This window comes from Dermacentor variabilis, chromosome 9, assembly GCF_050947875.1.
Source record: "Dermacentor variabilis isolate Ectoservices chromosome 9, ASM5094787v1, whole genome shotgun sequence".
Lineage (NCBI taxonomy): Eukaryota > Metazoa > Arthropoda > Arachnida > Ixodida > Ixodidae > Dermacentor > Dermacentor variabilis.
Window position 1 is genome coordinate 61428253 of NC_134576.1, and position 72089 is coordinate 61500341.

Sequence of the window (72089 nt, forward strand, 5' to 3'; positions counted from 1 at the left end):
AAGCAAACAAGGGGCGCATCCGAAGCCTGCCCCCCCCCCTTCAGGGGAATCCAGCATTGCGAAGTTTCCGTTCTTAATGCCTGTTTGTGGGCATTGTCAGGAGAATCCTTCCCGTGAACGGTACTTAAAACTCGAAATGTAAAGATAAAGGGATACAAAGTACAGTTACAAGTATAGACTGGGTATGTAAGTGACCGGCTAAGCCAGATATTGCACGCCCAGGAATCATTGTCAGTAATAAACAGCGTAGTAAAGAGGCAAGGTCCTGGACAAATAGCAAAGTTGACCTTAACGCATTTTTGATGTTTTGGCTTTTGCACGGAAGCCTTGTTCACAATGGATGAAAACCGGCACAGTGCGAGTTTACCATGTACGAGACATGACATGACTGAGGAATTTAGCACACGTGATGCGATGTGCTTTTCATAAACAATGACTGCGGATAAAGGCGCGAACATAGATTCCCATCCTTAGGAATCGCACGTGTTTTTTTCTCTGCTGACAGTGTGTGACGTAGTTGCCTAGTGTTTTGCCAGGGCAGTCGACCCAACGGGTTGTTTATTAATGTTGTTTCTTTGCAGTTAAAGTTATGTTAAAAATTGTGTGAGACAAATTACTGCTCATTATTAATTTACGTTTCTAACACTAGCCAGCCAATGAGGGTGTGTTTAGTTCTTGCTTTCCTAGGAATTTCCTGGTTTTAAATTGTACGTACTCTTCTGCTTCCATATTAATGGAATACATGACGGAATAATAGGTCATAAGAACGAAAACTGAGAAATGTAGTTAAATAGGACGCGTACCGTTACTGGTGTTAAATGAGTTGCGAGCATGCCACTTGTTCTCAGAATGCGGATGCAGACTCCATTTAGGAGCGAGATTTACCTCGATGCTAACTCGGATTATCGTATTCAAGTACACGTGGAACACCCAAAAACTGAAGATAGCATCAGAATCACATTTTATTCTCCCAAGAGTAGACCACCGCGGAGCCGATTTGGATAAAATTGATTGACTTTAGCAGAGAAAGCTGAATCATATGAATGCAGCTAACAGGATCCTCATTTAGGGCTCCACTTCCAAAGAAAATTGGCGAAAATAGGTAGGTTAGGAAATTCGAAGCACAGTGCTTAAATGTACAAAACGCTGCGCCAATACAAGAATCCACAGTACTGTCAACTCCAACTCTTAGAGTCTCTGAAGCGGCCACATGTTATTTGTATTCTTACTGTTCACGTAAAATTCTTAAAACCATTAAGAGAGATTTGCAAGATTTCTGTGGAAAAATTAGTACTATATATACTCCAGAGTTGTTTATAATAAACCTACTTTGCCCGGTTCAGATGTCTGAGGAGGGGCAGCTACTAAAATTATGATATCTATATTCATTGTTGAGTTACGTAGTTCTATGCGGATAACTTTAAAAAAGAAGCCACTGCTATATCGCTATGGCACAGAAAACGCTTTTTTGTGAAAGGTAGCGCAATATAAGTACCTTGGCTTGTACATAGCAAATGATCTTTCTTGGTCAACACACATTGACACAGTAATAGCAAACTGTCACCGCAACTCGTTTTTTCTAAGACGTGTATTAAAATCCTCCACAACAACATCCCGTCTTTTGGCATACAAAACATTCGTCCGCCCTGTTTTAGAATATGCTGTAGTTATATGGGACCCGTTTGCTAAAAGCGATATTGGATAGCTAGAAAGCTTACAGAAAAAAGCATTTCGATTCATCTACAATACGTATGGGCGCCGTTTTATAACTAACCTTTTATCTCGGAGCGGCTTGCCTACGATAAGTGATAAAAAATGTGTATGTCGTCTAAAATGCTTTTTCCCACTAATAAATGGTCACTACTAATAAAGGGACTAATAACTAATAATAACTAATAAATGGACACGTCCCACATTATCACCTATAGAACAGGTTACTCTACGAGACAGCGACACTCACTAGCTGTAACTCTATTTACAACACGTGCCAACTGCTTCAAGCATTCCTTTTTTCCTTGAACTATACTAAATTGGAATAAGGTGGCCAATTAAACTGTAACACAGGACTCATTATCACTTTTCGAGGCATATGTATGATAAAAACATTTTTTGCACTTGCTGAGATCTTTAGTGATAGCACTGTTTGACTGTATGATTGGGAAGGATCACTGAAGTAACGATCAAGTGCTTGTCCTAGCGTCTGTTTTTTGCGCTTGTGTGAAGCGCTTGTGTGAAGAATATTTTTAGTGCTGTTCCCCATTTTTGTATATTTTTTTGTTTTGAAAACTTACTCGTGCACCACGCTTCTAAGATCTTGTTTAGGATCACTGCATTTATAAATAAATAAATAAATAAACAAATAAATAAATAATCTCCCCGTGACAGTCGTCTCGAACTTTATAATTTTTGACCATATTTGTAGGATAATCTATGACCTAAATAAAAAAAAAACTTGCTTATTAGAGTCGGTAGACAGTTCTTTTTTTTTCTTTTAAATGCGCCAAACTTCGTCAATTTCTCTGTAGTTAAGGCCAATAAAAATGATCTTTCCGTTCTCATGCATTTAGAAAAAAGTTCCCAAAGTCGAGCTTTTTCAAGGATGCCCAGCGGGCAACACTCTCAAAAACTACCGCCTTAGTTGTCGTAAAGACAGGAGGCCGAGAAGCTCTTCCAAAGCGATTGCCAATAAAGGAAGTGGCCACATGTTACACAGGCTGCCTACGTGTGCATGATACTATATTGCACCCGACCGGCACATTGCTTATAGCTACGCCTGAGCTCGTTAGACAACAGTGCGCAATAAGCCAGGATACGAAGCTGCAATGAAAAATCGAATGTCTAGATGGGCGTTGAGTAGACGTTAGTTTTTGAATGACAAGGCATTCTCAATGAAATTTACATCTAAAGGCAGCAATTTGTGTATTTCAGACTGTGCTCTTGAACTGTGGCTTGTGCGCGCCGTTGTGGTAGTATTTGTGTTATCTTGTGTGTACGAACTAATGAAAGCTTTTGTTTGTTATTTCGTGTTTTTTTCTTTAAGTTAAGCGTTCTTGATATAGGCCCCTTGCTCGATTTTCCTATCTCTCTCCGTCCATCTGTGTCTTGCTTAGTTTCAAGCGATAACGTTCGGGGGCGCGATTCCTATCGCTAGATTTCCCATGAAGGGACACCAGACGCGCCAAGAGCGTTAATGACACTGAGCTCGTTGTCTTCGCGGAGTGCAATAAATGCTACCGGCCTTTCCCATAGTTCAACGCGTTCGGCGTAAGACTTGCGTAATCACCCGGTGACCGTATGCTCGAAAGTTATCGCACTAGATTAGCGCTCCTCGGCTGAACCCATAGACGCTGTGTCATTAAACTGGACCGATACCAGATACAAGGCAAGAAAAAATTGGTTTACCCTGGAGAATATGTTAGGAAAAAAAATAAATTTTTGGGTTCTACGTGCCAAGACAACGATCTTATATGAGGTACACTGCAGTGGGAGACTCCAGAATGTTGAATACGTAGGGTTCTTTAATGCACGCCTAAATACAAATAAACGGGTGTTTTTGCATTTCGGCCCAAGCGGGAAACGTAATTTTAAAGACATCGCTAACTATGATGTATGTGAGCTTGTGATGGCGTTTAGGCAGAAGCAGTTAACAGGCCATACAATAACTTGCATTATGAACATACTTACATAGGATCCATTTCAAATCATACCTTAAAAGCTTTGTTTAACACACATTCGAATATGAGCGAAATCTGTCTCATCATTTTTCTTAAGCCTCCTGGGAAGCCTGCACTTAAAGATGATGCACTGGAAAAATTTGTCTACTTAGAATTAAAAGCTCAATAAAAGAGAGCAAGTCACGGAAAAGCCTCGAGCTTGGAACTGTCCCTCTTTCTTTAAAGTGAAACTTTCCTCTTCATGGAAAAAAGAAAAAAGAAAGCATAGGCGAGATTACATTCCGCACCGACTTTCTGTCGGTGCAGAATGTAATATCAAGCTCGTGAATAGCTGATCGAAGCAGGACTTTACCGGGACATCCGAGCTCAAATTAGGTTAAACTCCAACAATGAACAGACTTCGAGAACTTCAGAGGTGTTACTTAGAGCCACCTACCAAAGCAATTGTTGATGATGTTAAACAAAGTGACGCCCTCATGGAAGTTTACTGTGGCTTGAGGCGGTAAGAAATAGTACTTTTATCAACATCCTCTCCCAGAAAACTTTCCTTCTGCTGGTATCACTGGCCTCCGCCGGTAAGGACTTTCTAACTATCTTTTGTAATTTCCTTTTATCTACATCTTATACATATGATCTGGATTCTACGCCCTGCCGGCGTAAGAATTCGGCTGAGACGAACCATTTGCCAATGTAACGTTCGCCATTTGCCAATGCATCACACCCGTTTCTCGAACATAGAATCGTGTTTGGGCTCAATAATATCATGACATCTATAACAAAAAAATATGGGGTTTGACGTGCCAAAACCACGATCTGATTATGAAGCATGCCATAGTGGGGGGCTCCCGGAAATTTGGACCACCTGTTGTTCTGTAAGGTGCAACAAAATCTAGGTACACGGGTGTTTTCGCATTTCAACCCGATCGAAATGCTGCCGCCATGGCCGATCTGTAAGAAACAATGCATCTTGGATAGTGTTGATATTGTAGTGCCCAGTTTAGTAGTGCCAGTTTACGTACCTAACTCTTTTACAAAATAAATGAGTACCTACATGGCAGAAATGTCGCTTTCAGGCCTTGTCATCAATAGTATGAACTGCACAGTAGAAAACGGTATTAAAGCAGTTTTTAGGCGGGACAAATCGGTGCTACAAAAACAAAGCACTTTTAAAGCAGCTGAAAATTTCCACCTTGGGTGCACCGTGATGTTGAAGTTTATAGCTTAGGGTGCAATGAACACTACGAAAATTACATGCCAAATGCTCTATATTTCGAGGACGGCTTCCCTAGTTTTTCAGAGGAAAAACACTATATGAACCTACGCACCAAATTGGTAGTTGTCCTATAAGATTAGCTGCACCCTCCGAACACTGGTGCTTCCCGACGAATCTTAAGAATGTACGCCTCCATTTCACCCGGTCAGAGTGTATATACAGCGAAACTACTGCGTACCTTAGACAAGTACCACGACAACAAAAGAAGAACATCACGCGATAACGCATGTCTGCGGAAGGGCAGCATATATGCATCCTCATTCTTCTAGGCTGTCATCGAAACTCAAGTGCGTTATAGAAGTAAATTATTGTTTAAAAGTAAATTGCGTCATGAAATGCGCTAAGTATGACTTACACACAAACTGCAGACCTAATACCTTCGGATTGTAATGCCAGTATACGAAAAAAACATAATACTGTTGTATTGAGAACAACTTTATTTCATCAAGAGACAATATGAACACTGAGTCACAATCACGGCACAATTCCGCAGGGCCGATAACATGTACACAATGCTGTTACGCGGAAACTGAAAGGCAAAGCCCTTTTCCAGCGGCCTTTTCAGGTCCATCCTTATGCCTCCTCATTCTTCTAGGCACTCCACCTGGTAGAAGTGTTATTGAACTATTTCGATTTCTCAAAGTAAACTGTGTCACAGAATTCGTAAAGTACAAATTACACACAACCTACCGACATGAATACACGGGAAAACATAATTCAGTTGCGCGTAAACTCAAACACAAACACCTTTTACAGCTGCCGTTTTTTGAGTGAGCACGCCACGAAAAATCCTGTCCGACTAAATACTAACTTCGCTGTAAAACTAGTAGTTATGGTGTCCCAGTTTCGGTACACTCCATCTCAGAAGTTCCCCGTAGAACTAGGGGAGCTCCAGGTCTTCTTTGCCAATAAGAAGGTTAAATACCTCTAAAGATGTGTTCATCCGCGCCCCGTCTTCTGCTCAGCGTCTGCTTGCCATTTTGTCAATACATGCCTCACTGTTGGTGGAGGGACGGAACAGACGTTTTGCTGTTGTAACCATGGGCTACGTCTTCATGAGTGGAACAGCAGGGCGTCGATTCATCTGCACGCTTTCTCAGCAGCTCATTGCAGCCCCCTTAGTCAGCTTTAGTAGGACCTTATGCCCTGATTAATGTCCACAAGCGCCGCACCATCCCCTCGCATTCTCTTTGCCGTTTTCTCGAGAGCAGTATTAAATTTATAACGTAGTCAACATTTAGGCCTTCGAAGCGTTCGGCATCATCAAAGCATCACCAGCGCTGATGCTGTGGGGCCATCTGCTAAGGCAAATCAACTTTACTGCTCGGCGATGCCTATGTAGTCTTAACCACCTAAAAACAAACAGGTGATCTCAATAATAACGCCAAAACGTACGTAAAGTTTTTTCATCAGCTTGAGATGCGGCTAAGCGATGTTGGTTATTGCCATTGATTTGTTGCTGTCAGTACCGAAAGCCAGTAACAAACGCGAATCGGCATTGAACCAGACGTTCTAAGCTTTATGGGGTGCTGCCATGTAGCGGCGTAATCATGGTTCTGGGCGGCCATTAAATTTACCGGTTGTAACCGCCACAGTAATTGGCACTGTGCGATGCGCATGCGTTAGCGCAATAATAAATTACGTATCGCTGTAACTTATCATGTGTTAATGAAAAATAAAACTCTCTAATCCCGCCAGTAATCAGACGGTTAAACCTGGAACTATAATCTGCTCCGTACAGATACAGCCTGTGTACACTTCCTGCCTTCGGCAGTTCTGCAAGAGACTTGCGAGATAGAGTATAGTTTTTTAACGGCTACGCAGACATCTCCTGTTGGAATAGCCAATGTGATGGTTGAATTCCGGATTGGGAAGAAACACGTAAGCGGGTAGCGCATTATAACGTAATGCCCCACTCATAAACTGGTGGGTCATAACATACATTTTAAGATACATTTAAAGTACTAAGTTCTTCAAGAGGAGTGATGTTCAAAATCACGCGCAGGGAGCCTGCCGCTCCTCAGCGTGAGCATGATTAGGAAATTACGTGCATTTCCTATTTACCATGTGCTTCACATAGAACTGAGCCAGAGCCATGTCGAACTGCCAACACTGCTTGCATGCGAAGAGCCTCTTGCCGACAGCAATTATATCAGCTGTGATGCCCCCCGTCTTCCTCTTATATATAATTTCAGTGACTGAGGCGCCAGTACAAAAAAAAAGTTTCAGTACATGAGCTAGCTGTTATGCGCGCTTTCTGGCCTATCTAAATTCTCTGCGTTGTAAGTGACTGAGACACTAATAGACGAAATCGGTAATTTTGATTTGATTTCGAATACTGCACTTTGAAAACTTCTGCTTCGTTGTTTCTTGTGTTTGCGATGCGAAATGAATGCGAACGCAGATGCCCATCGCACATGCTACACGGTCCTTCGAGCCATAGGATGAACATCGTTGGATGCTCGTATAATTTATTTGTTTATTTATTGTTTAAATATTCAATGAAATAATTACAAAAAATTCAGGCCCAGGCTAGGGCCCATACAGGAGGAGTAATACAAACTTTAGACAAGCTCTGTTATATACATCAAAACAGTAATTCACCATACATCATTAAGAATATATATATATATATATATATATATATATATATATATATATATATATTGTTACAAGCATGGGGACAAGGGGTTTATTTAGGCGTGCGAGGGCAGGAACGGCAGGCTACGAAGAACAGGAATGGCTGCTGCACAGTCTTCGTTCTCCTCTTCCCCTCTCTTCTTGATCCCCGCGTCCCTTTGACGCGCTTGGACGTAACATACCTCCCCTCGCAGACAAAGCCCCCTGGGCGAGTCAACTAGCTTGTCGCGTCGTACATGATTTCAACCGTGCGACATGCGCGACTTGTGTCCTAGCAGAACGTCTACCAGTGTTCGTGAGGCGCGCGAGAGTATAGTTCACTTCGCTGACTTTGTCGATGACAACATACGGTCCATCGTAGTTTGCCAGCAGCTTTTGACACAAACCGCGCTTCCTTGTGGGAGTCCAAAGCCAAACGAGATCACCAGGGTGATATGTAATAGGCCAATGTCGTGAGTCGTAGCGGGCTTTGGAGTTTTCTTGTGATGCCAAAGTCCGCAGACGCGCAAGTCGCCGAGCCTCTTCAGCGAGGCATAGCGTATCGGCGACCGTAGGATTTTCGTGGTGGTAAAAGGGGAGGACAGTGTCGAGCGTATACTGGGGCGGCCGAGCATATAGAAGGAAGAAGGGGCTGTAGCCGGTTGTCTCGTGCTTGGCGGTGTTGTAGGCGTAAGTAATAAACGGTAAAACTTCATCCCAATTCTTGTGATCGGACGCAACATACATGGAAAGCATATTGGTGATTGTTCGATTAGTGCGCTCAGTGAGGCCGTTCGTTTGCGGATGATACGGCGTCGAGTGCCGGAGGTGCGAGTTACATAAACGCACAAGCTCTTCCACGATATCCGCCGTGAATTGACGTCCCCGGTCGCTTATGATAACACCAGGCGGTCCATGTCGTAGAACAATAGCGTGAAGTAAGAAAAGCGACACTTCGGTGGCAGTTGCTGATGGTATAGCCGCCATCCCGCAATAGCGTGTGAAATAGTTGGCGCAGACAATTATCCAGCGGTTCCCCTTAGATGACTTTGGAAAAGGGCCTAACAGATCAATTCCAACTTGCCGAAAGGGTGAGCTGGAAGGCGGCACAGGTTGAAGGAGACCAGATGGGGCAGTGGTTGGGCGTTTCCGACGTTGGCACTGTATGCAGCTGGCGACATAAAACTCAACCGAATGTCGCATCCGGGGCCAGTAAAAGCGTTCTTGAATGCGATAAAGTGTGCGCACAGTGCCTAAGTGACCGGAGGTAGGGTCATCGTGCATAGCCTGAAGGATTGCTGGCCGGAGACGCTCCGGCACCACTAGAAGGAAGCGTGCACCCGTGCTTGAGTAGTTCTTTTTGTACAGGAGCCCGTCACGTACACAGTAGCTGCTTGTTGCACTTGAATGGGCAGAAGTAAAGAGTGGCTCCAATTTAGTGTCTGTCCGTTGTTCTGCTTTGAATGCATCGATATGTGGGAAAGCGGGTGTCACAGAAGCGACGAGATGATCAAAATCGTCTGCGTCGCAGTCCGTCGTGGCAAGCGGCATACGGGAAAGGCAGTCTGCGTCAGCGTGTTTTCGGCCACTCTTGTAGGAAACAGGGAAGTTATATTCCTGCAACCTCAAAGCCCAGCACGCAAGGCGACCACAAGGGTCGCGAAGGTTCACGAGCCAGCACAGGGAATGGTGGTCTGTGACGACTTGGAATGGGCGTCCGTACAAGTACGAGCGAAATCGCTGAACCGCAAAGATTACAGCGAGGCATTCTTGTTCTGTGACCGTGTAGTTGCGTTCATGTTTGCTTAATGAGCGACTTGCATAAGCAATCACGTGCTGATGGTCGTCATAGCGTTGGACCAAGACGGCACCCAGACCAACGCCACTAACATCTGTGTGGATTTCTGTTGGCGAAGTAGGATTAAAGTGGCGAAGGATAGGTCGGGAGGTTAACAGGAACTTCAGCTGACGAAATGCAGAATCGCACTCGGGTGTCCACTCAAACCGTGCGTCTTTATGTAGCAGATTTGTCAGAGGATAAGCGACGTCAGCAAAACCAGGAATAAATCGGCGAAAGTAAGAGCAAAGACCCAGAAAACTACGAATTTACTTCACTGACTGCGGTGCACTGAATACCGCGACAGCTGCCGTCTTGAGGGGATCAGGCCGGATACCGTCTTTGTCAACAAGATGACCCAGCACAAGTGTTTGACGGTCACCAAAGTTACATTTCTGGGAGTTCAGGACCAGGCCAGCGTTTTTGATGCAGTCGAGGACAATATCCAGGCGCGTATTGTGCTCATTGAATGTGCGCCCAAACATAACAACGTCGTCAAGATAGCACATACAGATATTCCACTTTAACCCACGTAGAATGGTGTCCATGAACCTTTCAAAGGTTGCTGGAGCGTTGCACAACCCAAATGGCATCACATTGAATTCGAATAATCCATCCGGGGTTACGAAGGCTGTTTTCTCCTTCTCTGCCGGGTGTATCGGGATTTGCCAATATCCTGAGCGCAGGTCCACTGAAGACAAATAAGAGGCCGAATGCAGGCAATCAATTGCATCATCAATCCGGGGCAGGGGGTAGACATCCTTCTTAGTCACGGCGTTTAATCTTCGATAATCGACGCAAAATCTCCAGTTACCGTCTTTCTTTCTGACAAGTATGACCGGAGCTGCCCAAGGACTCGAGGACTCTTGTATTATTCCTTTTTTCATCATGTCATTCACTTGTTCCCCGATTATCTTCCGCTCGTTAGGCGACACGCGATAAGGCTTTTGCCTGATCGGGCGCGCAGATCCCGTATCGATAGTATGGCGTGTTCGTGACTTGGGGATCGAGAACGCTTTGTCCGGCTGCGCAAAGTCAAACACTGACAGATGCTTAGAAAGCGTATCCACCAAGGTATGGCGCTCCCTTGTGCTGAGTGACTTGTTTATCATAGAAGCTTTTTGTCTGAGACGTGGCGAAGGTCAGCAGGTTCACACGGCCGATCTGTTAGTACGGCTACGGACGAAGACGTGTATTCTGTAAAGTAGGCGAGTTTCAAGCCGTCTGGAAGCAGGATGGGTTCTGCCGAGCAGTTGGCCGTCCACAAGCCAGCACGCCCGTTGCCGATGGATACCACACAATGAGGGACAAAAACGTTCTTCTTCGTACAATTGAGATGCATTGGCTCTACGGAGGCATCAAAACTGTCTGGAACTTCACCGCGACACACAACCGGCACGCACACAGAGGTGGACGCAGGCACAACAGTATCTGCAGACACACAAAGTTCACCTTGACGGCAAGTCTCCTCTAAGAGCCCGGACGAAACATGGCCATCGACGCAAACTTCCCCCGCGCGACAATCGACGGTCGCACCACACTGTCGCAAAAAGTCGATGCCCAAAATCACTTCGTGCGTCGATCGGGGAATAACTACAAACTCTGTCGCGAAAATTCCACCAGCCAGGGACACTTCAGCAGTGCACACACAAACAGGGCGCAACGACTCGCCGCTCACTCCACAAAACGTTGCAGCCTGGTCCCACCGAACGACAACTTTACGCCCCAATCGACCTTTAAAACCGAGACTCATTACGGATACAGTTGCTCCGGTATCCACTAAAGCCATTGTAGGAACACCATCAACAAGTACATGCACTTTGTTCTTAATCATAGTAACTGCGGGGGGCATTTCTGTCGATAGCACGTGTCGAGCGACCTCACCCCCATCGGCCGCGCTAGCTAGTTTTCCGGTTGTGAAGGCGAGGAGGAGCGGCGCACTGGCGATGGCGATTGACGTAAACGCGGTGCACGAGAAGTTGGCGGTGGCGTCAAACTCCTGTCAGATGCCGGAGAGCGGCTCCTGAAGCTTCTCTGCCAGTAATCGTTGCCAGGAGGGACGCCAGCTGACCAAGAGGTGGTGTACGGCTGTTGAGTTGTCCTCGTAGGAGGTGTGAGCCTGGTTGAAAATCCGGATCGACCATTCCACGTTGTTGGGCGACGATTGCAAAACCTCGCTATGTGGCCCGCGACACCGCATTGGAAACACACCGGCAGATGCCTCGAATTGCGATGTTCTTCCATGTAGTCGCGCATGTTGCTGTCGACTGCATAGACAGCAAGTGGGTGACATTCATCATGGCTAGGCATCGGCCGCCGGGAGGCCTGCGTGCGGCGTGGGTGTTGGCCGTAGTCATGACCTTGATAGCTCATGGTCCCTCTCGTTTGTGGGGTAGACCTATACTCCATGGTCGCTGAGTGAACCGAGGGTTGCCATGCGGTCGAAACGGCCGTGTTTCTCATCTCGTGTGGTGAGTACGCGCCAGTGATGCCGGGTGTGCAACGGTACATCTCTTCCTGATGGAGCAACTCTTCGCGAACAATCTGCCGTATAGTGGATGGAAGGTCAACACACGAGCTCGGGTCTACACTCGCCACCGTTGTGATATTAGCCAGGCGACCAAACTTCGGTATTATCCGTCGCATCTTCAACGTCTCAAAGGTCCTGCAGTGGTGAATGACGTCAGACACGGAGTCCAAGCTTTCCTTGCCGATCAAAAAATTGTAGACGTCTTCGGCTATTCCTTTCAACAAATGTCCCACTTTGTCATCTTCAGACATCTGAGAGTTGACTATTTTACACAATTTCAGCACTTCTTCGATATAAGTCGTACAGGTCTCGCCGGCAATCTGAGCTCTTTGCGAAAGCGTCTGTTCAGCGCGTTTCTTTTTTGCGCTAGAGTCTCCAAAACACGCTCTGAGCTCCTCGACGAAAAGCTCCCACGAAGTGAGCGTGTCTTCGTGATTCTCATACCAGACGAGCGCTGTGTCGGTAAGGGAAAACACAACATTGGACAACTGTGCGGTCGAGTTCCAACCGTTAGACCGGCTCACCCTTCGGTAGTTCGTGAGCCACTCGTCGACATCTTCTCCGGCTTTTCCTCCGAAAGTGAGTGGCACCCGGTAGTATTGCCACGGAACACCAGGTGTCGGCCTTGAAGCCGCGTCAGATCCTTCGGGAATCTGGCAGGCGTATTCAGGCATGGCAGGTGAGGGTGGCGGAAGTCCGGCAAGTCGACGGCTTCGGCGAAGTTGTAGCAGCGTAGGCTCCGTGATTACAAGGTTTACCCCGCACCGTCCACCAATTTGTTACAAGCACGGGGAAAAGGGGTTTATTGAGGCGTGCGAGGGCAGGAACGGCAGGCTACGAAGAACAGGAATGGCTGCTGCACAGTCTTCGTTCTCCTCTTCCCCTCTCTTCTTGATCCCCGCGTCCCTTTGACGCGCTTGGACGTAACAATATATATATAATACCTCACACGTCAATAAGCCCTTATGGTAATGCCAATGATGCTCGAAGCCATTTAAACATTGCAACCTTAGGGCAAAACAGCCCTAGAGTTGCCGACCCGCTAAAAAAAAGTAAGGAAGAACAGCTCCTCACAGCTAACTAATGACTCTTTGAAATGAACAAACCGGAGCAGTTGAAACTGAATAATAAGCTCTCACACGTATGCCCGCACCGCTATCCTTAATTTCACCAGGGCTGGCGTGGACCCTCACGAGAGCGCTGCTCGCAAAATTTTAACGGCCTCCTTTCGGCCTATTCAAAAAAGTCATTAAAAAGACGAGGCCGCTAACTTTCTGGTTCATGCAAAGTTAGGCATACGTGGTGTATGCCTTCGTATACAGCCCAAGGGGAATAAGATGGCCTGCTAGACAAATAAATTTTAAATAAATAGTGTCTCGTGTAAACAAGAGTTAAGTGAACGCAGCCAGCCACTTGTACGATGGCGCCTCCACATTGGTTGAGCCTACGGCGTGGCGTAGAGCTGTAACGCGAACTTACTCCGGTAGGAGGTAAGCCAGTCTTACAGCTCACTGAATTGCCATCAAAAGGATATAGCGTCTTTGTGGCGTTTAAATTCATCGTTCACGAAGCGGTGCAAAATACAGACACTGACGTGGAATGAAGGGACGAGACAAGCGTTGTCTTTTGCCTGAAGGCTGAATGGAAGCATGTGGCAATTACATGCAAAACGGAACGCAACAAAAACGTAAACAGAAAGATAGCAACCAAAACCGATAATATAAAGTTACAAAAGCACGCATACCCGCAAGTACGTGTGGTTAATGGTAATCCAGATAGCAGCACTTATCGTTTTGCTAGAGATACTGAAAGATGGCTCACGCAAGCGTGTTGATGCGTGCTAATGTGGAAATCTTTCGCAATGTCGTCGGTGCGCTTCATATGTTGCGCGTTATTCGGTGTCGAACAACACGACAGACAATGACGACAAACATGGGATGGTGTAGGCCTTTCAACGAGGTGGTGTGCTCCCTGAGGAGGATGTTAATGCATCGACCAGTCTTACCAATGTAAACTTTAACAGAAGAGATTGGCAGCGGGTAGAGGTCGCCAGTATTACACAGCTCGTAAAGATATAGGGACGCGCTTCAAAGGACACCTACTGCTCTGATAAACTCCTCGTCCCTTTGCTGAATTGCTGCACAAAGTTTTCTAAGCTTGTCTTTCCAGGAATAGACATCTGCTGCCCCGTACGCGTTGACTGTTTTCTAGGGGTGTGCGAATAGTGATTTTTGAGACTGAATCGAATAGCGCCAGACGCGAATCGAATTGACGTTCAATACTTTTTGAACACTGAATGCACCCTTTCACCATTATTATAAAGGAATGTTCACAGGCTAGTATATAAACAACGTTATCGAGATTCCGTTATTGCATCTCACATTACTACGCGTTGTTTCTTAAGGCACTCATAAGGCATTCTGAACAAGTAAGCAGTTTGTTCGGATACTCAGAGCTCTTGGATGAGTGCGAGGGATGGTGGATTGGCCAGAAAACTCTGCATCCACAGTGGGCTACGTATAGCCGAGCAATGTAGAGTACCAAAGCTGCCCAGATGAAGTCTGTGGCATCTGTTGTACTACTCGTTTAGTTATTAATGGCCAACTCTCCGAACTAATTTATATTTGCTCATCAGTAAAACAAGGATGCCCGCTGTCCCCACTACTATTCGCCCTTCACCTGGAACCGCTATGCTTAAGCGTAATTCAGTCTAGTCACATACATGGCTTCAATATACTGGGTAATGAAGTAAAAGTCTTAGCTTATGCAGACAATCTAGCGTTCTTCTGCAGGGATAAGCCCAGTGTTGAAAAGGTAGTATCGATAATAGAAGAATTTGGCAGCGTGTCAGGAGCGCGAATGAACTCCTCAAAAATTTTAGGCATATGGTTTGGCTCTTGGTGCTATACAGCAGAACAGTTTGCAGGCGTTAAGTGGACTGATGTCCCGCCAAAGTATCTTGGCGTCCCGCTAGACGCATATAAATTAAGCGCACACTGTTGGAAAGAATGGGTTTCGGCCCTGCAAAGTTATGCCCAGACATTTGTTCCACAACGACTTTCTATTTTTGGGAAAGCTGAAGCCTGCAATAAGTTCTTGGCAACAAATATTTTCTATGTATTGCAAGTTATTCATTGTGCTAGGCAATTCATCCAACGCTTTTACCGTATCTTTGCAATCTTCGTATGGTCTTCAACTTTTGAGCCCATGAGGCGAGATAATATTTTGAGGCCTGTTAGTGAAGGTGGGCTGGGCTTAGTACATCTTTATGTGCGGCAAATAGTGTCTCGTTTGTTCTTTTTTCGCGATACTTCGCATCCTATAATTCGGTCATACATGCAAGTCACATTTGTTAATGCGTTACGTGGTTTAGTTGTCTCTTCAAGTTTTTCTTCGCGCTTATGCTTGGGGGGGTTAATTCAAGAAGTTTACTTGGCGGTTCGTTTCCTGACAGTTCGGTTTTTGACTGAATACTTGTATTCTGTGTCGCGCCAAACGTTGTACAAAGTCTTACGGTCCATGCTATTTCCGCCTCCACTTTACCGATCAATACACATTAAATGGCCACGCCACAATGTACTAAAGCGAGTTTGCAAAATGTATTTATCCCATTGCTGCAAAAGATTCTTTTATCATGTTCATAGTGAAACCATACCAGTTAAAACATGGCTAGAAAAAAGGGTATCTTTGTCTTTTCTGTTAACTGTCGCCTTTGTGAATTACCAGAGACACTGAACATTGTTTTATTAGCTGCATCGACGCCATACTATTTTGGGATGTACTCCAACGGACTTTAAAGAAAGACTTTGAGATTAACGCTCATACTGTGCGATACGTGCTGCCAACCTCTGATATTAGTGCACCTTTCGATATGTTTTTTGTCATGGGAATGCACAGTTTGTGGAAAACGCGAATGATGGACCGAAACGCCGAAACGGTGGTACCTACAAGGGTACATTTTATCCAAATGGCCCTACACCTAAAACATGTTTATGATGGACTCGGTGTACAACCAGACTGGTACCCTATTTTGGTGAGGTGCTTATCCTTGCCACCCTTCTAAAATGAAACGAACGTTTCTACTCACAGTATGAACGTTGCCTTTTCTGTGTGTGACTTTCATTGTGCCCTCCATTCTCTGAGTATGCAGAACTGGTGAACGTCTGGTTGAATGCTACTATAATAAATAGCATGAAAGGAAGAAAAAAAAGGTATTACATAACTCAGACCACGCATTAAAACAATCAAAATGCATTTTAAAGCCTTTCGTATTACTAAATAATAAGTGTTCACTAAATATACCGAAGCAAATCTGACAATCTTTGATTTGTTAGTCACCGACTTCGCATAATTGCACGCACCAACAAATTTCATGAGCTGTGAAATCAAGCACACGTTCAGAATCTTATACGCATGTTCGCTTTTCAGCAGTGGAGAAAATACATGTGGGCTTATTAGTCCAGTTACTTTCATATGCTGAAGCAAAATGCGGCAGGTAGAGGCAAAAAGAAGAAGTGTAACCACATGACAAGAGTCTCTCCGCCTGCGAAGGCAAACTAGTTTCGAGGGAATGGACAGACAGTTTGGACAATAGATATTTTAGATGAGACATAACCAGGACAGTTATAGAATGCTCGAAACAGACATCCAAATTTGCCTCAAAATATCTAGCTGCTTACATGAAGCACACATGATTGCATTGAATATTTAATAACCTGGTGCAGTCCACCGCACGTACAAAAACCAAATAATCATCGACGTTGTAGAACATAGCGCGTGGTGCGTCAAATATGAACGTTCCGGTCAACTCAGATTAGGCATCGGTCGATTAACAGTTGTGCCAATGCACTTTCAGTTCAAAGACAGCGCACAGGTCGTATCTTCGTTTTCTTTCACGTCAGTTCAAGCACTATTCCCAATGTAGGCGACTGAGATTAGGCAGTTCACGTGTTGAATGAGCCGTCTATTAAAGGGAAAGTGCTAAAATGGAGGAAGTCATAGATCGCTAGGCGTGAGTGGATATATTAACTGTAGACTGTAAAATTAGAAATGTTTATTTCTCGCCGCGTAATAAGCCACGTACGCCACTCCTACAAGGTGCTCAAGATTTCTATTAGTAAAGGTGGTTTCATCGTTTCTTTGTTCTCCAGTTTCCTTGTAATAGAGCTTTCAATAATGGGAATTAGTACTGGTGACATTCACTGAATGCATACTTTTGATAAGGAAGCTCTCATTAAAGACTTGAAAATGTCTGCCCTATACTGGCAGACATTTCAGACCCACGAACTGGCAATGTTTTCCTAGATCATTAAATAAAATATAAGGGCACATTAGGAATACATCTAGAAAACCATCCTTCAGACTACCCAGCTATCTAAGCTGCTTCATGCATCTATTTCTCAATCCGCTTTTGGCATGGATAGTACAGTACTGTCCGGACTACGTCAAGGGCTGATGTGGCAGTTTTACTCGAGGCAGCAGCTTCACTGACCCTCGTGATTTACCCATGATATTGTGGTGATTTACCTCGTGACCACCAATTTAAATTGTGGGTTTTACCTATTCACAGAGAAATAATCTGGCTACGACGAAAGAGATAGAGGCCGGGGGAGGGGATGAGGCCAGGGTGCTAACCATTTAACCCATTATTATTGCTTGGAGAGCATTACCGGGAAGACTGCCAAGTCTGGAATACGAATCGATAGCGTTAGCCGCTATCATCCCTCTCAGTTATTATTTTGATCTATTAGGATGACATCTCTCCATGTGCATCTGGCTCGAATTGTGCCTAAATGACAGGCATACTTCAAGGTAGCATCGATAATACGGCACGCTTTTTGATAGAGGGCGGCATGGACCTTTCGAAGCAAACCTGCCCCCTTTCTCATGAAAAAGTGTCAGAGGCCCATACGAATTTCTATTCAGCAGAGAGCTAGCCACTGCTGTACGGGTTGATTGTTTACTGGGAATTACGCGAGCCAAGCCCCGTTTCGGGTGCCCTCATGCATGCCATACAAATGAATGTGTGAGCCGGACCCTGGAAATTTCTTTCCTATTGAACAAGACCCTTCTTAGCGCAATTTATTCCTCACCATGAATCTCCGGTACAGTGACCTCAGGCGACGCACAAGGAGGCAACCCTGAACGATTGATAAAGCTAAAGCTTCATTAAGCGATAACGTAATCCATCCCTGTTATGCACAATACGTTTCACCTACTGAACATTGTTTAACCAACGTGATTGTACCAACTCTCAGGATATGTTCTAGTGTGCCTCGTTCAATGTTGTATAGCCCCGGATAACCCATACGAAGGAATCATCCGTTACAAACGTTCGCAGGCAAACAAAAATGTAATTTTCTACAGCTGGTATCCTAACACAACAATCAATGAGTGGTGTACAAGTTTTGTAATAGACGTGAGAATGCCTGCGATTCATAGCGAACGCTTCGGAATTTATTTCCTAGACAGTAAAGCGGTCCGTGTCTGGATGTGAACCCTCTTTCTCGGTAACTGATTGCTGTTATGAGAGGTAGCGAATTATATTTTGAAAAGAAGTCACGAAAAATCCCCTAAAGCTTCAAATCTTTGACTCTACTCGCCTTGAAAGAGCTATAAGGAAGTTTCATTTCTGTATTTGCAGATAAAACTGCAGCACATGTTTATCGTCAGCGGCTTTTTTACATTGGGACGTATGGTACGCAGAAAAATAATCGGTTATCTCTAAAAAGGTATAAAGAGGTCGGAGCACAAATAATTTCCAAGTTGTGCGAATTGTTGCCCAACGCTCATAGAGGAGCGAATAGGTAATTCTCTCTCACTTTCAATGAGCCCTGGAGCAAATCGCGCCACTAGTGATTTAGAATATGGTGCCCTTTAGCTTCCATCAAAACGCCAAACCTTAACTACTGCGCCATTATTTGGCAATAGGATTCATTTGTACGACAGTCCGAATCTCTGTGGTATAGTAAGCAATGAAGTAGGGGATAAACTAGCGGTCACGTCTTGTATCAGCTGCCTTTTGGCCATCAGATTCGAAGCTTCTCCAATTTACCTTCGACACAAATTGGGCTGTACGACGTGTGCCAGGTCACACTCTCGCAGCACTGATTTTTTCTGCTTCACTTCCTTAAAAACAACAAAGCCGACCAATCTACTGTTGTCCAGACATGTTCCTGCACTGATTACGATGGAGATGACACCTGCGCGCCCTTCGTCGTCCACCTTACAGAGGAAAACACCTGATCCAATTCTGTGAAGGCTGACACCGCGGAAACTTTTGGGCATCAGCTTCACTGAGTGCTCACGCAATGCAAGTAGCGACAAGTCCATCGTGATTATTACAACTCTAACACAAACATGATTTGCAGAAAGTACTTAGGCTAGGAACTTCTCCCTGAAAACGGAGATCTGATTTGAATACTCTACGGGTTTCGCTCATTGACAGCAACCTGCTCATTTCTTTGTGAACAGTAAAATATGAGCGTGTTTATATATTACAACAGCATGTTTATGCTTGCGCTCTTTTTCACTTCTTAAGCTTGAGCACAAAATAATTGTTTGGTTCGGATATTGAGCACGGATAGCATTTCTTACAAAAAGCTTTTTGCTGTTTTGTTTCGCTCAGTTTTTCTCTGTCAATCTTGACACGTGTTTACAGTTTTGTTATGTTGTTCTTTCTTATGACTAAGATATGGAATTAACTGCTTAACTAAAGTAGAGAGCTGGGATAGTTAGTGCTGCTCCTTGAGCTGCAATATAATTTCTAGCGCAGGAAAAAGTTTAATAGAAAAAGGATAGGAGACAGCATTCGACTTCAGCTGACAAATCTTAATCACCCAAGGACACGCATGGGGACCTTCATATGCGCGAACAAATGCGCAGGCAAATGGGTAAACGAATGAGCAGACAATAGAGCAAAGAACAGGCCAACACGGGTGACTAGCCGATACAAATTATTGACTCGAAGGTTCCTATCACAACATGAAACTTCTTTCTTTCCGAGAGCCAAAGACAGTGTGCCTAAGCATCTAACAGCAGCTTTTAATGTGCAAGAAGCTTCGAATAATTTTATACCAATCCACCTGCGGAGCCATCTGAGCACAGGTGTATTATCAAAACACGGGAAGCATTTCTATTTGCAGTAGTGGTAAGTGAAGCAGCCGGCTTCAGCTAGAGTGCTGAATGCGGCCCGGTGCTCCTTCAGGTGATAGTTCAGGGATAACGCCGTCTGGCATATGTAGCATTTTTCGCAGGAAAGTGGGATCTGGTAAACCACCGCAATCTTAATTTGCAAACCACAAAGCGTGTGTTTAGGTATGCTGCTGATGACTTCTTATTGAGCACTTCTTTTTGATGGGAATGGTTCAAATGGCCCATCGAGTGAAAAAGACGGCAGTACCTGCAGCAGCGGAACTGCCCATTGGCTGTTACGCCACGTCACCAACGAGCGAGGTGGGCTCGATGCACTTTTCGTGCATTAACGGGCTTCTTTCACTCTCGGAAAAAGACTTTTATGTAGCACATAGTGAGCAACCGTAAGCTGTATCGGGAGTTTTTCATGTGGATCTTCAATTTACTCACGGACATTTTTTCGTCTAGTTTTAATATTTGAGAACTCGAATCAGTTTTTGTGACTAACTATGTACTTAGACGGTATGCAAAAGATAATGAGAGTATCTCCAAGTGACGGCAAACATCCTTGCCTTGGTTCCGTCCAGATGCGCGGCATTTGCATGCGCTAAAATCTTGGTGAATGTTTACTTTGGACACTGTGTATAAACATGTTCCGGGGTCATATTCATTAGCTCTGTTATGTATAACTGAAGATAATCATGTCGTAATATTAACTGGCCTTCCCACCCTACTTTGAATTTTGCTATTTGTTTCTACATTTCATACTTCCTCTACTTCTACAGCCTTCCCTGTGTTTGGCATAGCCTTACGTGTAGTAGTGCAACGCCCAATTTACACCCGGCGACAAAACATTACGGACCATGAAATCTCAGATAAAGCTGAATATCTCCGCTTCCTGCCGACACAGCTTCTTATTTGCATTTCGATCCTCGACTCAAATATGCTAACAACACTGTCGTATACAGTTTTACTGGCTACTGCTACAGACTGCTAGGTTATTGAACGTTTTAGTAGATCTCGTGGTCCATAAACTTTTATCGCCGGATGTACAAAGGCTTCCTAATTGTTGTTCGCAGTGTAAAAACACATTTTGACTTACAATATTTATTGTTGGTACAGTAATCTGATAAGTTATATTTATTATTATACAGAATAAAAAATACAAATATTTGTTTTTGGACAAGACAAAAGGAAACCGAGAGGTTGGACTTGTTCCTTATATATAACCACGCGTGACGACAGACACTAAGACTTCCGAGGTTATAGAGGAAAGTAACGGTTAATATATTTCATGCAATTCAAGAAATAATAAGGAAAGAAAGAAGCAAAAAGCAAGAAAGGACAATTTTCTGTTTGCAGGCGGGAGTGGAACTCGCACCTCCCGCATGCCTCGTTCCGAAGCTCTTCTGGAGCCAGGAAATAAACCAAAGGTGAGCAGCCATCCTCGTAAAGAAAACCGCACGAGCAGCCGTTCCCTTCGCTCTTTCCTTCGCAGTCTCGTCCCAGCACGTGACTTCTGAGAATGAGTGTACGGGCAGCGAACGTTTGGTTCCTGGTAGTTTCTAATCGATACGCCCTCGTAAGGCCCGACTGCCGTAGTTTGTCTGCAGAGTGGGAGCACTAATCAACGCGTGATGCTCACGTCAGCGTGCGCTGACGTGAGCATCACGTGTTGACCCTATACGTTTTGGCCGAAGTCGTGCGGCACGACTTTCTCTTCCAATAATTTTCTTGCTCCATCCAGTGTGTGAGTGTGTGAGTGTGCGTGCGTGCGTGCGTGCGTGCGTGTGTGTGTGCGTGTGTGTGCGTGTGCGTGTGCGTGTGCGTGCGTGTGTGTGTGTGTGTGTGTGTGTGTAACCGCAGGAGTTACCTAGTATGTCTAATTTGGAAAGTGCCACTGGTGAATAAATGATCGCATGAGGCATCACAGCAAGGAGACTACACGGTCACAACACGGAAATCACGGTGTTCTGAAAAGCAGTCAGGTTAGTACAATAAATAATTATTTAAAACCAACAAACCGATGAAGAGTTTACGATTTTCGATTAGATCAAGTAGTGAAATATATGCAAGCGCTTACAGACTTCACATAAAAAATACTATCTATTCTCGTTCCTCTACTGTCCCTTAAGGAAAATAAAAGATTTCAATAAATGCTTACTTTCTGCCCGATTTGATCCTGAGTTGCAATATTTATCTACTGGACACATAAAGTCGAAAGCTTAATTACTATTCTAAAACCTTTTTTTTAAATCGTTGTTTACCAAAACTATGAACATGTTTTCGCATTCCAGCAGTCGATAATAAAAGAGCTACCGTGGCTATGAACACGCACCTTCCAAGCAACAACCTGAAATATGCATGCTTTCATAAAAATGGTCTTGAAAGCACCTTACGAGCTTTGACAGTAACAGATCGAACAACGGAAATCTATGGGCTGTCAGTTCCCGCGCTGTCAGTTCCCAATTCAGACAATGAAGGGCGTCAATGACTTCGCGAGATAAAACTGAGGAATTCGTCTTTATCTATCTATTTTTTTCGTGCAAGTGATAGGGCTATAAGTACAAGAGCGATGCGCCGGCGTATGGAGTTGTATTTGGCTCTTGGCAGCACCTTCAGTAGAAGCTTATCAACATGGCGCCTCGATTTTTTTACGTCGTTGCTGCACTCTGCTGCTTGTTCGTGGGAACGGTGATCGCAAGCGGTAAGCAAGCTATCAGGACTCATATCTAGGAGTGTAATATATTTTGGACTTGTTAATCGTATCAAGTGCAAACGTCCTAGCGAAGAATATGGTTTGAATATAAACGCGAATACCACATACTGTTTCGCTTTTGGGTAGCCAAAAAATAAATTTCAAGAACCAACCCCAGTTGCCATCTAAGAAAGCGCTTAGCATTATTTCGCAGGTTTGTTATTCGTGACACTGTGTTGAGCTGTGGGCAATGAGCACCGCTCCCCTTTCCAGCACGCCTTTCTACTGCGCCTTTCGACAGGTTTTCCGGGTGCCACTTCCTCGATCACCAGTTCCAAAAGCCAAGTAGCGTCTGTGAGCAGTAGTGCAGCGTCCCAAACGGCAACGTCTCCGGCTCCGACCAGAGAGACAACGTCTCAAGGACCGGTGCCACTGCGTGGTGAGACGGTATTAGCACGCGGTTTTTTACCGCTGGGTTAGACTGCACCACGTTTGGGATCGGCCTGCAAAAACAATTAGACAGTCGGAAGAAATCCCGGTTAGTTTCAAGAGAATGCTAGACTTCATAAAAAGAATAAGGAAGGGCCAGGAATTAAAAGGAGAATTGGCTAACACCCTTTCCTTAATGTAGTCAACAAATATGAGGTAAAATAAAAATGTGGGAGTAAATGTAACAAGGCCACATGTAAGCTGCACTATCATGGCCAGTAACTGTAGTATGTCTATTTATGTATTTATTTACCTATTTATGTAATTTTTGGCTTTCTTGTTTCAATACCTGCGATGCACGTAGCCGCTATAAAAGGAAATGGCTAAAGCAGGCGCAGATCATAAGCTTTTAGCAAATACAATAATTCTAAAGGTGTTTATTTGGCAGAGCTCGGGAGCAGCGCAACGTCGACGGGCAGGGCAGTCACAGCTTCCAAGCACGAGAGTCGTTGCTGAGCAGGAGCGCTCGACCCACTAGCGTTTAGAGCCAGTACCGCTGAACCCACTAGCGTCTCTTCTACAATCTCTTCGCTACAACCACCCCCCGGGAGCGAGAAGGGAGCCGTCCGGCGACCTAAGAGCTCGTCACTATGAGCGGGTCGTAGTAAGGCTTTAAACGGTCGACATGGACAATGTCTCGTCCACGGCGGCGCATGTCTTCAGATGGCTCAACTGGTTCGATGACATAGTTTACAGGAGATGCGCGTTCGAGAACACGATAAGGGCCTTCATACTTAGGGACCAGTTTTGATGAGAGGCCAGGGGCAGTTAAAGGGACTGAGAGCCACACGAGCGCTCCCGGATCGAAGGTGACCGTGGCAGTGGCGTCACCGCGAGTGCTCCTCCGGCGCTCTTGATCATCGGAAGTAAAGGCCCGTGCGAGGTCGCGGCACTGTTCTGCATGTCGGACCGTGTCAGAAATAGGGACGTACTCGGATGCATCCGGCCGGTACGGAAGAATGGTGTCGATGGTGTGCGAAGGGTGTCGACCATACAGCAAGAAATAGGGGGAAAATCCAGTGGTGCTCTGCGTAGCGGTATTATACGCGTAGGTGACGAATGGCAGAATGGCGTCCCAGTTCATGTGGTCGGAGGCAACGTACATTGAAAGCATGTCGCTGAGCGTACGGTTGAAGCGTTCTGTGAGGCCATTCGTTTGAGGGTGGTACGCCGTAGTCGTACGATGAACAACGTGGCACTCTTTGAGAATCGCTTCAACTACCTCCGACAGGAAGACGCGTCCGCGATCGCTGAGCAATTCTTGGGGTGGACCATGCCGCAGGATGAATCGGCGAAGCAGGAATGATGCAACATCGCGCGCTGTAGCTGCTGGGAGAGCGGCGGTTTCAGCGTATCGGGTAAGGTGATCTACTGCCACAATGGCCCAGCGGTTACCAGCCGACGTCAGGGGAAGTGGTCCATACAAATCGATGCCAACGCGCCCGAACGGTTGCGTAGGGCAGGGTAGAGGCTGCAGGCCAGCTGGCGAGAGGTGGGGTGGAGATTTTCGGCGCTGGCAGTCGGGGCATGAACGAACAAACTTTTGAATGTAGTTGTACATTCCTCGCCAGTAGTAGCGTCGTCGGAGGCGCTGGTAGGTTTTGAAAAGTCCCGAATGCGCACACTGTGGATCAGAGTGGAACGATGGGCAGATTTCAGAACGCAGGGTTCGAGGTACAACTAATAACCACTGGCGGCCGTCAGAGGTGTAATTGCGTCGATGAAGCAGGTCGTCGCGAATGGCGAAATGGCGAGCTTGACGGCGCAGTGCACGAGTGGTTGGCTGCGATGACGGATCAGCAAGGCAGTCTATGATGGATGCAATCCAGGGGTCCTTGCGCTGCTCAGAAGCGATGGTCCCAATGTCGACGGAAGAGACGTCAAGCTGGGATATTGCGCAGCAGGCATTGTCGTCTGGCAAGGGAGAACGTGAGAGGGCGTCAGCATCAGCATGCTGGCGTCCGTTGCGGTACAGTACGCGGATATCGTAATCCTGTAAGCGAACCGCCCAGCGGGCGAGACGGCCTGAGGGATCCTTCAATGACGACAGCCAGCATAGTGCATGGTGGTCCGTGACGACATCAAATTGGCGACCATACAAATAGGGCCGGAACTTGGTAAGCGCCCAGATGATCGCCAGACATTTTTTTTCCGTGACGGTGTAATTGGTCTCGGCTTTAGTAAGCATACGGCTGGCATATGCTACAACATATTCAGGAAACCCTTCTTTGCGCTGTGCTAAGACAGCGCCGAGGCCAACACCGCTGGCATCTGTGTGTACCTCAATAGGTGCCGTTGGATCGTAGTGGCGCAAAATGGGAGGAGACGTCAGCAAACGACGGAGCTTAGTGAACGCCTCGTCGCACTCGGACGACCACGAATGGAGAGGTCCGTTGCTGCCAAGGAGCTTCGTCAGGGGTGATATGACGGCGGCGAAATTGCGAATGAAGCGCCTGAAGTAGGAACACAAACCTACAAAACTGCGCAGTTCTTTGACGGACGTCGGTTTAGGAAATTCAGCTACGGCACGAAGTTTGGCTGGATCGGGGAGGATTCCATCCTTCGAGACGACATAACCTAGTATCATGAGCTGCCGCGCTGCAAATCGGCACTTCTTTAGGTTCAGTTGAAGGCCAGCGTTCGCTAAGCAAGTCAAAACATGCCGTAGGCGTTGAAGGTGCGTGGTGAAGTCAGAGGCAAAAACAACAACGTCGTCGAGATAACATAAGCACGTGTGCCACTTCAAACCGCGGAGGACTGTGTCCATCATGCGTTCAAAAGTTGCTGGCGCATTACAAAGTCCAAACGGCATGACGTTAAATTCGTATAAGCCGTCGGGTGTGACAAAGGCTGTCTTCGGCCTATCGACGTCAGCCATGGGTACTTGCCAATAGCCGGAGCGTAAATCTAGAGATGAAAAGAATTCTGCTCCTTGTAGGCTATCGATGGCGTCATCAATTCGAGGTAGCGGGTATACATCTTTGCGAGTGATCTTGTTCAGGCGGCGATAGTCTACACAGAACCGTACCGAGCCGTCTTTTTTCGTAACAAGGACGACAGGGGATGCCCATGGACTGTTCGAGGGTCGGATCCCTTCGCGGCGAAGCATATCGTCCACTTGCTCATTAATCACACGACGTTCCGTGGCCGAGACGCGATATGGTCGTTGCCGCAATGGCGGTTGGGAGCCAGTGTCAATATGGTGCGTGACAGCAGACGCCCGGCCCAAGGAAGGTTGCTCGACATCAAAAGAAGAACGAAATTCTTCTAAGATGCGCAGAAGCTGCGAACGCTGAGGTGGGGTGAGGCCATCGGCAATAGATGAATCGAACACACCTGTGGGCAAAGGGTCGGACGTCGCGAGAGAACCGAGCGTGTTGTAACAGGCGCAGGACGTGTCTTCGGGAACATCCGTAATTTGTACGGCGTCGATCACTTCCACGTGGCCAAGACATTCGCCTTGAAGCAGCATCACAGGGTATGAGAAGGGGTTATAGACAAAAATAGCTGTGGAGCCCTGTTTGACGTTCACAGTCGCAAAAGGCAGCAGCAGACGTTTTCGAGTGTAAAAGCGGCCTGATGGAGAAAGTAGTGCGATGGCGTAAGAGAGGCTGCTGCAATGCATTGATACAATCACTGACGAGTTGGGAGGAACGTTGGTGTCGTGTCTGACGACTAGTTTGTTTGCAAAAGAAGCATTATCGGCAAGCGTCATATCTGAGATCGGCGACAGTTCTAGTTCGGCCCGTGCGCAATGAATGACGGCATCGTGGCGGGCGAGAAAGTCCCACCCCAGGATAACTTCGTGGGAGCACGAGGAAATCACAATAAATTCGACGGCGTATACAACGTCCTCGATGAGAACACGAGCGGTGCACGCCGCAATCGGGTGAATACGCTGTGCGCCTGCTGTGCGGAGGGCGAATCCAGCAATGGGCGTCGTAACCTTTCGAAGGAAGCGACAAAGCTTTGCGTCCATAACTGATACAGCGGCTCCGGTATCCACGAGGGCATATGTGCGCACACCGTCAACTAACACGTCTATCACATTGGTCGGGCTACGTTGAGGACTTCCGCGTTTCGACGGCGTCGCAGCCCTTGCCTCATGGACTGCGACAATTAGTTTTCCTCATCCCGAGCTTCGGGACGAGGCCGCATCGGTGATGGGGAGCGTCGGCGTGGAGAAGTTGAGCGGCGGATGTTGGCGGACCGGCGGAATGGTGGTGACGCAGCCCGAGGTTCGTCGTCGTAATAAGGGCGCGGAGAACCCGCCATAGAACTTGGCCCATAAGGTGTAGCGCTAGGTGACTGCACGCGACTACAGTAGCGTGCGACGTGGCCTGCATAGCCGCACGCAAAACATATTGGTCGATTGTCCGCTGTACGCCACCGAGTCGTTGCGGCAGGTCCCATCCATGTGGAAGGACGCGTTGGACGTGGCGCCTGGTGAAGTGATTGCATAGCAGGCTGTTGTCGGGGCATAGCGAGGACTTCGGCGTACGTGAGAGGTCCCCGTTGAGGGAGTTGTTGAGGCTGGGTGACGACTTCCGCGTAGCTGAGTGGCACAGCCGTCGGGATCTGTTGGGGCCTGGCCATGACTTCGGCGTAGCTGTGAGGCGCAGCCGCAGGAACACGCTGGTGGTGCTCAGGCAAAACCTCGTGCAGTTCTTGCGCTATGACGCGGCGAAGCGGAGGCGCAAAACTTGGCGTAGGCGCGTGTACCGACTGCGGCTGTGCAAAATCCATCAACGAGAGTTGCCGGGCAACTTCCTCGCGGACGAACGCCTTCATTTCTGCGAGCAACGCTGCCTGGGTGGACATGGCAGCCAAACCAGCGAGGTGTTCGTCACGCGGTAGAGATCGACGGGTCAGTGACCACTGCCTGCGGAGTTCTTCATAGCTCTGGCACAGTGTGACAATTTCAGCCACAGAGCGTGGACTTTTGGCCAGCAACATGTTAAAGGCGTCGTCTTCTATGCCCTTCAGTATGTTTCGGATTCGATCAGACTCCGCCATGGTCGAATCGACTTTCCTGCATAGATCCAGGACATCTTCGATATAACTGGTGAATGTTTCGCCTGGCTGTTGAGCTCGTTCTCGCAAACGTTGCTCGGCACGCAGCTTGCGAACAGCAGGGCGACCAAATACATCGGCGAGGGAAGTCTTAAATTCCGACCATGTCTGGAACTCTGCTTGATGGTTGTTATACCACAGGCTGGCCACTCCAGCGAGGTAGAACAGAACATGGCTCAATTTGGCTGCTTCATCCCACTTGTTGTGGTCGCCTACCCTGTCGTACGCCGTGAGCCATTCGTCCACGTCAGTGTCGTCCGCTCCAGTGTAGATAGGAGGGTCGCGATGACGAGGCACCCCGGGACACGCAGTGGGTGCAGGAGGAGGCGTTTGCTGGGAGGCGTCTTGGGGCATCGTAGATGGTAGGGTACGGGACCGGAGTTCCAGGATGATCGTCTGAGGTTACCCCGCACACTCCACCAATTCTAAAGGTGTTTATTTGGCAGAGCTCGGGAGCAGCGCAACGTCGACGGGCAGGGCAGTCACAGCTTCCAAGCACGAGAGCCGTTGCTGAGCAGGAGCGCTCGACCCACTAGCGTTTAGAGCCAGTAGCGCTGAACCCACTAGCGTCTCTTCTACAATCTCTTCGCTACATAATCATTAAAATAAAATTCAATTATTGGTTTTTATGTACCAAAACCACTATATGATTGTGAGATAGCTAAATGGCATGATCTAAGCAAATATATCAAGGCAACTTCGAAAGTTTTGTGGTACTGTCAGCACCCATTCTTTTGTCGTCTTTTAGATGGAATGACATCATCGCGACGGGCTTCGCCTTCTGGAAACTATTTCGTGCGCGCAACATGTGTTGTTCTAGCGATGCTTCGCATGCTGCCACCTCTAGCAACAAGAAATGAGAAAGTAATAGTTTATGTCTGCTTATGTACAAATTCGACTATACCTATGAAACACCTCTCTGCTCAAGATGCTTAATCTCCTGCTTATGAAGTGGCTCCTCCGATAAGCTAATTACCAAATGCTCACATATTCTTGCTATGTCATCATCATCATGAGCCTATCTTATGCCCACTGCCCGACAAATGCCTCTCCCTGCGATCTGCAATGACCCCTGTGCGGCGCCAACCAATTACAACTAGCGACCGCGAATTTCCTAATTTCATGGCTCCACCTAGTCTACTGCCGTCCTCGGTGGCGTTTCCCTTCTCTTGGTACCCATTCTGTAACCCTGATAGTCCAACGGTTATCTAACTGGCACATTACATGGCCAGCCCAGCTTCATTTTTTTCTCTTGATGTCAATTAGAATATCCTCTATACCCGTTCGCTCTCTGATACAAACCACTCTCTTTCTGTATTTTAATGTTATGCCTAGCAATCTTCGTTCCATTGCTCTTTGTGCGATCCTTAACTTGTTCTTAAGCTTTTTTGTCAGTCTTCAAGTCTGCCCCACATGCCAGCACTGTTAAAAGCACTGATTGTACACCTTCCATTTCAATGATATTGGTAAGCTTCCAGTCAGGAGCTGACAATGTCAGGAGCTGACAATTAATTTTTTTGTAACCCGTCTGCATTGTTGTTGAATAGAACAATGTCATGGGCAAACCGAAGATCACCGAGATATTCGCCGTCGATCTTTATTCCTAAGCCTTCCCCAGTTTAATAGCTTGAATACTTCTTCCAAGCACGCATTGAATAGCATTGGAGATATTCTGCCTCCTTGTCTGACCTCTTTCTTTGTAGGTATCTTCTTACTTTTCTTGTGTAGAATTAAGGTAGCTGTAAACCTCTATAGATATTTTCCAAGGACTTTACGTAAGCGTTCTGTACTCCTCAATTACGTAATGCCTCTATGACTGCTGGTATCTCTACTGAATGGAACGCCTTTTCGTAATCTATGAAAGCATGAAAGCCATATGGAGAGGCTTATTGTACTGTGCGCATATCTCAATAACCTGGTTGATGACATGGATATCATCCATTTTAATTTATACCTTCCTGAAGCCAGCCTATTTCCTTGGTTGACTAAAGTCCAGTGTTGCCCTTATTGTATTAGGGAATATTTTGGTAAATATTTTATTTATTACTGGGGGTAAGCTAATGGGCCTATAATTTTTCAATTCTTTGACGTCGCCCTTTTTGTGGATTAGCATAATGTTTGCATTCTTCCAGTTTTCTGGGACCCTTGCAACCGATAGACACTTCGTATCAAGAGCCACCAGTTTTCCAAGCTATATCTCTGCTACATCTTTGATTAAATCGACTGTTACTCCATCTTCTCCTGCCTCTCTTCCTCGTTTCATGTCTTGCAAGGCCCTTTTGATCTCATCACTAGTTATAGAAGTTTCTGTATCCTGTCCATCACTGTTTCTAATGAAGTTATCCTGACTCCTTAGTGCAGGTCAGTATACAATTCTTGCGCTTCTTTTACTATATCTTCGAGATTGCTGATGATATTACCCTGCTTATATTTCAGTGCTTACATTTTGGCTTGTCCTATGGCAAGTTTCTTTCTCACTTATTTCAGGCTGCGCCCATTTTTTACGAATTCTTCACGCTTTCTTGCGATATAGTTTTGAATATCGCTTATTTTTACCTTGTCGATCAGGTTTGACAGTTCCGCGAATTCCACCTCTGGAGTCTGACACTTTCATTTTTGTCTTTCCATTATTAGGTCCTTTATTACTTGAGAGACTGCCTACGTGTTGCCTTTGTGCCTTGCCTCCCACTTCAATTGCAGCCTCTGAAGCCAGCCTAGTTACGGTTTTATTCATTATCTCTATGTCATAATAATCATCTTTCTGTTCTAAGGCTGCATTTTTGTTTGCAAGTACCAGGCTGAATTTATCTGGTTTTACCCTTACTGCCTCTAAGTTGACCTGTTTCTTCTTGACCAGATTTACTTGTGCTATCTTCAAATTGAGGTGAATCCTAGCCTTCACTAGCCTAAAATCATTAGTAGTCATCCTAATAGTAGTAGTAGTAGTAAGTAGTTGTTTCTTTTTACAATTTTCATTGCTGGGAGCCCATATTGTGCTACTTATATATTTTTCTCACATTTTATGTATCATTGCGATCGAAAAAAATGTTGAAATTTCCAAATTTTGCGAGTGCGTTGTAGCGATCTCCATCGCAATGTGTATATTTGTCGTGTGCATATTCTCATAAGTACACAGAAGGATGAACTTTATTTACGGAGGTGGTCCAGTGGCACTCTATATTTCTGTCAAATTTTATTTCGGTCAGACATTTAGAATTGATGCGGCGAATAGTTCAGTTCCATCATGATTTCTGAGGCACGCTTCAAATTTTGCTGGTTCTTTAATTTTTCGTATTGAGGCACAAAGTTGAACAAAGCCTTCTCCATTTTAGTAAGAAAAATGCTCGTTCTGTTCTATGAAACTTTAAATTTGATTCGTCTTTTTGCTGTCTTACAAAAAATGTCTAATATTTCTTATAAATTTATATATAAATTCACAGAGGTTTCAATGAAACATACCTTTACATTTTCGGAAGTAAATCACGCGCGATATACCCCATCGCATTGCTAGGCATCTTCCTCATTGCATGCTGCAATTATTTGAAAAAACTGTTCTTACACTTTTTCGGCGGACAATTTTATCAGGAGGCGAGCAACAATAAAAGTAACATAAACAGCACCGCTTATAAAAGTCCTTTGATGTATTGGAAAACTAGTCTTAACTAGGTAACATACAGCGAAAGCTGACGAACACCATGTGTAACAAAGGTATCTTTTGAAGGGCATTGACATTAACGGTTTGCAAAGAAAAATTATAGACCATTCATTAGGCTATTCAGCTTGATTAAATACGAGAACAATATATGACATCGTTAGTTGCGTACCGAATTGGCTATACCACGGCTGCGAGAAGCGGTGACCTGCTCTTATTTACTGACGCTGGCCAACCGATACCAACACATGCTCAGAATGCTGGCATCTTTTCGCCAGGAAACGCCAAACTGTCGTCTTTGAAGCGATGGCAGTAGCAAAAAGAGTATGCAGCTGAAAGCCGTTCTTGAACATCTGCTATGGACTTGTCAGATAACCTCGGTCATAAAAACCTCAAGACCGAACGTGCGTTGTCATACATTGCTAAGCACTTCAATAATGAGAATTTTTCAGTCACAGGATGGGATATGCATAGATTAAAATGCCAGCCTTAGTCGCGTTCTGCAGATAAACTTGTTGCATAATAAGCCTAGAGGGAACGCTTTGCGAAAGCACTAAATTCTTGCTTTAGCTCAATTTGGACAAGTCGCCAGAATACCCAGATGAATAACGCAATTAATAAATGAAAATACACCAATGTGACAAGTACAGCAAGGAACACATTATTCAAGTTCGTGTGACACTGCCATTGTAGTTGCATATGAATGGAAATATCATGCGAGAGAGCTAATTCGGTATTCGCCACAGCCTGCTATATACTGTAACAGCTGGACTTCCCATTTCTAGTTATCTTTTCTGTACCTTTATTCCTGCGCTTGTATATCACACTTTCATGCTGGACGAAGTAAACCTACGCACAAACATTTCCATCATCGCCAAGCAGCATGAATATTTTATTACACCACGTACACTGCTTTAACTATCAATTCCTGAAAATCTCCAGATGGTAAATGGTTAATGGCCGACCCGTCATGGGAGCTCTAGCTATGTAAAGGAATAAAGCAAAAGAAAAAAAACAAGGCAACGAAGAATTCCTACCGACCGCATATTGCGAAGGCTGTCGATGGGATTAACAATCAAGGAATGTGGTGACAGCCATATTGCCAGCGCCGAAACGGCTCATGTAATAATCCTTACTGCAGCCGAGCTCCTCTCTCGCAATGTCCCCTGAGACACTGTCCGAGCGACACGCCGGCGAACTCTTCGCCCTTTTGCGTGGCCTCCGAGAGTACCTCGGTGGTGCGTCGGTGCGTGCCGAAACGTTTCCCGCATGAACCATGTACTGCAGCCGGGCTCCTCTGCCACTCTTCTGTGTGAATACTCTGCGCCAGCTGGCGGAGCGTCCGTGAAGGCCCATTTGGCTTGCGTGGCCTCCGACATCGCGCCAATGGGCAGCCGTTGCGTGCTAACGCTGACAAATGTTCTTCCCATGCCCGTAGGTATTCATGCTGCAGCGCTTAAATATAATGCTGCTATGTTTGAGCAATCCGTGCGCTCCATATCGCCTAGCAAAGGATCAAATTCGTAAGGATTTCTTTAAGTGGAAGAGGTGGCGTAGGAGGGTGGATAGATAGACACAATATGGTTGATGTAGGCTAAGAATGCTAACATAATGAAAGCTTGCATTTAGGAAAACGGAGGCAATCACTTTTGTAGCTTATGGTCACTGTCTAACAGCACTGTTCGTAGCAAGTCTTTTTTATTGCGAAATCAATACTGCTCGCACTTTCGGCCCATCGGTGGTCGTGGCACCTCCTTACACAGCTGCGCGTCACGTGACCGTGTGACGTCACGCCAGATCAAGAAACGGGGCCCCAGCACGCGGCATCGATGGTGGAGGCGAAGCCTTGCGCGCCGCTGCTGCGGCGCTGACGAGAGAGGGCGCTCGCTGGTGTGACGTCACGCCAGACCGAGAGACGGGGCCCCAGCTCGCGGCATCGATGGTGGAGGCGAAGCCTTGCGCGCCGCTTCTGCGGCGCTACTGAGAGAGGGCGCTCACTGGTGTGACGTCACACCAGACCGAGAGACAGGGCCCCAGCTCGCGACATCGATGGTGGAGGCGAAGCCTTGCGCGCCGCTGCTGCGGCGCTACTGAGAGAGGGCGCTCGCTGGTGTGACGTCTGGCTAGGAGGATAAATGGGGCTACAGCTCGGCTCCTCGCAGTGGTCGGCGCGCTGCCTTGCGCTATGTCGGATGATGTATAGCCATAAGTTTAACAAAGGGCAACCATGTCCACACCATCAGCCGAACCAAGGCGTAGCCAAGGGTATTGCTTTCGCAATCTTCCGGGCTTAACCAAGCTAAGCCTTCAGCCAATTCTTTTATTTACTTTCGCAACTTGCTTGATAAATTAGTTTCTCCCAATCGCGCCCCGTCGCGCTGACCCGTATATTGTAAATTTGTTCTCTTTAATGCGACCAAAGAAATAGTGCGCAGTACATTAACGGAGGGATAGGTATATTTATTGCGTATTTCTCTGCAACCTGTGTGCTCCACACACATATATATATATATATATATATATATATATATATATATATATATATATATATATATATATATATATATATATATATATATATATATATATATATATATATATATATATATATGAGACAAGACAGTCGGAGCGCCATTCTGTCTGTTGAGATGAATTTCCTGCTGAGGCGGACATTATGTGCCCGACAAATCGCCACGTTGACGTGGCGAATAAATAAAATTCACAAATTATCTAATTCCTCCGTGAATTGGCAGAACGCCAACTATTACACCTCTTTGAGAGACACTTGATGTCTGTGTTTTCTACGCTTTAACCAAATGAAACACCGAACACTACCTAAATCTCCTCATGCATTCTTGCATTAGCGTAAACTGCATTTTTCAATTCTAAAAAGGAACAGCTTTCTAGAAGCGCTTGGAAATTCACTTATATTGGCAAGCGGTGTCGATGGTTTCTGCACAATTTTTTTGACGATAGCATCTAGACACTTGGCCAAAAAACTACTTTGCCGTGGCTAAAGAAGTGTTCAGAAGCCAGAATTTGTAAATCGCCACTCAAGTGTGCAGCGCGCTAAGTTTACGCATGGTGACATGAAAGGAACACTGTGTTCTTGAGCATATAGCTTCCAGTGCGCACAGCTAGACTCAGTGCATGCCTAGGGTGTGGAGTGCTTGACTATATATATATATATATATATATATTCGAATGCTCGAGACCGAGCACTGCTTGTCAAGAGCGAGCGACAGCTCAATTAACGGAACAGTAACATCCCCGCTGTACAACTGTCCTCCGCTCAAATAACGCTAGACTGAGACGGATTGCAGTGGCTGGCTCCACGCTATAGCTTCGAATCGCTATAGGCGTTCTATGTGGTGTGTGCAAACGCGGTCCGGAGCTCTTCACTCGTGATGTAACCTCGAAACTTTTGTCCAAGACTGCAAGCGTGGACATAAAGCGCAGCACTTGCCTTCAAGGGGCAAGTGTTGTGCTGCAGCTTTTGAGCTGTAATGGCATCTACAAATTGAAGTTCACAAGTTTATCATTGCACGAAAAGTTTATCGATTGAACATATTACGAAGATGGGACGTAATAATTCTCAAAGGAGTTGCGGAAATGACTCGGTAAAATAGCCAGATTTCTTAAGTAATGAAGTAAGAATAAAAGAAAGACAGTGTTTTAGAGTGCAAAAAAATTTGCGTTTTCATTATTTCAGTCACTCATGCGCGAAAGATGGAAAGTTGCATTTGTAACAGATAAATGAGTGTCGCAGTGTTAGATCTTTCGGTGACTTGCTCCGTGTCTCTGCCGCAGAATCGCAGTAAGTAATCATGAAGCTATTGTAGATGTCTATTTGCAACATGTTTTTTTTTTCCTTGTTATTTTCCCACAAAGATGGCGACAGCAAGAGCGGTTGGTGCAGCCCGGAGCTCGCCTACCATTGCTACCATGAGTTGTCCCTGAAGTTTGTCATCGACTGCTGGATTTCTGCTCCACGCAAGAGCCATAATCTTTCCCTGCCCTTCTGCCACAAGTACGTAATTTGGAACTTAATATTACAATTACAGGTCCTCATTTTAAAAGTTGCCAGAAGCAATTGTGTTTCAGCGAAGTATGCCACTAATTGACAGCTGTAGCGGCCGGAGACTTTTATTTTCCTTTTCACTTTTCTACTGGCACTCGTTCCCACAGTACGATTGTCGTCTACTCTCGCAATCAGATAAAGATTTTTATTCACAAGGACAAGATGAACAAGAACGACTACATGCGTGGCTAGTGATTGGTGACTTGGCCCCGGTGCATCGCGACACCTGACACGCGAACATGAATAGCGTCAAGTCTAGGGCTCGGTGCGAAGCATAAGAACAGGGGAAGCACATTTAAGCTTAGCTCCAACGCCCAATCGCTGTTCCTCATCACGAAACCTAGACTTTGTTTACCGATACATGTGGCTACGGAGAGAAAACATAGCGTATACGAAACGTCGGGCATTGAAAGGGCGCACATCTCTATTCTTCTATTACACGTCACCTGAAAGAGCGCTGCCATTTGGTCACCGTTCGACCGAAGTGAATCATGCCTGCTCAATTTAAACGGCAGTGATGCGTTGAGAAAATGTGGTGGCTTAGGTGCACAAATATTTCACACTAATTTGTGAAACTTGCAAGAAAATGAAGTTACCTCGCCATGGGTACAGGTTTGCAGATTGGGAGCTACGGGGAAGGAGAGCGACATCGGAAAACCAGCAACGATGTCAGATATTAGGTGATAATAGTTGCTGTTTACTTACAGACGTGTATCAACCAAAAATTTCTTGGCTGTGCCCGACTTCCTGCTTGTTTGTTTCGCACGCCGCTGTGATCAATAGACACCTGACTAAACAAGTGTTCCCTAATTTAAATGGAAAAAAAGCAGAAAGGAAGCCCTCCTTTGACACCCTCCTTTGACACGGCTAAATCAAAATTTCCCCGAAAGATACCTGCGAGAAAAACAATGAAGAAACAACAATTACAGAAAGAAATCTCCCCAAGCACAAGACACACAAATACAGCTCACGAGACAATCATTCGTCAGACAAGATGGATGCCTCACCTTATGTCACCAATCTGCCTCATTCATCTTCACCATGAGAACCTCATCTACGCATTACGACTTATACAGAACCACTATACAATGTAGGTTCATTCACTCACCACATTCATATAATATCAGCCTGCCCTTGTTCAAAGCAGAGTAGGGTTTGGACACCCTATTCTATCGCCACCATATTGCGAGCTGATGATTATTTCAGAAGTTCTACACCGGTTCACTTCGCCACGTGCCTTATTCTATACTGCCCTCACACAAGTCGCTGTGCATAGGCCATAAGAAAAACCTTTCTCGCCTAAATAGCGTATACTGTCGCCTCGTTGCCAAACCATTATTGCGATAGCAGTCGTATGGACACTGCAGGCGCCTTTCCGCCATCACCGTGATGTTCCGTATAAAGTCCAAGGGCAACGAGACCGTCGTCGCGCGTCGTATGCCGTCTGTTCAAATGAAAGCAGACGAGGAAAGCCAACGATCGCGGCTCAATCTGGCGCGCAAGAAGGAAGTGAGCGGAGAGCATACGCGCCGTCTTCCGTCGCTCGAAAGGCCGTTGGAGGATGGGAGGGAGGGAGGAGGGGCGGCGTTGTGCTCCGGCAGTGACTGCGCGTTTCGCCACTGGGCGCAAGGGGAAATGACCATCGGGGGTGAATATCGCGCGCCATACATATAGACAGCGCGGGAGGAAGGGAGGTGGCTTCGACTGCGCCAACAAGTCCGTATTTTGCACGGCTTGGCGCAGTCACGCGCGCCGTATTTTCAAAGCGATGTGCACACGGCTCATACCTTTGTGTGCGCTGTGTTCTCGCCGCTCTTGCGCTGAAGTGATAAACAGCACGAAGGTCATTACGTTCGCTGCTGCTGCTGCGCTTGCTTACACCATCGTTTTCACAGCGAGGGTCTCCGCTGATCTGGTGTGATTTGTTCATGTTTGCTTGTGTGCGCTGACACGATGCTCGTTATTAAGCATGGCATGCTTTTGGCTCCCGTTGTCGGCGACCATCAAGTAACCTTGAGTTATAAGCCAGTGCCGTTATCCGAGCATTCAAACGTGAACGTCCCGGCAAGTCACGAAAAAAACGAGGTCATCCGGCTAACCAGTCAAAACTTAAAAAAATGCGATCCCTGGCTAACACACTCAGAATTCTGCAAACCGCTCCTTATCCCGATCCTCAGTACCTTAACCGGATAGACACTCACCACTCACAGTCGTGCCCTAAATGTGGTCACGACTAATGCCCTTTTGATCACATGCTCTGGCTTTGCCCAGCTCTTGACGCCTCTCCACCAATCACGACAGAGCAATAGGAGGAATCTCTGAAGAGCAGCAATCTTCACTTTCAACTCCAGGCTGTATAGAGGGCTCACGACATTGCGGCGTGACTTTGTCTCCTGGTCCCATCGGGGGCGGAGCCACCAACTTGATCTGGGGGAGCCTTCGGCTCCCCTAGATCTCAGTTCTTAGGACTCCAATAAAGTTCTTATGTCATGTCTAACCCCTAACCCTTTGTATAAGACCGCATTACATGAGGTAGTTACGGCCCAAACAAGTCACAAAAAATTGTTTCCGTGTTCTTCCTAAGCTGCAACTACTAGTATGCTGAAGTTTTATTTGTCATTCCGACATGGATGGATGGATGGATGGATGGATGGATGGATGGATGGATGTTATGAGCATACCCTTTGGAACCAAGCGATGGGTTGCGCCACCAAGCTCTTGCTATTATGCTGCCTAATTTCCTACCTAGGTTCAAAAAGAAAAGAAAGAAAAAAAAAGGACTATGCACTCCCACAATGAATTTGTTTGACTCCCTATTGCGAACTTTGCTTTTGTACGTCTCCGTTTTTTGTCGTTTCCCTACTTTTCTTCCACCAGTCTTCCAATCGCGTAATACTAATCTGTAAGGCGGACATGCATATTCTTCCCCTGCTCTCGCTGAACCCAAGGGCTTTAAGGACGTCAGTGGTGGCGAAACCGACCGCTAGGCAGATGTCCTTACAGTCTAATATTAAACATAATCCATCGTTTCCCTAGCTTCACTGCATCAAGCACACGCTTCTTCTTCCATCTTATGTTTCACTTTATAGGTGCGTGTTCTAAGTCATCCTGATCTCGCTTCCAAGGGTAATGAGTTCCCTTTAAGCAATCATAAATTGTTTTTTTTTCTGATTTTCGTTTTTTGCTCTTCAGGTAGTGGATTATGGCAGGTTTCTTTTCCGTTGCCGCCAACCATGAGATTATTTCAGCCTGTGTGACTTTCCGCTTGACGTTCATTGTTGCTGTTTTGCCCACCCTACAGGCCGCATACTTGCTGGTAAGCTTCCTAGTTCTTTTACTCCACTGTGAATCAATTTTTTTCCTGTACAGATGTGTCAACGCTCTCCCAGCCCATTTACTTTCTTCCATTTTTCTCAGTCGTTCTTGCCAATCAGTTTCACAGTGCACTTCCCTCACTTCAAAACTAGTCCAGCCAATATCACCCTGCACAGCTTCATTTGATGTCTTCCCGTGAGCGCCCAATGCGAGGTATCCCACTGACCTATGGTTGCCATCAGGTCCTCATTGTACCCCTGATTTAAAGGAAACAACCGCATTTCCAAAAGTAAGCCCTGGAACCATTACACCTTTCCAAATCCCGGAGCACCTCGTACCTATTGTATCCCCGTAGAGCTCTGTGTTTCATTATGGCTGCATTTCTTTTCTCCTTTACTGTTATGGTTTTTTCCTGTGTTTCCATATATCTATTTCCTTCATTTATTCTTATACCAAGGTATTTATATTTTCTTACCCGAGGTATTTCCTGTCCCTGTATTGCCACTGTCTGTTCACTGTTTTCATTGAATACGACAACACCACATTTTCGAACACTAAATTCGAAACCTAAACTATTGCCTTCCTGTCCACATATATCAGCCAGAGGTTGCAAATTACTTTGCTTGTTAGCCAGCACCACAATGTCGTCCGCCTAAAATAAACCTTGAATCTCGCATCGAGAGATGGCGCCACGTTGCTTGGCGCCTCCTGTTAGCGCTTTTCTTTTTTTCTAGTTGGACAGTGAGCTCAGTCTCCCTAGCGTCTGTCGCTGGCTGTCGCGCCACCTTCAGTCGGTTTTCTTCTAGCTGGACATCGTCCATATGCAACAGTGGACAATACGGCGTGGTTTGGTGGAGTGTGCCGTTGCCAATATGCACTAAGCTCATTTTAAAACTATGGCTAATATCACCGCCACCCAACCTGATTTGACGGCTGTCATTTCATGCTTACATTTACTCGCAATTACGGTATAGCCAGCAATTTGTTCACTTAGTAAGCGAATGTTTTCAAGCTTACGTGACCGCAAAAACTACCATCCTCACTTCGTATAGCTGTCTACTAATTTGCTATCGCAATCAATGATTCGCCTTTCGGAGGAAACTGGACTTTTTTTCACAACAGCGCGCTGGCAATGCTTGCCCTACCACGTCACTGATACTGATAATTCATCTCCTTCCATGGAGGACAGAACAGTACTTTGTGAATAACATTGTAAGCAGCGTGTTCTTCAATTTCTTGTGTTTTCAGGTCTTACGCAATAGATCCCAATGGGCGCTTCTAGAAATAAAGTGGAAGTGCGAAGAACTGGCGAGTGCAGACAAGTCGTTTCGTGTATGCATATGTGCAGAATCTGCAGTGTACCTGCATTAACCAGAACGTTTGACAACAGCTGTTAGCACTACTACAACACACTCATACAACACACTTATAAAAACATTTATTTACAGGCCCGAGGAGTTCCGGCGCCACCCTCCGTGCAAATTCTTCTACTCGGGCTGTTTGGAAAGTGAAAAGCAACAGTTTCGTCGTCACGAACAAGGCTACGACTTTGTTCACTCCATGATCACCAAGCTCGATGTTTCCGACTGTGAGTATTGTCGCACATGTATTGTGTGCTCAGAGACCATTGTCGTGTGCGTCTTTGTATTTGCATCCCTTGAAGTTCACCTTTATTTTCCCACCTGAACCAATATACTGCGTGCCGCTCTGGGCTTTTGTGTGTCTGTCATTGGCATGTAAGATGTTTCTTCCGGTGTTGCTTCAACTTGATATGCCTGCACTTGAAATAACATCAATTATGGGTGCAGGAATGACAGATTTTTGACGACCAGTCTAATACTAACAGAATGTTGAAAGTTTTTCAAATTGCTTTTGAGTAAAATAACAGTTGCTGTCACTATTAATTTCAAACGATGTCCATATGCCTGTATTGGCAGTGTTAGCAAGTTTCTGTCCTAGCTTTGTAGGTTATAAAGCTTCGCTTGCTGAAAATCTGAACGATCCATTCGAAATGAATCGGCAGTTTGTTCGCATAGCCATATTTTCCAGACAGTTTGGTTGATCGCATCGTAGAAAAAAAAAGAAACAAGCGTTGCGCTCTGATTGACGTCTGAGCAAGGGTTCTTTGTTTTTGGTTAAAACTTGGTATTTTGGGTAATCCACAATTTTCGAATGCCAAACAAGGGTTACGAAAATGCGGTAAAACTTAGTTTTCTCCCTAAGCACGCCTTTTTCTAACAGGTAGCAAATGGGATCGTTAACAAAATAATTGAACGATGCCAACCTTGTATGAGCCTATGCTCATAGACATACAAAATTTCTAATAATGTTCATCTATGAATATGATATATGCTTTCAATTTGGTAAACAGTTAAGCAAAAACGAGCATATATAATGTATTCACCGTCAGCCTGCCTTGAGTGAACGACAGCTTTTTGCTTTTTCAGTAAACGCGCTTACTTGAATGCGGCAATGGATGTTGTATCGCATTTCACGCACATTGCGTGCATGCAAACGGCGGTAATGTGATCCGAAATGAACGCAGTGTTGACAGTTCTTCTTAATTGGGAAATCGGCATTTCGATTTTGACAGGACGTTTACTAATCTATGTCACGTACAAAGGATGGGTGGCAGTGTGGCCTGGTTGATGTTCCATAAATCTCATTGCGTGGCATAAATCAGTAAAATATGACTGCGACAGATAAAGCAGACTGGTCGGACGGGCCAATAATCAACACAAAAATTGTGAGAATTCGTATGCTGATACATGTCAACAAAGATTTGTAAGACAACCAATAGCATCTCCGCTATGGCGAGTACATGCACCTGTGCTTCAATGTAAAGCTTTCCTTTGTTGTATGGAAGCGCAAAAAACAAAACAAAAAAGGTATAGGCGGACATGTAGCTATTCGTTGTTTTCGTTTGTGTGATTTCCTTTAAATCTTTAAATAGTGCCTACCGACGTGAACTGTCCATATACGAGTTCGTTACATATATCTTGTGAGCTCCTGCTTTTGTATTTACACTATTTCACTGGCAATATCGCTTGTGTAAAGACATGTGTGACCAAAAGGCGCCATTGCATGAGTTAATGTTTTGTGAAAGTTACAAAATATGAACGAACTTCGCATGCTGGCGCATAGCAAAAGAATGCCCATAGCAGGGCAGCGTTAAATTATTTCAAGATATTGCGCATTTGTATGCCTTGCAGCTACTGATAAACATCAGCTTCACTCTTACTAATTTTGCCTAGTATGGCATAGTGAGCTCTCTCAAACATGACCGTTCCTACGACGACGGACAAACGTAGGGCAAACGACGACCCTCAACATCACGCGCAAGGCTAAATTTAGGCCCGATTGCAACGTGCGTGGTGCGACAACCGCACCTTGTAAGCACGCGACGCATGCAGGATCGAATCATAGTTTCTTCCGTCTACACACGGACGTCAAAGTGAGGAGTGTGGGTAGTATGCTTGCAAAGATACAAGCGACAAGGTTAGAACATGTTTTAATTACACCGGTTGTAGCGAGCCATCGCATTTAAGACTTTTTAAGGAAGGTTCTCGTCAACACAATAGAAGTCTCAAAAGCAAAAAGAAAACGCTACACATACGCCACGGTGAAAAATAAGAAAAAAAAACTAGAACAGAATACATCCCGAAATTCTAGAGACAACAGCTGTGAGCGGCACTTCAAATGGGCGAATCTGACATACGCATTACATAGGATTGGAGCATGCCTCGCTATCGAGCAGAAATAGACCGTTCGTTGTCCATCTAAAGCCCACATGTCAAGGTGGCTTAGCGGCTATGGCGTTGCGTTGGTAAGCGCGACGTTAGAGGTTTGATTCCCACTGGAGGCTGGTTGCTTTTAGGTAGTGGTGAAACGCAAGTACGCTCGTGTGCTTAGATTTATTCTCCGAAGTTTGCAAAAATCACTGTGGGGCACCCCCCCCCCCTGCACCCCCCCCCCGTATACGGCATGCCTCGTAATTTACCGTAATTGTGGCACGTAAAGCCCCGAGAATGTTTTAAAGCGTTAGGCGAAAGTTTCATGTAAACCGTATTTGAGACTTATCAAGTTACTTTTGCCCGATGTAAACGACTCACAAAGTGTAGCCCGCAGAACTGCGATATCTGCTTTGACGTTGAGCCTCCGGAATGAATGTTGCTGGTCTCGTAAAATATTTTGTAATTTTAGGGGAAAAGTTGCAAAATACCAAAATTTCCCCAAAAAAAGCATTGGCTAAACTTGATCGTAACTTTTTTTCAATGCAGCTATTTAATAGGTTCCTTGGCCGGTGAATACGAGACTTTCTGGTTCACGTGCACTTAGGTAGGAAAAACACAGTTGGGCCAGAGCTCAAGGCTTTATTGATTTCATGTGTTCAATTCCTTGAAGCGAAAACTCGTGTTTGCAAGTTGCTTTCTATACATGTGAATGCGTGATGGGCAAGCACTGAACTATATACTGAATGACTCTGTGACCATTACTTTCAATTGTCTAGGGCAACAAATTCCGAACACACTTCGACACGAACATAAATTAAGACGACCTGGCTTTATTCCTAAATATAGAGAGTACATTTAATTGTAACAATAAAACAATGAAATGTGGTGACTTAATCATTTTTCTCGCATTGAATGAATTAGCAATTTGCTTAGCAACCAACACAGAAACTTGGCTAGTGCGTGTGAGGAAAGCGTAGAGTCCGAATAGAGAAACCAAATTAAACGAATACGTATTAGTGATTCAGGCGACTTTTGTAAACATTGCAGTTGAACACACAGCTAACTCGCCGCATTTGTCTACAGAATCACTATATATAATGTTTTTTACTCCCCCTTCACCAGCTCCCGTGTTCCTCCACCACTGTGTTGACTTCTCTGTCTTGAGAAAGTGTGCGATCAAGAGACCCCGTGCGGCTCAGCGTCTGCGCGACTTCAGAAAACAAAGCTTTGCGTGAGTATATTGACCTCACAGAACCACCCTAAAAGTGTTTACACCTCTTGGATCGTATCTTTGTCCTACAACAACGATCGTCCCCTGCACTGCTTCCTTCCTTTTCTAGAAACCTCGGCGCTTCTTTGTCTCTAGTCAAGAATTCTATCTCACGTTGATATTGCGCTTTACGTTCCCGTGATCTACAAGTATGGCACGCGGAGCGTTAAGGAAATAAAACGCACGCACAGAAGTTAGACAACGATTGTCGCTGTGAGAAAAAAAAATACGTTGGAAAGGAGTTCAACTGCTTTTATAGTGTGTGGTCGCTGGCACTGGTCTACACTTTAAATATTCTGACAGACGTACGTGTACCGACTTTTGTTCCACTGTTAACACCATTAGCATTGAGGATGCGCAAACATTATTGTAGACCACAGTGAGCTCGAATTACACTTGTGGGAGAAAGCGTAGTTGAAATCTTCATTATTTTGAACTTCCTTATGTGCGCGTCAATGCATGAAGCGACAGTTAGACCGGGATAGTTATTACAGTTCATTACGCGCAGTTTTTGTGTTGTCCGTTGCAGCTATCGTATTATTTGGTTCCCACAAAAGGTTGCCAGGAAAAAAACTTAGTTTGTCTCCAAGAACAATTCGACCTTACCCCTTCAAAAGAGCGGCTGTTAGCCGTGGGACCGAATGAACACTCTTTTTGTTACCCATAATGGTGTCAAAATGCTTAGGATGCTATGTAATAAGAAGCCAACAAACACTGACACCAATAACAGCATAGGGGAATTTACTTGTGCCTAATAAATGAAATAAAGGAATGATGAATTAATGATAATGAAAATGGACCAAAGAAAAACGCCGCAGGTTGGGAACGCTCCCACAAACTTCGCATTTCGCGTGCGATGCTCAACCAATTTATTTCATTTATTAAGCACAAGTAATCTCCCCTCTGTTGTTCTTGGGGTCAGTGTTTGTTGGCTTCTCATGATATGACTAATAAAAATCGGGCATCTCGGTTAACCCACTTTCTTCTCCTCTAGCATGCTATGCTTCGTTGTATAGGGGGAAGAAGTCAGTGCAGGGAGGTGTTCATTTTGAGGGCTAGTTGGCGAAAGATCGCGACCTGTGATCAGGCGCCAACACACATGCATACAGGCGCTCGTCTTGTCTGCCCTTATTTGCGTATGCATCCGTTCGTTCCTTTCAGCCACGCAGCCAGTGCAAGAAGTCGTATTACCGAAGTGAGAGTACAGAAAGAGAACTAGCCAATCAAAGGAGAACCTAAATATACTTTAAATTTGGTATTCATTAGTAAATTACCGTTCTAAAATACTAAGGAAGCCGCACTGACCGCGCAAATAGGATACTGCGTTGCTACAGCAACGCGCGAATTGACCTTCGTGCTGTTCATCGCGTCAACGCTAACTCAGCGCCGAGAACACAGCGCCCATGCATCTATGAGTCGTCGGCGCCGTCGGCGCGCCTAGCGCGCCTAGCTTTGAATATAATGCGCGCGCGGCCGTGCAACCCGAAGTTGCTGGCGGAGTGCGACGCCGCCGACCCCCTTTTACCACTCCCACCGACACCATGCATGCGACGAAAGACAGCGCGCTGGCTCCCCCACTTTCCTCTTGCGCATGCGCATGAGGTTGAGCGCGCGATCGGCAGCTCACCGTCACACACTTTCACTCGCACATACAGCATACGGGGCGCGGGAACGATGTTATCGCCCTTGGACGTTATACAGAACAGCGAGGTGGCTACGATGGCAGAAATGCGCCTAGAGTGCCCATATAATTGCTATTGCAGTGATATAGGAATGGCACCGATACGCTTGCGCGTAGCCCGTGCTCACGAAGTGAAACGTCACTGTAGTTTTTGTTTTCTGGTGAAAGATGAAACGCATTACGTTAAAAAAAAAACATCAGAGGCAGAACTTAGCAATTTTCAGGAACTTTCGCTTTGCGGGAACGGCGCCAACAGGAAGAAAATATTATTTGAAACACTTGGACGTTATACTAGCACTGGCTTTGGGGTTTCTCACAGCAGTAAATTCTCTGAGTCGAATTGCACACGAATTTTGCGGAAAACAGCGCACTTGGCTCTCATCCTATGAACAAACGAGCAACAAAGAACTGGATCATCGCGAAAAGTCTAGCTGTTTGTTGATGATTTCATTGACTGGTTATTTAGTAATATTAGTGGTAAAAATAAATTCGTACGATTCTACAGTTTCTTCCTCGCGCGGTTTAACGTTCGGAAGCTGCATTGTGAGTGGTAAAGGGAGCTGAAGACAAGGGCTCGAGTTAATTTCTTTGCTAGGCAGCGTTTCTGCTCGTGCACCTAAATTTCACTATTCAAAGTTTTTTGCCACACATGTCCATGACCTATTATTACACACGGTACGGACATGCTACATGCACGTAGTGCTCGCGCGATGGGACATTTAATCCGAGGTCATGACGCCAAATCGCTATTGATAACTGCTGCACTCCTGGTTTAACGACTACTCTACGTGTTGATCAAGACGCTCACTAGGTTTTGTACACGAACATCCGCACGTGCCTAAAACGTGCACTAGTGCACAAAATTATTTAAAGCGCGCATCATCGGGCAGCACGACGTAAGAGTTTGTTTGCGAATTATTATTTTATGTGCGGCTACGTGCCACCGCGTATTTGGCGAATGCTAGGGAGTTGGCCAAACCCGCGCTTCACTAGCACATCCGGCCAAGTACGCTTCTTAGTTGACGCAGGGGCTCCATGATTGGCGCGTGCTGGCAGGTTTATAGCACGGAGAGAGTGAAATTTTAGTGGTTGGTGTGGCCGGCATCTTCTGCGCTCCGTGGCGCTCACAGGCGAGGGCTTCTCAGGTGTTGAGGAGGTTTTCAAGTGGTCTGCTACTGTTGCTGCGGCTTGAATAAAGCGAGAAAAAAGAATTTTGCGCTGCTCTATGATCCCTAATCGACTAGGAAATGATGACTGAAGGTGTAGAAGGGGCGAAGCGCATGTCGGCGACTATTTATTCTCAAATCTGTCTTCTTTTTTTTTTGCATACGCATACTGCCACTACATTTACGTGGGCATGTAGAAGGGGTTATATCCCTGCAAAGTTTGTCGTCAGAGAAGAAGTCCAAAATCAAGAAAGGCGCTGACAGATGGAATAGCACACTGTGGTGTAAAGTTTGTAAACAGGGATAAGGTGCCTCAGAAAGGCTGGCCAACATTTCGATAGGAGGACCACTCTTCGTCAAAGGCGGCCTCGTCGTCCTCGGCATTTTAGTTTTAAGCGGTTAGTGCAATGACGTCACGTGCGGGTGTTGTCGCTCGCGGCTGGTTTTAAAGTGGCGTCACTGCACTAACCATTTAAAACTAACATGCCGAGGATGACGAGGCCACCTTTGACGAAGATAGGTCCTCCTATCGAAACGTTGGCCAGCCTTTCTGAGGCACCTTATCCCTGTTTACAAACTTTATACCACAGTCGTCAGAGAAGAAGGTATACATAGCCACCAGTTATCCCCTTCCATTGACCTATTGAAATACGTTTCTAGTGTTGACATTGTTAGCGACCATTGTGCGCCAGTTCAAAGGCCAATATGCGGGGTCAAGTATCACTGGAACTGAAAATGCACAATGAATGTTTGAGCTCAGGCGCAGAAAGCTGTACGAAAGGTTTCACGGCGGATTAAGGAACATCCGTGTGTTTTGCTGCTCACAGTGGGGCGGGCCTACGCTTGAGCACCGTCTCCTGCTGCGTGCCGAAGCTTTAAGACTGAATGGAGCGAGAGATTGTGCACGAAGCGTGAAATTACAAATTCGATAATTATTCTTCTAGTCTATTAGTGCATTGTAGTTGCGGCTCGAGCAGTCATTACCATAAACATGAACGGTATGATTTAAATGTTATTTACACCGAATATCTACATCCGTGTGTCTCATCTGCGTCTTATCTCATCCGCATATCTGCGCACGATGTTTACTATAGTAATTTTAAAAAAATTGTTAATACTTATTATATTATCTTACAGGACTTGAGGAAGGCATTGGTTAAGAGAAAAACAAAAGCTACATCAACATGAAAGAAGCGTTACTGTACGAGGTCAACGTAACAAAAAATCTTTATTCGCACAAAATATAGCCTGCATGTTCAATGCATAATTGAAAACGTGCATTGAAATGAAAACGCAACAACAACACGCAATCGAAATGAAAACTAAGAAATGAAAACGGTGCACACGATAAGATACTGGTATCACACGAAGATCATCACACTAGAGAGTGGGCGCACAACGCGGCAATTGCCTTATACATCAATTGCTTAATAACTGCAATGATGAGTGCAAAAGAAAGAAGGAAAGAGACGGCATCAACCTTATAAACTCTGCCATCTACGATAAGTCACAAGTTCGGAGTCAATAAAGGGTGTTTGACCCCTAACATGGTTTACTTAGAAAAACAAATCATCCTTATACATAAGTGCCACGAAATCAATGGGTAAAAATGTTGAAACGTACCGGAAAAGAAGTTCGGCAGCATGTTACACTCCCGTAAAACGTGCAGGCGAAGGCCTGCTGCAAACATGGTAATGCATTAAGTTATACTATCATTGGTCTCAGGACTTCTTGCAACACATAACGAGCGCTAGTGTGAAGTTAACGTATGGCGCTGTAGGTTGGCCTCCTCAAGGACACTTGCGAGCGCCTAATGCACTACATCAAGGTTCTTACTTTCTTCTTTCCGTTTCTTTCTTTCTTTATTATTTTGTTTCTTCTTTGCGTCTTTCTTTCTTTCTTTCTTTCTTTCTTTCTTTCTTTCTTTCTTTCTTTCTTTCGTTTCTTCATTTATATTCGGTCAATTAGTCTTTGCTTGCTTACGTGGGTATGAGCCATTACTAATGAGAATACTTTTTGGATAGCTGGACTAGACGCCACTTTTTTCGGGTATGAGCCATTGCAGTAGCCATACAAGGCTTTCGCCTTTAAATAAAGGGCCACTAGAGAGCGAGATGGTCCAGACGTCAAAATGTTCGAGGCAGAGCTGAAGAAATGCCTGGGATATGTCCTGTGAAAATATTCGGCAACAGGTGAAGAGGGAGACTATGGGCACGTTAAGGTATCGCGCGGTCGATCTACGACCGCTTTCTAGTGCGCCGGATGATGATAATGATCATCTGACATCCCTATTGAAATTCGGCGGTGGTTTAATCAGTTATGCTATAAATGTAGCTAATTGTAGAATTTTAGTACAGATATCCTTAATGTTCTTTTCCCTCAGAGCTTCTCTATCTGCATTGTACATATTGTACCTCGTCTACCTATTGTGTAAAGTAACGGATCGTATCACTGTTTTCCCTGCTTTTTACATACCAATACTCTAAACGTCTCTTGCTTATGTCGACTGCTGACGGGTTGATGCTGCCGTTCAAATTAAATCCATGCGCTCGAAGCCTACGTTATCTACGGGTTTCGCTGCGTCAATCCCTCCTCATTCCGTTCGGACGCGCTGGGCGGTCTCCGGATTTTTACCGCAGTAAGCGCAAGCCTCATCTCATTGCGAATACTCGCGCCGCAGTCTTGGGCTAACGACGCCATCTAGGGACAGCCGGGCTCGTGCACCGCATTACATTTCTTGGCTTGCCAGCGCTCAGAATGGGACGACTGCGGCAAAAGCTGTCAGCGCGCGGAATGTCGAAGGCCATGGTTGAGGTCAAGAGCACTTTAACAGACTGAACAATGCGGGCGCAAGCAACGGGTCCGCAATGCAAACAAAAACTTTTGTTTCAGTAATTTGTTCCACCCAGTCGAATTTATACACAGCTGCAGCGCTGCATTGCATCCATGTAAAGCAAAATTGGACCGAATCGATGGAGCTTTTCTTTCGTAAGGTCTTTGACAGTGGTCCACCGCATTCGCTAACAATGTGTCAGATGTCAGGATTCGCTGAAATTGACTCTTACGAAGAAATGTAGAATTGGACCTATTTTACAATACGAGCCTTGGTTCCTTTCGAACACTCTGCAGAATTTAACCACCTCCATCATGAAGACGGGAATATATAACGAACCATTCCATACTTGGATCATGTAGCATAGGTCCTCTATACCAATCTGCAACTTCTGCGCGAGGAGGGCCACTGCACATTTAAGACATCTATGCTGTAGGGAATAAATAGGGAACATTTTTTCTTGGGGGTGGGGGGGGGGGCATGCTTAAGAGGTAGTGGTGGACTGCCGTATTGCGCTCGTGCTTGTTCACTCTGGGTTATGTAGGATGTGTCGAAGTGCATCGTCATATTTCATCATATTGGGGAAAGTCGGTGTCACATTGAGAGTATTTCGTAGACCGTGAGTAGGCGAAGACAAATCAGAGAGCGAGAAAGCCCAGGAAAGATGACTAGCAACTGATGCTATATCCCGACATTCTATGGTAAATGCAGAAAGAGAAAGTAACTAAACAGACGGCAACAATCAACGTTCATTGATTGTCACCATCTGTTTGTTGCGTTTCGCGTATGCTTTCTGTGAGCGAAAAAAAAGAGACTCTTGCTCACATATTGGCACAGCTTTTGACAGGTCTGCTTCTTCCATCCACGGTATTTAACATGCAGCGAAAGCACGGTAGACGAGCTTTTTTGCATTTTGGTCGCACCTCAACGCGGCCGCGAAAGCGCGCGTAGTGGCGCAACGTCACAGCCGCTAAGCCACCTCGGTCGTTTACTCAATGCATCATAATACAGTGTCTGTTGTTATTTCAATGCCCTTTCTCGTTGTCTGCTTTGTTTCGTCTTTGCATACTCGTGTTTGACGGTATTGTACGACCTAGCTTATCTATAACGCTTACGTTTGTCCCCTGGTTTCGAACAGGCTGGTCGAGCGATTCAGCGCGTGCGTAAACAAGTCAGTGGAAAAGTGTGACAACGCTAAGGATGCCGAGAATCTCGGCATAGTCAAGTCGGTGTTGTCTGCCACCAGCAACCTCAACTGGTTCGACGGGGACGCGGAGCCCGAGCCGACCACGCCTCCAGTCACCACGGCGAAATCCACCGAGGCACCTTCGACGACCAAGTATACCGAGGCCAGCACTGAGGCCAGGACTGCGAACACGACCCCCCAGGAGCAGACGTCAACGTCGTCTGCGACAACAGTGGAAGCCTTTACGGCGACTGCACAAACGCCAGCGGCTACAAAAGCGCCTCACAATAGCGCACCCGCTACGAAAGCACTGGGAGTCCTTGTTCTGGTCGCACTTGGCTTGCTCATGATTTGAGCTGAAGGTGCTTAGAAATTTTAAGAGGAGTGTCGCCAGGTGCACGCGCGATCTGCAATTGTGATCAGCGAAAAACTGGAGGGCACTTTTCTTTACACCACCGTCTTGTGGAGAAACTACAAGGCTGGGGTAACTTCAATGCGTAATTTTGAGGACTACGATTAGGGGCTTGGAAAGATCATCGTCATCAGTGTGTGTGCCAGACGTATTCTTTCGGCAAAAGGTGACGTACTTGGTTGCACGGTCTGAACGTTATAAATATCAGTGCTTTATGTGGTAGCTATGTTAACTTGCGCAATAAAATTATTATTAGCATTATAACAATTGAGACGTCCCGGCGAAGCAATGTATGCTTGTCAACGATAAACTAAACACTCCTGGTAGTGCTGTAATTACCCTAATCATTCGTCGGACGAAATAAAGAAATATCAGCCAGTAACAAAGTAGGGAAACACTGATATGCTAATATTCTGTAGGGTCCTCGGGCACGAGGGTTAGTGTTCGTGGCCGCAGGTATTCTACATGGGCTGAAAACCGGATCCGAGCTAAACAGGATGTCCTCGGAGGGCCAAAGCGACGATATGTCAATTCTTGTATGCGTGAATACTGTAACGTAAAACATGGACTGTCAATTTACTTACTGAAATGTTTCTCTTACGTCAAAATAAAGGAAGAAGACATTAAAAAAATCCAATCATTATGAATTGTTTTTGCCGCGTGATTGCAATATAATATTACACCTGGGGTGTTGTGTTGATCTTGTCTATTTCATGAATTGGCGCTCTGGGCATTGTCCTTCATGATCTCAAGTGCGGCATAATGGCACAGTTTATACTTTTCTACACAAGGTTTTTAAGCCCTAATAAACATGTCATTGGGGTGGGTAAAAATAATGAACCGACTATCACCGGCTAGCGTCCGCTTTGAGATGCCGATGCATGCTTAGGCCACATGTCCCTAGAAGGCTGCTCCGTGCAAAAAAAGAAAAAAAAAGTTCTGTCAAACTTGTTTACAGGATAGATTTGCCGCTTATCTGCTTAAACAGAAAAAAGGAAAGTCCGCTTAGGATTGACTTCGTAATTTTTTTGCGACAGGCACGAGTGCAGACATTTTATTTTTGGGGAAAAAAAGCTTCCAAGTCCGCACTACATTATTCCAGGTGCACGTAAAATATGCTCACGACCTTGATACAGCTAGCGTCAGAAAATGGCAGAAAATTGATACGCAGCTAACTTTGTACTTTGTTATTCACCTGGGTTGCTCACCTTGCATAAAGAATTAAATTGCATCCATGAAGGTATGCTTTATGCACAGCAACTGCAGTCGACTTATGCTGCGCATTCATTCCTGAGCCATTGTTCACAGTCTTCAGGTTGGTCGCCCCTCAACTTCCAACCCCTAAGTGCGCTTTCGTGGACCGTCTCTGCAGTACCAGGGCACGTCCAATGTACATAGTGGGCACCAGCTGCAGACCAGACGCAGAAGAAGCAGAGCGCTGCGGGCAGTGAACATTCACTTTAGGTACAAGTGAACGCTGCTGTAAAGAGAGTATGGTGTTGCTCGATAATGTTATCCAGATAAGATTAAAGACTTCAGTGTGAGAACAAGACTGACACTGCCTCAGCAGGTTGGCTCTGGAAGGCATGCTTTCAAATGGTATAGCCGAAGTTTCGTAATTGGGTCCTGCTGATGTGTTCGCGCTAAATATTGGCAATCACAGGCTATGTCACTATAGAAGGAATCCAACAGCGGTATGTTCAGTGCCGGCGCATTGTCTAGCAGCAGGAGGGCGGAGCTCATGAAGGAAAAATGAGGAGCCGAAACCGCAAAACTTTTGTGTCGTAAAGACTGTTTGTCAGAGACCGGCTGCATCTACAAACATGATGTTCGCTGCCAAAACATGTCGACGCATATTCTTATGAACCCCGCTGTTATATGAGCGCCTCGATGCTTGCAATACCTGCTCATATGTGGGACGCTGTAATAGTAGCGCGGTAAAAAGAAATTTGTCGTAAAACGTTTCGTTATCCTGGTCACAGGTCACAGAATTTATACTTAACTTCATGTGCGATTTTTCTATGATTAAGGCATCCTCAATTTTTATAACGTTAGCGATGTTGCGCCCTGATGAATGAACTATTGCACGTATTGCTGTTTTGGGAACTTGTAGAATCCAGCTCTGGACAGCGCTGTATACTGTAGGGAAACAATATAACATTAAAGGGGTAATGTTTCTCTCGTACCACGCAAAATTTTGTATGCAGCGAACTTTTGCAATATTTAAACCTGATTACAATTAATGCGCCAAATAAACCAACGGACGAAGGAAGGCGGCATGGGACAACCACGTCGGCGCAAGTGGTTGTCCGCCTACGTGCACCTACGTGGTGGCCCCGTGTCGCCTTCCTTCGTCCATTCTTTTATTTGGCGCCTTCATTTTATTAATCTATAACCAACTCTCCCACCAGCACGTGTGTAGTATTGAGAACCATTGCAATAATGAGAATTAGGCGTGCTACGAAAAGTGGTATATATAGCTATATCGTGCGCCGTTCTGCCGTATGATCAGTTTGAAGCATTTAGAATTTTTTGGACGCCGCCGGTAAAGCCACAAACACTGCAATTGCTGTTACTATGTTTAGCGTATCGTGAGAATATCTGGGTTATGTAGATACGTTCAAGTTGTAAACACTTTCAGTTATATACGTTCCTAACGTAATTTTTTTTCTTCAGGATTTCAATACAATTTCCTTTGTCAACACTCAACCATGACGCCATGAGCGTTCGCCCTTTGAAAGTAGAGATTACATGGGCAGTAAATGAACGCTGCTAACATGTTTCTTTGATCTCGTTGGTGGAGGCATTGCTAGCACGTAGAATGAGAGACAGCACTGTTCGTTTCCTCTGTTTCTCTCCTGTGTTCTACGCATTTGCAAGAATAAGTAAATGATCTATCAACGTTGTAAACACTTATTTTCACTACAGAAACCATCATATGAATTTTATAAAATTCAAATAAATTCAGAGCCTTTAGGTAAAAAATTCACCATATGATTATGAGGCACGCTGTAGTGAACCACTGTGAATTAATTTTGATCATCAGGTTTTTTAGCGAGCATTTATGTCTATGTACACGGGCGTTGTGGAATTTCGGCCCTATAGAAATGAAACCACAACCGCCGTGTTCAAGTCCGACAACTTGATCGCGTCAATGCAACGTCGTAGCCACTCGGACGGTGGGTCGGGTCTAATATAGGGTGAGGTGGGAAGACAGCTGCAGATGCTTCACTTAATTGCACGTCACAGCTGTGAAATTGTCCCATCTGGCACACTCATATTTGAGTTTCACCAAGAGTGATCACAGTATTTTTGTCTTAATTTGCTTTATAGTTCACGTCAAGGGGGGTTGTTTTTTTGGGACGAAAGATAAGAAAAGTAATCTGAGCAGTATCTGTAAGATAACGTTGTATAAAGTCCCTCTTGCCCTAAGGGGAGGCTTGTTGCTCAGGCCAATACAGAAAATATCAATGGCGATTTACTGGTAAATATGAGAGAAATGCAAGAGAACTACGTCGCCCCTCTTTCAGGTATTGGATCCTTGCTTTAAACCGCCTTAATCTGAACCTGGCAACGTTTAACGTTAGAACGCTATCTAGCGAGGCGAGTCTAGCAGTGTTATTGGGGGAATTAGAGGGTAGTACATGGGATATAATAGGGCTCAGTGAGGTTAGGAGGACAAAAGAAGCATATACAGTGCTAAAAAGCGGGCATGTACTGTGTTACCGGGGCTTAGCAGAGAGACGAGAACTAGGAGTCGGATTCCTGATTAATAAGGAAATAGCTGGTAACATACAGGAATTCTATAGCATTAACGAGAGGGTGGCAGGTCTTGTTGTGAAGCTTAATAAGAGGTACAAATTGAAGGTGGTACAAGTCTATGCCCCTACATGCAGTCATGATGACCAGGAAGTCGAAAGCTTTTATGAAGACGTGGAATCGGCGATGGGTAAAGTCAAAACAAAATACACTATACTGATGGGCGACTTCAATGCCAGGGTAGGCAAGAAGCAGGCTGGAGACAAGTCAGTGGGCGAATATGGCATAGGCTCTAGGAATAGCAGAGGAGAATTATTAGTAGAGTTTGCAGAACAGAATAATATGCGGATAATGAACACCTTTTTCCGCAAGCGGGTTGGTCGAAAGTGGACGTGGAGGAGCCAGAATGGTGAGACTAGAAATGAAATCGACTTCATACTCTGCGCGAACCCTGGCATCATACAAGATGTAGACGTTCTCGGCAAGGTACGCTGCAGTGACCATAGAACGGTAAGAACTCGAATTAGCCTAGACTTGAGGAGGGAACGGAAGAAACTGGTACACAAGAAGCCAATCAATGAGTTAGCGGTAAGAGGGAAACTAGAGGAATTCCGGATCAAGCTACAGAACAGGTACTCGGCTTTAACTCAGGAAGAGGACCTTAGCGTTGCAGCAATGCACGAGAATATCATGGGCATCATTAAGGAGTGCGCAATAGAAGTCGGTGGTAACGCCGTTATACAGGAAACCAGTAAGCTATCGCAGGAGACGAAAGATCTGATCAAGAAACGCCAATGTATGAAAGCCTCTAACCCTACAGCTAGAATAGAACTGGCAGAACTTTCTAAGTTAATCAACAAGCGTAAGACAGCGGACATCAGAAACTATAATATGGATAGAATTGAACAGGCTCTCAGGAACGGAGGAAGCCTAAAAACAGTGAAGAAGAAACTAGGAATAGGCAAGAATCAGACGTGTGCGTTAAGAGACAAAGCCGGCAATATCGTTACCAATATGGATGAGATAGTTCAAGTGGCTGAGGAGTTCTATAGAGATTTATACAGTACCAGTGGTACCCACGACGATAGTGGAAGAGAGAATAGCTTAGAGGAATTCGAAATCCCACAGGTAACGCCAGAAGAAGTAAAGAAAGCCTTAGGAGCTATGCAAAGGGGGAAGGCAGCTGGGGAGGATCAGGTAACAGCAGATTTGTTGAAAGATGGTGGTCAGATTGTTCTAGAGAAACTGGCCACCCTGTATACGCAATGCCTCATAACCTCGAGCGTACCGGAATCTTGGAAGAACGCTAACATAATCCTAATCCATAAGAAAGGGGACGCCAAAGACTTGAAAAATTATAGACCGATCAGCTTACTGTCCGTTGCCTACAAAGTATTTACTAAGGTAATCGCAAATAGAATCAGGAACACCTTAGACTTCTGTCAACCAAAGGACCAGGCAGGATTCCGTAAAGGCTACTCAACAATAGACCATATTCACACTATCAATCAAGTGACAGAGAAATGTGCAGAATATAACCAACCCTTATATATAGCTTTCATTGATTACGAGAAAGCGTTTGATTCAGTCGAAACCTCAGCAGTCATGGAGGCATTACGGAATCAGGGTGTAGATGAGCCGTATGTAAAAATACTGGAAGATATCTATAGCGGCTCCACAGCCACCGTAGTCCTCCACAAAGAAAGTAACAAAATCCCTATAAAGAAAGGCGTCAGACAGGGAGATACGATATCTCCAATGCTATTCACAGCATGTTTACAGGAGGTATTCAGAGGCCTGGAGTGGGAAGAATTGGGGATAAAAGTTGATGGAGAATACCTTAGCAACTTACGATTCGCTGATGATATTGCCTTGCTTAGTAACTCAGGAGACCAATTGCAATGCATGCTCACTGACCTGGAGAGGCAAAGCAGAAGGGTGGGTCTGAAAATTAATTTGCAGAAAACTAAAGTATTGTTTAACAGTCTCGGAAGAGAACAGCAGTTTACGATAGGTAGCGAAGCACTGGAAGTGGTAAGGGAATACATCTACTTAGGGCAGGTAGTGACCACGGATCCGGATCATGAGACTGAAATAACCAGAAGAATAAGCATGGGCTGGGGTGCGTTTGGCAGGCATTCTCAAATCATGAACAGCAGGTTGCCACTATCCCTCAAAAGGAAAGTGTATAACAGCTGTGTGTTACCAGTACTCACATATGGGGCAGAAACCTGGAGGCTTACGAAAAGGGTTCTGCTGAAATTGAGGACGACGCAACGAGCTATGGAAAGAAGAATGATGGGTGTAACGTTAAGGGATAAGAAAAGAGCAGGTTGGGTGAGGCAACAAACGCGGGTAAACGACATCTTAGTTGAAATCAAGAAAAAGAAATGGGCATGGGCAGGACAAGTAATGAGGAGGGAAGATAACCGATGGTCATTAAGGGTTACGGACTGGATTCCAAGGGAAGGGAAGCGTAGCAGGGGGCGGCAGAAAGTTAGGTGGGCGGATGAAATTAAGATGTTTGCAGGGACAACATGGCCACAATTAGTACATGATCGGGGTAGTTGGAGAAGTATGGGAGAGGCCTTTGCCCTGCAGTGGGCGTAACTAGGCTGATGATGATGATGATGATGATGATGATGATGATGATGAGCCGCATTGCAAAGTGTTCTTCAGGCGCTCACTTCAAATTTGCACTTGCAAATTTGCAAAATTTGCAAAAGTGCTACTGCCAGTGGTCCGGAGCAGACAACTAGACAGACGGACGGACGGATATACATCCGTCCGCCCATCTATCCATCCGTCCGTCCGTCCATTCGTCCGGCTGTCTATCCGTCCGACGTCTAACCGTCCGTCTGTCTATCCGTCCCTACGTCTAACCGTCCGTCTGTCTATCCGTCCATACGTCTAACCGTCCTTCCGTCTATCCGTCCGCCCATTTGTCTATCCATCCGTCCGTCTGTCTATCCGTCCGTACGTGTAAGCGTCCCTCCGTCTATCCGTCCGTACGTCTAACCGTCCCTCCGTCTATCCGTCCGCCCATTTGTCTATCCATCCGTCCGTCTGTCTATCCGTCCGCCCATTTGTCTGTCCATCCGTCTGCCTATCCGTCCATGCGTCTAACCGTCCATCCGTCTGCCTATCCGTCCATCCGTCCGTCTGTCCGTCCATCCGTCCGTCCATCCGTCTGCCTATCCGTCCATCCGTCCGTCCGTCCGTCTGCCTACCCGTCTATCCGCCCATCCGTCTGCCTATCCGTCTGCCTATCCGTCTATCCGTCCATCCGTCTGCCTATCCGTCTGCCTATCCGTTCGTCCGTCCATCCGTCTGCCTATCCGTCCGTCCGTCCGTCCGTCCGTCCGTCTGTCTCTGTCGCAATTCAAAACAGGGAAGCTTGATCTTCAATCTTCTTTTCTAATAATGAACGTATTAATACAAAACTAAAAGAGTTTTGGAAGAATCTTTCATATTCTAAATTGACTTAGCGTTTCTCTTTAACTTCTTTTATATTATTTAAAAAGAAGAATATCTGTTCTCCGTAATGTACTTACAGGGCCTTTGAAACATATTCTAGAAAAAGTGCTATCGGCAAAAAATTCCCAGGTGTCCTTTGCTATCGCCTGAGAGACGCGATGGCGAAAGCCTAGTAAAGCCTACTCTAATACCCTTTAATCCACGTTAATCTACCTTGACCCTCCTTAATCTATCGCAATTCATCCTAATCGTCCTTAACCCTCCTTCATTCACTTTATTCAATCTTAACCCAGGTTAACCAATCCTAACCTTTATTACACCTACTACACTTTACACGACCGTAATCGACCTTAAATGACAATAATCCACCATATCCACCTTATTCCACCTTGATGATCCTTAACCTTATAACACCTAAACCTACCCTAATCCGCGCTAGTACACCTTAATCCTATCACCAATCTATCATTCATTACCTGATTAATTATTATTGATTTCTTATACAAGACAGGGTTTGGTTCGATTCTGGCCTTCCTTTGCGTCACGTAATATGTTCTATACTCCACAACGCGAACTTCACACATAGAGGTTCACATATAGAAATCCTGAGGATTTCGCGTTAAAAAATAAACATTCAAGTGAAAAGAAATCGAAAAATTTTCCGTCATTTTTTCGGCCAGATTCTCAAGCGTGTATGTCAAACATATGCAGACATGCTTCGGCTCCTCTTCCTTATGCAGACAGTATCCAATAGCATTTTAAAGAGTGCGAGTCCATTGTTTGTGTTACGACACTCTCCGCTTACCTTGTCTTAGACTACGTGAAAGGGGATGAATACGCAGCCATAGATGGAACATAACCTACAGCTGGAAGGCCGGTACATGGCTAAGCTGCTCAACTGATGATCACTTTCTGAAATAACGACTTACATAAATTTTACGACACGTAACTCAAGCTAGAAGCAGCTGTTTTCTGCTTTTTTTTAAGCGAATGTCTTTCTTTTGCTCGTCCGCCCGTTTTCGTGGTCGGCGGTTGGAGTTTTTGGCGCTCGCGCCTTCCTCTATGCTCGCGCTGCCTCGTGCAGTTCAGGTTTGTTGCCGAACGCGAACCATTGGAACAGTTTGAGGCTCAATTGGGAGCTGCTTACCAGCGTATACTACCTCTACATATGTGCCGGTTAACGCCACCGTTCGCTAGGGAATCATGAAACGAAACAATTGATACCAACTAAAGATCCTCACTGCAACACTTAGACACCGTCGCGCACACCATTTCCTTATTAAGCAAATAGCTGTCTCGAAGCGTTCGGTTATACACTAAAATTGAAACAAACGTTGAACCTGAACAATTTTCTATAGTTTAGGGTGTTGGCCTTAATGTATACAGACAATTAAACAGAATTAAGTCATATCTTGGGACTGTGCATCGCGCTAGAATTGTAGCAATGTCTTTGTGAACCGATTGTCCGTCACCTAAAGGTGGCAGTTTTGAGGTACACCGGGCTTCATCAAGGCCTTTATTAAAAAATACAGTACCCCTGAAACGCAGTCATGGAAGTATAGAAATGTTTTTTACGTTAAAAGTGTACTGTTTCAGAAATAGCTTGCAGCAAAAATTATTTCAGTGCGTCCAGCAGAAGCGGAGTTATGCCAGTAAAAGATCGCCGTTGATCCCCTTCGCGGTGATCCCGCTCGTTATTCATTGCCTTGCGCTGCGAAAGATACGGTGGAGAGGGGCGCGCCCACCACGGTCCGCATACTGAACGTGACTGTGGCACACCGTTAAAACCTCATTTCGGATGTACTCCCAGCCGTCACTGCTTAAGATTTGGACGCCAACTACGCGCCTAACTAGAAGACCCTCCCCCAATTGAAAGCTCGGTTCTCGGCAGCTTAACCCTTTACTTTGCTGTGTACTAGATAGTTACGCGCGACTGTGTTTTCTCGAACCGAGTGCTTAGCACATTTCCTTTTATAATTATTTCAGGAGCAGTCAAACATTTCCGCGAGTGGAAGGAAATTGTCGTCTTTACGTTCGGTCGCGTGAGCAGCGCCACATCGCGTAAGCGATAGATCCGCACTACGGACTCGCGTTGGAAGGATTCCTACCCTAACCAGCTCCGACCATGATGACAACACACCTCGATGGTGTGTAACTGGAGAAGTAAACGACGTGTTTTAGTAGGATTTTGGCGCTCGGGCCGCCTCACCATGGGCCTGGAGCCACGTCACCCACAGAGACCACTTCTAGCACGCGGTTGCCCTCAGAACCGCAGCAAGCTCAGAAAGCGAGCTCGTGGCAGCACCCTGCGGTGACCGCAGTATCTGAACAACACAGCAGACGGAGGTGCATGCAACTTTAATGCAAGTATAGCGTAACGTTTGACATATGTGCGCGACAGGGTTGAAGTGCGCAATCGGCCTCGTTGTCTTCAATCTAACCGTGCTACGTGGTGCGGAATGGCATTGTCCTGCACCAGATTGACTGACGAATGGTAGTCATGTCCAAATTGTGCATTTTGATGCGCTGCCAATGGCTCAATTTGAAACAAAGTATGCCAAGGCGGCTAACCCTAGCCAGGAGCGACCAGCCATGAGCGCTCATTGGAAAGCGTACGTTTCGTCTGACCTTAAATTTCGCGTGGTTCTAGCCTACTTGAGTGTTCAAAGCTCACCGCGATTAGTGTGGCCAAAGTTTAATTCCTACACTTGTGGCCCTGGCCGAGCGCGAGCAGACGTTATTAGGCTTGTTACGGAAGTACGTAACTCTTATCGAAATGCGAAGCGCTGAATTTCACTTTAGACTCTTTCGATCGTTACGTCAACTATACCGCACACTAACAGCAGGAAGAAGCTCACTGATCCAAAGACGCTTCTTGTTTGAAGTCGCGTATCAGCCAGTGGTAGCGCTCGAAGAGTATCTGACATGTTAACGTCAAGGACCAGACGCCGGTAGCTCTGAAGCGGGTGAGAACAAGACTCCCATTGAAAACAGCGTGCTCGAGAGAGATGTGAAAGCACTCCGCTTGCGACGAGGCTAATGCATTTTGAATGTATGACGACTCTAAGATCATGATTGCGTGACGATGATGAAATGAAGATGACGCGACGACGGTGGCAAGATGATCATTGGATGTTTACAACGAACGCACCAAATAAAAGGGGCTCAGTGAGAGCTGGATGGCGAATCTGGAATGACGACGAAGCAATGAACATGACGGCATCATCGCCTCGAATACATGCCTAGTGGCAGAAGGTATGAGACAACTTGGGCCACTGGTTGATCTAAAAGACTTGATGAATAAAGAGATACGTAGATTTGTATTGAGCAAGTGTGCGCTGCGAAATACAACTGACTGCTATGGCTGTGTCGATGACTAGAGAAAATTGTAACAAATATTTCGACTTTAGCTCTTTGTGCCATCTAGGAAGTGAAAAAAATCACACGTTTTTATACAAGAGAAAAACAATGAATGTGATAGCAACGGACTAAAATAATACTCAAGTATAAGGTACTCAGTTTTAGTAGCATTATTAATTGGAGTAAACATAATATGAGTAAGTAAACAGGAGTGGAAGACGTGCGCTGACACACACGAAGGGAGAGCTCGGTTACCGGAGCAGCCTCCATTAGAACACTGGTTTAATGTGAACCGCCTGCCGTGGACAGCGCGTGACTGTCTCAACGCGCATATGAACCGTGCTGACATTTTCTTCACCATTGCAATTTTGCTTCGCATCATAAACTGAGAACACACTTAACTATAATACAAGGCGCGGGGAAGATGTCACATGAAGCTACCAGGAGAAGAGCGTTCTCGTCTCACTGTCGGATTGAGGTGGCCGCCATCGCAGTGTTAGCAGATCTTGCCGCTTCCAACTTTCGGCGAGCGAGCCTCGCATGCTATGAGCCGCAAGCCTGGAATGTCCCTATAATTTCTCTTACAATATTCACACGAGAAAAAGTAGTGACAGCATTGTCAGGGCAGCATAAATTCCAATAACTGTAAGCTTGCAAAACAGACACGCGTAAACGTTGCCACGCGCGCAAAATGTACGCTTGAGAGGACTTTCATAGGCGACCGCGAGAGGCGCCTTGTGGTCACTGAAGTATGTGGGAAATGGCACACAGAGCACCTGGGATGCGACACACTTTCCAAAGGCGAGATGGAAACACGTGTTGTTGCATGTCGACGGTTGCGCGACGTCCACTAGTTGACGACATCCAAGTTCGGCATAAAGGAACATGACCAGGCACTCGTCGCGATAGAGGACGTGAACATTGAAGTGACCGCTAATGAGCACCAACGCATCCCCGAGGCACACGGCACTGTGTTTTGCACAATGAAGCTATTTACGTCCCTTCTCAGTGATTCGGACTAGAGGTACACCACTGTGACGGCCATCCAGTCGGAGGTTTTTACGGAACAGGCATAGCCACAACTCATATGGGGAAGCGAGGTGAGTTGGTAGGGAACGTTCCGCGGCTTGAGTGTAGCTCCCTGCAAACGCTCGGAAATGGTGACTCCGGCAGCTGGCCGAATGCGTCGTTAACGCATTTGTACCTAACGCATTTGTATCTCTATCGACGTTTCTTAAAGGCAGTGGTACCTCGCGGATGACGTTACCGTGAGAGATACAGCGGTGTCCCTTAATATGTGCCATTGTAGACGACATAACAGTTCTGTGCACACAGACCACTTATTGGCCAGTACCTATAGTGGGTATGAGCCACGATTGGAACGATGTGCAATGTATACGCGGTCGTGAAATATTGGCGAGACGCAGCACGCAAGGCAACTCCAGCTGGGTAGAAGAAAAAGCGGACTGGAAACTACGAAGCGTCTCTCGCACGCGTGACATTCTTAAGGGTGTTCTTTTCGGTCTACTAAGGAAAACTTCCTTAGCCTAATGGCTCGAGTATCAGGCTTCTGTGGTAGAGGTTCTTTGTTTGAATCCGGCTGTCGTCTCATTTCGTTTATTTTTATTTATTTCAATATATATTTATGTATGCATAGGCGTATGTAGAGTAGTACGACAGATCAAATTATAGCTCAGGCCGACCTCTCCGCCATTCTGCAAATAAATTTCTCTCTCTCTCTAGGCGTATGTACATCGGGAAAATCACGCCGACGGCAAAAGTTTCCCTACAGTGTCCCTATAATGTCAATCGCAATAGAACATTTACTGAAAAATGCAACACGAACAAATTAGTTGTGTGCTTTTTGTTTCTCCTTGTTTCTTCTGTGGAGGGCGTGACTCCGAGTGTCAGCGTGTGTCAACGAAATAAAAATGCCGATCCACCCATTCTACAATATCCGCACGTGTATTTTACGAGTGCGACACGTACTCAACCAGTTCTCGTTCCCTTCCCTGCTTATCAGGCGGAGGTATGACAAAAAAAAAAACTGACGTGGAGCAAAAGACGGGTATCTGATAAAAGAAGAAAAAAGCGATTGTAAAGCGAAGAGAACCCCTTTTGCATCCCAGCTAAACACAATGGTATCGCGAGACGCGCTCTTATGTTCGGATAGAACTAGCGAATGGAAGTAAGCGACGTGTACATCCGAAGCCTTCCAATGAAAACCCCATTACGAAGATTTTTGTCTTACTGCGCGTTTGTAGGTATTATCAGGGGGATGCTCCTCATGAACGGTACTTAAGCCAGACTGGTAGTACAGAAATCAATGGACATAAAGTACAGTTGAAACAACAGACAATGTCAGACTTTGGAAGTCCAGCAATCATTGTGAAACTGAAATAGTGTAGCAACAAGGCGGGATCCAGGACAACGACCAAAATGATTTAAAAGGGTTTTTCTTACGTTTAGGCTCCTCCACTGGAGCATTGTCTACAATGATTCGGCACAGTGGGAGGTTTCTATTACAGGTGCAGAAACCTCCCACCGGCACAGTGGGAGGTTTCTATGTACAGGTGCAGTCAAAAGTAAATGGAAGGCGCGAGCCCGCGGCAAAGCTTGTCGCAGCGCTTTCTAATGCCGGCTACGGTAACTGATTAGCTCGGTCGCCGGAAAGCAGCGCGCGCTATCAGCCGATCCTTATCTGTAGCGTACAGACATCGCTTTTGGAGGCTCGAACGGATGCTTGTTGCTTTTCAAATGCGCCACCAAATGCGCCACGCCGCTCACGGCGAAAGCATGACTAAACAGTCGTGGCCAACGTTACTAGACTAGGTTCAGTTTTCAAACTCCTGTGACTGCGTGGACCCACCACCGATCCTCGCATCTCGTGGCGCTGCTGTCGCACTTTGCTTAAAGCCCTTTAAACTTCGTAAAGTAGTGACACTCTCCTCCTTCGCCATCACTCCTCCTCGTTTCGTTTCTCCTCTCTTTCACGCTCCCTCACCAACCGTGACGCCGCCTACACTGCTCGAGCGTAGCAACGGCGCCAACGTGCGCTCCTCGCCACTCCGTAGACTCTTCTCGAGCAAAAATGGCGATGATGCACGGCGCGAGGTCCCACGTGATGCTATTAGGCCAATAGCGACACGGCGTCGGCCTCAGCCAGAGCGCGCGAGGAGGAGGCGGCATTCTTCAAAGCCTGTCGTTAATTTACGAAGTTTAAGGGGCTTTAACTTTGCTCGGTCAGCACGGCACGGGCGTGGCGGTGAAGCGCTGTCCGCGGCTGTTCACGCGTGTTGGCGCTGTTCCTTACACGCATGTTCTGCCGCAGTCTCGGTGCTTTTTGCGACACTCTTGTGCGTTTTCAATGCCGTGTGCAATTTGACGAGTTTACGGCCCATGTCCTCCAATTTTATTTGGTGACGCGAATGCGTACTTATGCTCCGTTTCTGCAGGGAGAACCTGCCTTAAATGTGCAAGTATGCTCACAAGCGAGCAAAGCTCACGTAGGTTTTAACATTGCACTTGTGAATGTAATGCTCTGATGAAAGAAAGGGCGCTAGCTTCATTTTTTTTCAACCCGAAATGATGTTCTGAGAGTTTGTGTGCACAGTGTGTCCCAGCTAACTTTAGCAAGAGTTTTAAAATATGCGAATGCCAAGTAGATGAACAAAACCAAGGTAATTTTATTTGCCGTCGCTTGGAGATGCTGAAATATTTTTTTTTCGTTCCTCCTAGTTAGCTAATTAGTCTTAAATATTTCATAAATTTCTCAAATATATAATTATATGAAAAGTGTCAATGGTAAAATTGTAGTAGGAGATGAAAAACTCCCGACACAACTTTCTGTTCCTCAATACGTTCTACATAAAAGTGTTTTTCCGAGTGTGAAGGAATCCCGCCGCTCGGTGCACTTTGCGTGTATTCCCGGCATGCTTTCAGGCTCGGAAAAACTTTTATGTAGCACGCACTGATGAACAAAAAGCTGTGTCGGGAGTTTTTCATGTCGCTCTACAACTTTCCCACTGACACTTTTAATCTAATTATAATATTTGCGAAGTTCATTAAATACGTGGGAATAATTATCTAGGTAGGCGTGATAAAACAATAATTTGAGTATGTGCAAACGACGGCAAATAACATTACCTTGGTTCTGGCCAGCTACGTGACATTCGCATATTTTTAAACTCTGGCTAAAATTAGCTAGGACACCTTGTTTATCGAGAGAAGGTTCCTTGGATTTATTCCTATTTTAAAAGTGCACGGATCGACCTGTTGACCACTACAACTGCTGATGAGTAGCGCCCGTTAGTACTAATTAATTACCCGATTGACCTGGGGATAGCTACAATGGCTGATTATACAACTTTATTACTAATAAGCTAATTGTTTTTTACATGATCAATAATGAAAATTCGAGGGGCACTGCGTTGACGAATTATCTGATTTGTGTTTCTTATGTTCTAATATAGAAAGAGTTATCCCTACGTGCATGAATGCACGTAGGGATGAATGCACGTAGGGATGCACGTACGAACCACCACCAAAGGTTGAGGGTTCGACTCTCACCAATGATCGTGGGTTCGAGTGCCTTAATTAACTCAATATTAATTAACTTCGTCTTAATTATCACAAAAGTTAGTGAGTTTGATTCCTACCAGGGGTCGTGAGTTCGAGTGTCATAATGAACTCTATCCTAATTAAATATGCCCCTTAATTCGCTCTCCCTTAATTAACTTCGCCTTAATGAACACCAAAGGCACTGTATTCGACGCCCAATAAAGGTGGCGGGTTCGAGCGCCCTAACTATATCTTAGAAACAGGTATTAATTAAGATCGCCCTAATTAACACCGACGGTCACGGGTTCGACTGCCACCAATGGTCGTGGATTCGAGTGCCTTCAGTCTATTTTAGTTAACTTTGCCTTAATTTGCCTAATTCAGTCTGCCTTAATCCACTTTGCCTTAACTGGCGTAGTCAACTGCCTCGATATGCTCACTTGGACTCCCTTGACTCTTTGGACCATCGTGTTGTCGCGCTAACACCGCCTCATGAGTCATACAATGCATTCGCATTAATAATTAATTAGTACTAAACAACAACAGCTGATTACAGCTACTAATCAGCTACTTACATTTACTCATCAGCAAGAGCTGATTAGTACAGCGCACAGCGCAGTGAACGGCCGGGGCTGCTGCTGCCTTGGACTACGGACTCCAGAGCGCATTCCGGGGGAGCTCAGCAGCATTTTAACAGCTACGTAAAGTTTAATCAATCTCGTAAAAGCAAGACTATAAAGACATTAAATAACGCATCAGTTAAAACACTTGCTGCGTTCGTAAGTTGCGTAGTTGGAGGACCGAAGCACCTTTGTCAACGCAGAGCTGCACCTCAGTAGAGCTACCTGCGGCGCTCCCGCCCTCTGGTGGCAAATCAAGGCTCGGGGGCGATATACGGCGCCTCCGGAGAGTTAAACAACTGAACCTAGTCTAGCACCGTTGGCCGTAGCAGTGCTCGCTGCTGAGTATTATCAAACGGCGCGAATAGCTCATCGAACACATCGCAGGAAGCGCCAGACAAATCCTTTGCGGCGCATTTGAAAAGCAACAAGCATCCGTTCGAGCCTCCAAAAGTGATGGCCGTAGGCTACAGATAAGGGTCGGCTGATAGCGCGCGCTGCTTGCTCGCGACCGGGCTAATCAGTTACCAGAGCCGGCGTTAGAATGCGCTGCGACACGGCTTGCCACGTTCTCGCGCCTTCCATTTACTTTTGACTGCACCTGTAGAGCGCAGTGCATGATTGAGGCATATAGCACACACTGGTGGAAGAATGCCGTCGCTGCCATCAAGGATTAAGGATGCCGTCGTTTGGATACGCAATGACTCCCAATATGGGCATGAAGATAGATTCTTCTCCCTAGCACTCACACGTGCTTTTGCCCCTGTTGATAGGCTGTGGCATAGTTGCGCAGTGTTTTGCCAGGGCAGTCGACGCAACGTGTTCATTATCGAGTTCATGTGCTGTTGACGTCGTGTTCAAAAATCATGCGAGACAAGTTACTGCGCATTGCTGACGTAAATCTTTCGCATTAGCCTGCCAATTATAGCGTGTTTGGTTCTTGCTTTTTTGAAACGTCCTGGTTGCACCTTGTGCGCGCGCTTCTGCTCCAAGCTCTTCATTCAATTTGTCATACTATGTTGTGCGTGAAGTATCGCAAACTGGTGTAGCACACATTATTGGAATACATGACGGAAGAGCTGATCATAAGAATGAAAACTGAGAAATGGAGTTAAATATGACGCATGTCGTTACTGGTGCTAAATGACTTGCGAGCGTGCCATTCTTCCTTACAGTGCAGTTGCGGACTTCATTTAGGAGCGATATTTACTTCGACGCTAACTCGGATTCCCCTATTCAAGTCCAAGTGAAACCCTGAAAAACTAAATATAGCATCACATTGAGATTTTATTCTCCCATGATTAGACCACCGTGGAGCCGATGTGAATGATATTTCTTGCGTTTAGAACAGCAAGCTGAATTCTATGACTGCAGCAGCAGGATTCTGATTGAGGGCTTGACTTTCACAGAAAAATAGCTGAAAACTGGCAGGTTAGGAAATTTGAAGACCAGTGCTGAAAAGTACAAAACTCTGCACGAAAACAGAATGCCACAGTAGTGTAGACTGCCACTGTTACAGTGTCTGAAGCGGTCAAATGTTATTTGTAATTTTCTTGTTCACGTAAAATTGTTACACCCTTTAAGAGAGGTGTGTAATAGTCCTGCTGGCATATTAGTAGTATACTCCAGAGCTGTTTATAATAACTGTTTATAATAACAAAACTCTGCACGAAAACAGGATGCCACAGTAGTGTACACTGCTACTGTTACAGTGTCTGAAGCGGCCAAAGTTATTTGTAATTTTCTTGTTCACGTAAAATTGTTACACCCTTTAAGAGAGATGTGTAATAGTCGTGTTGGCATATTAGTAGTATACTCCAGAGCTGTTTATAATAACTGTTTATAATAACAAAACTCTGCACGAAAACAGGATGCCACAGTAGTGTACACTGCCACTGTTACAGTGTCTGAAGCGGCCAAATGTTATTTGTAATTTTCTTGTTCACGTAAAATTGTTACACCCTTTAAGAGAGATGTGTAGTAGTCCTGTTGGCATATTAGTAGTATACTCCAGAGCTGTTTATAATAAACGCATTCTACCTGGTTAGATGTCTGAGGAGGTGCATCTAATATAATTATGATATCACTTTTCATTGTTGCGCTACAGTGTTCCAAATTCCGAGCTACAGTTGTCTTGAAATTTGCAATTTTGACCATACTGGTGAGAAAATGTATGGCCCAAATAGAAGAAAGTTGCTTATAATAGTCGGTATATATTTGTTCTTTCTTTTAAATGCGTCAGAACATCGTCAATTTCAGTGCAGTTAAGGCTGATAAAAGTAATTTTTCTGTTCTCATGCATTTGGATAGGAGCTCCAGAGATCGATCTTTCTCTAAAGATGCCCAAGCGGACAACACTCTCAAAAACCACGGCGCTAGTTAACGTACATACAGGAGGCCGAGAAGCTCTTCCGAAGCGCTTGCCAATAAAGGAAGTGGTCGCTTTTAGGCAGTCTTCCCACATGTTTAAGACGTTATATTGCATTCGAATCGCACACAGCTTATAGCTACACCTGAGCTCGTTAGACAACAGTGCGCAATGCCTGGATACGAAGCTGCAATGAAAAATCGAAACGTTCTATGGGCGTTGAAAAGACGTTCGCTTTTAATTAACGCGGTGTTGTGGACAATAAAATTCACTCCTAAAGAAAGCTAATTTGCGTATTTTTACATCGTATCCTTAATCTATAGCTTGTACGTGCAGATGTGGTAGTATTTTGTTACTTTGTGTGTACCACCCCACTAGGCTTGAGTTTGTTATTTCGTATTTTTTTCTTTAAGTGAAGCTTTCTTCATGTAGCCCTTTTTTACGGTTTACCTGTCTGTCTCCGTGGATCGATATCTTGCCGACTGGTATTTTCGATGCGATAACTTTTGGGGACGCGATTACTCCCGCTAGCTTTCACATTACCCGACACCGGACGTGTCGAAGTATACTGCGTAGAATGTTCACAACACTGTGAGGAGCTCGTTATCTTCGCAGAGTGCAAGAAATGCTATCGGCCTTAACCTTAGTTCGACGCGTTCGGTGTCAAGACACTCGAAACCACGCGAGGGTGATCGTATACTCGAAAGTTAGCGCTCTAGATTAGTACTCCTCGTCCGGACTCAGAGACGCTGTGTCAGTAAACTTGGCCGATGCCAGATATGAGGCAATAACAAATGAGGTACAACGTAGTGGGGTGCTCCTGAATAATTTTGACGATCTGGGGTTCTTTAACATGCACCTAAATATAAGAACACAGCTATTTTCCATTTCCCTTCCATTAGAAAAACGTCATATTATACACATGGCTTACCATGATCTATGTGAACTTGCGATTGCGTTTAGGCAGGAAGAGTGAACAATTAATACTATCGCACACATTGGGTAGATACTTACACAGGATTCATTTCAAGTAATTCCAGAAAGCTTTGTTCGACACACATTCTAAAAGTGCTATATATCTGTCGTATCTTTTCACATACAAACGTCGTGGGAAGCCTACACTTAAACATGATGCACTGGACAAATTTGTCTACTCAGAATTTTAAAAAAGGCAACCCGTTGGAAAGACCTGGAAATTCGAATAGTCACACCTCCTTTAAAGCGAAATTTCCCTCTTCATGAAAAAAAAAAGCCCAGGCGAGATCACATTGCGCACCGACTTTCTGTCGGTGAACTTAGATAAATATCGAGCCCGTGAATAGCTGATCAAAGTAGGGCAGTGCCGGGATACCAGAGCTCAAATTAGGTCAAACTCCAACAATGAACAGAGTACGAGAACTTCTACCGGCCTTACATAGAACGGCCTACCAAGCCAATTGTTGACCATACTGAAGAAAGTGAAGCCCTCCTGCCAGTTTACTGTGGCTTGAAGCGGTAAGAAATAGTCCGTTTATCAACATGCTCTTCCAGACAGCTTTTATTCTGCTGGTGTCACTGGCGTGCGAAGGTAAGCACTTTCTAACTACCTCTTGTAGTTTCCTTTTGTCTACATCTTATACATGTGGTCTGGATTCCGCACACTGCTTGCGTGAGAATTCCGCTCAGACGAACCATTTGCCAATGTAACGAGCTCACACACGCTGCACGGAATCTATTATTGTGTTTGTGCTCAATAATATGGATCACATATGTAAGAAAAAAATTATGGGGTGTTACTTGCCCAAATCACGATCTGACTATGAGGCACGCCGCAGTGGGGGAGCACGGAAATTTGGGCCACCGGGGCTTCCTTAACGAGCACCTAAATCTAAGTACACGGATGTTTTCGCATTTCGCCCCACCGAAATGCGGCCGCCGTGGCCCATACTTAAGAAACAAGGCTTCTGGGACAGTATTGATATTTTATTGTCCAGTTTAGTAGGACCAATTCTCGTGCCTAATTCCGTTACAAAAAAAAAAAAAAGAAGGGCACCAACATCACGGAACTATCGCTTTCACGCCTTTGCATTCTATAGTACGAACTGCGCAGTAGAAGATTGCGATTAAAACTGTTTTAGGCGGTACAAATGGGTCCGAAAAAACATACATACATACATACATACATACATACATACATACATACATACATACATACATACATACATACATACATACATACATACATACATACATACATACATACATACATACATACATACATACATACATACATACATACATACATACATA

General features: G+C 45.4%; 1 protein-coding gene across 1 annotated transcript; it reads left to right on the forward strand.

Moving 5' to 3' along the window:
* The first annotated feature begins 22670 nt into the window (after positions 1 to 22670).
* On the forward strand, positions 22671 to 52343 carry LOC142558023 (uncharacterized). The gene is made up of 5 exons (XM_075670190.1): positions 22671 to 22773; positions 35870 to 36008; positions 40823 to 40962; positions 44231 to 44339; positions 51197 to 52343. The coding sequence occupies exons 1-5, from the start codon at positions 22704 to 22706 to the stop codon at positions 51597 to 51599; spliced, it is 861 nt and encodes a 286-aa protein (XP_075526305.1). The 5' UTR covers positions 22671 to 22703; the 3' UTR covers positions 51600 to 52343.
* Positions 52344 to 72089: the final 19746 nt, after the last annotated feature.

Bases quoted from the DNA above. Each gene is read 5' to 3' on its own strand.
- LOC142558023 (XM_075670190.1), top strand. From the start codon at position 22,704: ATGGCGCCTCGATTTTTTTACGTCGTTGCTGCACTCTGCTGCTTGTTC. The intron at 36,009-40,822 runs GTACGTAATTTG...ATTTATTTACAG, and splicing joins TCCCTGCCCTTCTGCCACAA to GCCCGAGGAGTTCCGGCGCC. The intron at 40,963-44,230 runs GTGAGTATTGTC...CCCCTTCACCAG, and splicing joins CAAGCTCGATGTTTCCGACT to CTCCCGTGTTCCTCCACCAC.